Source organism: Rhodamnia argentea, chromosome 5, assembly GCF_020921035.1.
Source record: "Rhodamnia argentea isolate NSW1041297 chromosome 5, ASM2092103v1, whole genome shotgun sequence".
Taxonomy (NCBI): domain Eukaryota; kingdom Viridiplantae; phylum Streptophyta; class Magnoliopsida; order Myrtales; family Myrtaceae; genus Rhodamnia; species Rhodamnia argentea.
In genome coordinates, this window is record NC_063154.1 from 24,944,683 (window position 1) to 25,016,771 (window position 72,089).

Consider the following 72,089-nt stretch of genomic DNA (forward strand, 5'->3'; position numbering starts at 1 on the left):
CTTTTTGGTGGTCAAAAAGTTATGTTATTTGATAAGCAATGTCTGTGGTAAGAGTTTTAGAACTCTCTCTTTGTGCAAACTTAAGCATTTATCAAGGGATCAAAGAATGTTACACATGCTCCTTCCATGCCATGATAATGGACCCTCGTTCAAATTTGAAACCGGTCAACATTCCATGCACCTTCCTAATGTTCCAATGATGTACTTTTTGTATGAAATTATGACCAGCATTACGTGTTTGTAATTATGTGTCTTAAAGTTTGCGAATTTAGCAAAGCAGTGATTTTGTAAGGTGGTCCAATTGGGCACACTGGCCCATGCTGCGGGCATAGGATAAAAGTACTAATTTGATTTGTCAAATTTAGCCTTTTTTTTACGTCATCCCTTATAGAGGATTAGGTAGGTATATAAAAAAATACAATCAAGAACAAAAAGCGAGAAAGTGCAAACTTTTCTCTGCATTTTCGTTTATCGTTATTGACTAGATTTTGAAGATAATCAGCGGAATTTAAATAAAAGTTTTCTTGCTAACAAAGGAAAGACATTTTTTGTTAACCCATAGAGTATTCATCCGTAAGCTTTTCATTTGAGGACAAAGTTCCTAAACTTGGTTCACTTTAAGCTGGTGAGATGTCCGCATTCGGTTCCCCATTTATAAACGCAAGCGAAAATCTCTCTATCAAAAGCAGCAAAAGCCAGCGAAGAAGAAGGAGAGACTTTTGAGTTCATTAAGATGGCGGTTAGGTATCGCGGGCTCCGCTTTCTTCCCACCGATGATGAACTCTTTTTCCATTACTTGATCCCGAGTCTGCACCGAGAACCGCTACCCGATCCGGACGTCATCCGTGATTACGACTTGTACGGCGACGGCGATCCCTGGAAGAATTTTGGCAAAGATCGGGATGAGAAGTCATATGTTTTCACCATGCTGAAGAAGAAGAGCAAATCGAGAGTGGATAGGACTGTTGGCTCGGGTACTTGGAAGGGCGAACAGAGTTACAAAATCAAAGATTCGCAAGGTGAGGTAGTTGGCTACAAGAAACTCTTTACGTTCGAACCTAAAGCCAGCTCGAGCGCGGAAGCCGACAAGGCCAATAATGGACACTGGATCATGTACGAGTACTCGAGGCATCCACACAATATATGTGTTTCTTTCCCTTTTCTTTTAGGTTATTAATTATTCTAAATACACGTCCTTAATACTTTTGTATATGAATTACTTGGACACGATAACCGTTCCATGTCAAGTTTGTCGATGTTGGACAATTTTTTATGTATAATGTGTTCTTTGATCAATCGGTTAATTGCAAAAAAGCCACAAATAACAATTTTCATTATGGTGTGGTTGATCTAGAAAATGTGCTTTTGTCGTAACACCAATTTGGCTCTTGCTATAGATTGCATGTACATTTCGATTTGGCACAAATAGTCTCTTCTTATTTCATACAAGTATTTTTTGTTGTTTAATATTCTGTTTTCCCTTTTTTCTCAAAAAAAACAATGATTTATTTTGTTTATATATATAATGCAGGACACGGAGCGCGTATCTTATGCATTCTCAGCAACAAATACGTCGAGAAAGCAAGCACGAAGGTGTGTCAGAATCTGCATGGCCGAGTGCATCTTGAGGAAGAGAATCGACAAGCGAAGAAGGCACGCCCGCGCGCCGCGATGATCGGACAAATGCCGACGACATTCCTTCTGCCGCTTCGCCTCCCTCAACTCCTGCCACCACTCAAGCTCAACCAACGGCTTCCCCGCCTTTCAACGACGATGAAGTCGTCGTTCCGCAAAACATTTGTGACCCCCACTTCCCCGGATTTTGCTGGCGACGCCAACCTCAATTCACATGTTGCCGCGACGACAAAGACCGTGCCAAAGGACATCCACTGCGCTGCTGATTTCCCTGTTTTTGGCGGCCCGAATGGTGGTCGACATTCCAGGACGAGCACGGCGGCACCCGTGCTCAACTGGGAATGGACGAATCGGTTGAAGAATATGGAATTCACTCCGTTAGTCAAGTACCTCCTTTGTAAGGCCGTCAAGGATCGCGCTCGAGCTCTCCATGCAAGGAACGACCTCCGGGAGGAGTTCCAGCTGATTTGCCGACCTCCGGGAGATTTGATGATGCAAACTATTAATAACTTTGGTTATAGATTAAAGTGCTCGTGGTCTTCAAACTATTTAAGCCCTTTGTCTTCATTTTTTGTGCTGTTAACTTTGTCAAGAATGCCATTTGAGAAGGGAAAAGTACACTAGAAGTGTCATAACTTTTGTACGGCGTTCACTTGAGTGCCGTAACTTTCAAAATGTTCACTTAAGTGCCATAACTTTTAAAAATCGTTCACTTGAGTGCTACGTCGGAGCAAAATCGTTCACTTGAGTGCTACAGTAACTTTTCCGGCGTGCCACGTCATCTTTCCGGCGTCTACAGTAACTTTTCCGGCGTACTACAATAACTTTTCCGGCATCTACAGTACCTTTTCCGGCTGCCACATCAGCTTTTCCGGCTACCACGTCAACATGGCACTCAAGTGAACGATTTTTAAAAGTTATGGCACTTAAGTGAACGTTTTGAAAGTTATAACACTCAAGTGAACGCCGTACAAAAGTTATGGCACTTCTAGTGTACTTTTCCCCATTTGAGAAGCATCTTCTCTAACAGGAGCCCTTTTTCTTCTTCCTTTTATTCCTCGTAGTTATTTTTTCTTTTAAGTGGTGCTTGCATTTGTCATTTTTTTTTTCTGCTTGTTTAGTAAATAAATTAACTGCAAATTAAGTTGGTCATCAATCCACCACCGGCGTACGATTTTTGGGGCCATCGTTATCTATCATTAATGAACCAACAAAACACTCACAAATCAACACAATTCGCGCTAAAATGAATTAAAATACTTGAGATTATTTATGTTGTGCTTAGAGCTACATTTTTCATAAATCACCAATTATTATATTTAATCTCTTAGTTTTCATTTTAGAGAACCTACGAAAGAAAAAGTGATATTTGTATAAGACGGTAGCCTGCTATATTTACTTATACCATAAAAATTAAAATGTTTAATTTGATATCCCCCACTAAATTGCCTTTTTTAAATAGGAAAATGTAAAGAGGAAATTTAAATGTTAACCATTTACTTTGCACCACACCGTGTTTTTTCAAATTTTTAGTCAATCACAATTCTTAAAATGAAATTATGATGTTTAAAAGATTACTCGAGATTAAGAAATAGGAGTAACGGTGGCTTTGGTTTTGTTAAGATCTCCTATTTTGACGCCACGCGATAGAATTGTTGTCTTGTACGCCGCCGCAAGATCCTTGCACGCAAGACAGTATTTGTTGAAATTTTTCCATCTACAGTAGCACCTTTTTGTATATTTCTACTTATCCAAATTCGTTTATTCCTACTTTCTATTAGTTTCAATTTTGTCACTTTCACTATAGGTGTAATCCACTTTTAAGATGTTCAAATGTTTCTACTTGGTCATTTGCTAAACAAGAATCTGTGTATAGAAGACAATTTTCCATTTACATTTGGTTGTAGATTAATCAGTCAACTAGCTAGTAAGAGATGTTTCCCTTTAAATGACATCATGCTAATTTGATTGTCATTATTTCGGGCCTTCTTTTACCCTTTGCCGACATTATTATTAATATCATATAATTCGCAATTCCAACTTATTATCCGATCTAATTTGAGATCTAAATAATGCGTATCTATCAAGAGAATCTATATAGATCCTTATCCAATCATTTGTTTTAAATCCCTCTGAGTCCAATTCTTAAAATAACAAAATCGAACAGAGATCGTGTCGCCAATCGATTTTCTTCATCAGTTACGATTTCTTCTGGGGTGATGTCGCCCGGAGAGAGCAAAAGCCAAGCTGGATAGTCAAGCGCGGCCGTGAGACGATTCCGGACGGCAATCTGCAACAATCGACCGCCTCAGAAAGATGATAAATAAGAACCAAAAACTCACAGAAACCTCTCCATCATCTTATTCAGAGAGAGATGGAGAAGCCAGTAGTGCTATCATTCAGCGATCGAAAATATGAGGAGTCAGAGAAGGATGAGTCCTCTCGTTCGTCGTCGCCTCCGGAAACGCAAGCCGAGCGAAGGAATCGCCTCTGAAATTTCCATCCATCAGTGATCTGTTCTGAAATATCAATACGAGAACGAACTGCTCCGAGCTTCTCGGCGAATATATGCAGGGCCGAACCATAATATCACAAGAAGACGATGGAAGAGGAAAAATCGTCTGGAAATTGAAATAAATTATTTTCGGTCCTAGTTGGTTTTGATTCGTTTTGATTTAACATCGAAATAATTTGTATCTATCATGTGATACTATGCAATATTATAGCTTGTCGTTGAATCTACCGATTTGGCATCGATTTTATCCATTTTGGATTAATGGTTTAAGTCGTTTTCCAGGGGTAAATTATAACAATTCTGGTCCGGCGAGGGTAGGGAGTGGATGCTGAGACCAGAGGGCCTGGACAAGAAGCGGCTCCTAGTAGACTTATAGGACGGTGAGGAGGAACAAGACTGGACCAAACCACGCCCTAAAATAGGGGAAAATGTGATGATACAAGGAAGGGTCCAAAAACTCTCACATTGGATATGAGAGGGACCTTAGGATGCCTTATAAGGCTTGGGCACCCCTATCCTGTGTAACGTGTTTTCTAGGGGCGGTTTAGGCGGCCCTCGGAGAAGCAAAGCCGTGCGGGCCTCGATCCAAAGCGGACAATATTACAAAGTAGTAGCACCCAGGTCGTTACATAAATCATTGTATAATTTTGCCAACAATTGTGTAATTCCTTTTCATGTTTATTTTCAGAAGAAGAACAGATTTACACCATGTTTTTCGTTTCGTGGACAAAGTTAAAAATATGTTCTCAACTCTTATAACATGCGAGATCTTCTTTGTTATTACTTTTGACGCGGCTCGCCATGACTTTAGGCTTTAGGGTATGATTAGTGGTGGCATGGGGCTTGAGGCTCGTCTCTAAATTCCGTCAGCCAGATCGAGAGAAGGATCATTGTAGACTAAACTTCTCGAAACAATCCACCGTGCACGAATTTGTCAAGTGATGGGGACACCAATCGATACGGTTAATGAGTGGTATCGAACTCAGCTCTTCATTTGATCTGGGCTTTTTTTTTTTTCTCCTACAATTTTGTGATGAATTGGGTTAATTACATTAGAGGAGTCCATATCCTCCGCAATATTTAACAAGGGTGATTGCTAATTGACGGGTTGGATTCTCTCTCGGGACCACGTACACATAGAAGTCGGATCATATATAAAATGCAACCATATCTCGGAGGCCAAAACCATGGAGATTCGCAAGGAATATTATACCACACTTAGATACATGACAAATGGCCCTCCAATAGCAATTCCCTATTTATTAGCTAAATAATTCAGGGTCTAGAACCAATTTGTTTGAAACCTTAACTTAACCCCGACAACGAAACTGTCATTTGGAGGTGATTAGGACACTGATTGGCTCGATTCCAGGATTAATTAGTGACTCCAATAGTTTTCAAGGACTCCTCTGTTGGTGATCCGGGGGTCAGCCAAGTTCAGTGTTTCGTGCCAAGGATCGGGAACAAAGCCACCACCCAAAAAAAAAATTAAAAATCAGTGTCTCGGAATTACAAGACAGGTTAGTCCTTTTGGACATATTGGTTTTTTTTTTGGTCGAACTTTGGACATATTGTTTGTTGACTTCTTTTTGTTTATTCGATGGAAAATGTGTTTTAATATTTTTGTGTGGCTGATATTGCGAGCGATTGTTTAATTTCAGTGATGAGAAAGGAAATAGCATCACATAATACCGACGGCACACCCGATTAAGGTTTTCCTAAATCGGGAGGAAAAAGAACGAAAAAGGTTATAAATCTATTGCATTCATATTAATTCAATTCTAAAAGTTTCAATTTGATTGATTTACTCCTAAACCTTTTTGCACGGGTACTAATTCAGTCCATCCGATTAATTTTGATCAGAAATTACTGACGTGGAGGCCGACGATGCCACGTAGGATAGCCGACGCTAATGTGGACATGATTTTGTCATAATCTTTTAAAAATATATTTTTTAGTTATTTTTTCCTTTTTTTCTGAAACTTAGAATTTGGCCGGTATGCCCTTGGTGGCTGCTAGCGAGGGTCGCAACCCTCGCCCAGGGCTATCGTGGCCTCAAGCGTAGCCAACCGTCACCGACCAAACCTAAGTTTTAGGGAAAAAATAATTTTAAAAAATTTTAAAAATTATTAAATAATGTCAATGTCGGCGTTGGTCGCCTAAGTGGCATCACCTACGTCAACGATTTTTCAGCCAAAATTGGTCGACTGTACCGAATTGGTACAAATGCAAAAAGGTTTAGAACTAAATTGGTCAAATTGAAATGTTTAGAATTGAATTAGTACTAATGCAATATGTTTAAGACTTTTTTGGTACTTTTCCTCCGAATCGGGTGACTAATGGTCTAATAGATCAAAGTATTACTAAAACCGTTTCAATTTCTACTCAAAGCAAGTAGTCCGTGTAAAATCATGGAGGAGTAATTTCTTGCGGCTCCCTAATTGCGGCTTGATGACTTGACTCCGGCTTGACCCTTACGGTAGGCTTAGCATGATGTATGAGAACTCACCGAGAGTACAACCTCAAGATTAGAACCGTTAAACGGTTGGGACAGGTCAGGTTTGGTCCAACTCAAATAGACACATTTAACGCATTTTGACCCATTTTCATACAATGCAAATTAGTGACCAATACCCAACCCGATTCATACTCAAACCATATTTGACCCAATTCATACTCAACCCATATTCCTAAAGCAATTTTACTTTTGACACATTCTAGGAAAGCTCATACCTAAAACGGGGTAAGTTGGTGGAGTTAGTCGGAGCGGGAGAGAATAAAAAGAGAGTCATAGATGTGGTTTGGGTTTAAGTAAGTTATAAATCAATTTATGTCTCAGTTATGACCCATTTATAACCTATTTAACACTCATGTCATGTTTAAACACATTGATAACCCACTTATTGAATATAATTAATTCATATAGCAACTCAGCCCATTATATATGGATTAAAAAATGAGTTTATGATCCATTTTGATAGTCTATTAATGATTTACCTAGGCCTATGGATCGCGGTTCATCATAATCAGATCGGATGGGTCTTTGTCCAGACCAATTCTTTCCCCCATTGTAAGGACAAGTGACTTATAGAGATAGATTAGATCTAAATAAGTTGTAAACTCATCTATGACTCAGTCCCATTTATGACCCATATCACGTTTAAACACATTTGTGACCCGCTTATTGAATAATTAACAATATAACAACTCAGCTCATCACATACGGGATAAGAAATGAGTTTATGATCCATTTTAACATGTGTAATGAAGATTTACCCAGACTCATAGATAGAGGTTTATCATAATCAGATCAAAAGGATTTTGGTCCGAATAGGTCCTTTCGCCCCTTGTAACGATAAGTGAGTCAGATGTAAAGTACAACACTAATGATTTCCAGAAAAAGATGCCGTTCATTTGATGAGAAATGAAACGGAATACCAAAAATCTAAGTGGCTGAAGCTGAACTTGGAGTGGGAGAGTCAGAGTCCAAAAGGGATTCTTCACTTTTTTTCTCTTATTTAAAATCGTACTTGAGACTTTTATCTTGTTAGATCAGGTGAGACCCATTCGAGCTTTCCTCCTTGCGATGACTTGGCCCAATGAAGAAGTCAAAGATGTTTTTTTTCCCCGCTGTAATTTTGAAGTTTCCCTTACTCCACCGGGCCAAAACGGCTTTCGAGGAGCTTGCAATCTTAAGGCTTCAATACTAGGGCTTCGATTTTATGCTTGCGCCCACTTACCAATTCACTTTGCATTAACCATATGGGCCTGGTGGTGGTGACAATTGTGCAACTCCAAAGCCTTTCAGCAGTCAAGAATATCTCTCGTTCACATATCAACAATGAACCCACCCTCCCTATTGTATTAGTGTCAAATTTAGTCTTGAACCTTTTTTTATGCTAATTCGGTCCTAAACATTTTGCATTTGTGCCAATTAAGTCCTAAATCTTTTATTAGTGTCAATTCAATCCTAAATCTTTTGCATTTGTGTCAATTCATCCACGTCGGCGTCAACCGTGCCCCAAAGGACAATCGACGTCCACGCCAGCGATTTCTGGCCAAAATTAGCCAGATTGGCTTAATTGACATAAATACAAAATATTTAAGGCAGAATTGACACAAATGCAAAAGGTTTAAACTTGAATTGGCACTAATAAAAGGTTTAGGACTTAATTGGCACAAATACAAATGGTTTAGAACAGAATTGACACCAAAAAAAGGTTCAAGACTAAGTTGGCACTAATGCAATTGGTTTAAAACTTTTTTTACACTTTTTCCACAATTTGCACATCACAAACCTTGCACAAAATTTCGTAAATTGCAAATTTGCAAGATATGATTTGACCGTAGGATTCATGGACAATCTTTGCTGGTTCTTCTATTCTTGATGTGAAAAGATACATGGAATTTGGAAATGTAATGAGAAATAACTCGCACATGGGATGTTAAGAAAAACTCTCCTGTATCTTCCTCCGCATTGAAATGATCAGAGGTTTCTGCGAAAATGGAATGCGCACAAGCTTTGCATCGAGAGACATTTCAATTTTCAACTTCGATCTTGCATTACAAAACGGGTGCTTCGTCTACAAAAGCAGCAGAATAAACCCGCTTTGCGCGCGGTGAATACCTTCATAAACAGCCTTACCATGAAACTATATATAGAGATGGGACTGAATGGAAAAATCATCGGAGCGAGGCGACAATTTTTCCAGCATCGACCGAACGACAATCTTCACAGCTAACATAATCACAGACTATATTTTGTAGGGGAGGGAAAAAAAGCCAGGTTACCTTCTATTTTATTTATTTCCATGTATTAACGTCGCACGAAAGAATTTCTATCTTGTACACCGCAGCAACCAGCAAGATCCCTGTATGCAAGAGAGTATACTTCGAAATTTTTCCCTACACAGTTCCAACTTTCGTGTACTCCTACTTATCCACAAATTGGAAATTTGGTTTTTGAATGACCATACGATGAAACGCTTTCATCCGTTCGTTTACATCTACTCAACAATGTCGCTGTGAACGATTTGGCACATGACCTTTCCTATGAAATTTTGTTATCTTGCCCGTGCGCACCCTTCTACACCGCTTCCAAATCGTGCTAAAAGCCTCTACTTCGCCGCTGCCCCTGAACCATCCTTCCCGCTAAATTCTACCACGATCATCATCTCCTTGTCTTGTGGTGATCAGATACGTTTTACAAGTAGATCATTATGAATCAAGGATTTGTTCTCATCATAGGGATTAGGACATTTTACAAGTAGATCATGTACGAATCAAGTATGACCTCTTATGTATATAAGCTATACATAACTAGGATTTATAGATACCACAAAGAGCGAAAGAGAACTGGCACACGGAAGTTGTCTCGCATTGATCGGCATTCACTGCCTATCCATTTTGTGTCGTTTGCGATTCTAATGACCTTTTGTTGAAGGTCATGTTCATCCGCAATTGGCTTGCCCAAATTGGATGCATATGAGAAATTAGAATCTCTCACAAAAGAGGATGATGAATTTTTGGTCATCGAATATATTGGTTATTAGATCATTGTATAAAACTAAGGTACTTCAAGAAAAGTAATCATAATGGTCAAATCAAGACACATAGGTAATTCTTAAATTTATGAATCATGAATACATGATTGATTCGTATTGCAAGATTCAATAAATTACCTAAAATTAGTATTTGTATCATAGATATTTATGAACTCTTATGCAATTTAATAGATATTACAGTTTTGACTAAGAATTATGATCTTGGAAATAAAAATCTTAATTTCGAGTGTGTGTGATGATCCCCTATGCATAAGAAGTTATAAATTCCAATTGCTTTTTTGAAAATAAAATTACATTTGATTTTAGATCACACATGCTTATATAGGTGATTTCATTTTTCATTGCATTATAAAGTGCAAAGCTATTTTTAACTATTATGTAACTACCTGAGTACAATGGGAGAAGGACAATAGAAGTGCCAAAGGCAGTGTTCGGTGCTCGTTTTAGTTTCAAAAGTTTTCGTCGGCTTACTTAAGTGCGAAAACCGAGAACACAAGCGTTACAAATTCCAAACCCACATGGCTAGACACTTAGGGCCTGCATGATAACCATTCCGATCCGAAAAATAATGATTCTGATTAAAAATGACTTTTTCTGATTCTGTTTCTTGGATGAGCTTTAGAGAATCAAAACACGTTTAGTAACTACCCAAAATTTATGTTTCTGGAACAAAAACACGTTTGATAACCACACAAAATTTATGTTCTCGGAAATAATTGCTCTTCCCAGTTTTTGTCATTTAAGTCAAATAATTATGCAGTTACTATGTAAAATTCCATCCTACATTTCGAATTAATCGAAGATTAATTCATATTGCTTCTCTTGTATAACATATTGCATATTGAAATGTAAAAATAAATATCAAGAATCATCACGAATCATTTTCGCCATTTACTGTGGGGTTTCATCGAACTTTTTTGAGCGAGCGGATAATCGACACGAGCGACACCCTTGTTTCTACAAGGAAAATGCACTACACTGCCCTGCATTGGTTTGCGTTTTTTGTTCAAGGAAATCAAATCTCAATCTTAATTCATCGAAAACGTAAGAACAATAGCTTGCTAAATGTTCATGATGGTTATTTTGTCTTTTTCCAAAATTTTCTAGACTTAGACTAAGTCTAAAGTACATTAATCTAGGTAAATCAAATGCGCAATCAAGGAATCATGACATTGATAAATCACATCTTAGAACCCTAATGAAGCCCTAAGAGCTTAGAGAAATGTGGTTCGAGCTTAATTACAAAGGTGTTTATGATTGTTCTAAAAAAGAACAAAATCTATGAAATCTAGGCCTAAATTTATGAAAATAAGGTCAAACTAGCCTAATCTAAGATTCTTCTATTTTTAGAGATTTTCTGAAAATTTTCTAATTTTTTTTGTGAATTTTTCAAAAAAAATTCAAATTTTATTTTATTTTATATTTTATTATCTTATATATTTTTCTTTGAAAATAAGACCTTGTTCTGTTTAGCAGGAGGAAAAACTAGCGAGAGAATTGAAAAAGAAAAGTGAGAGATGTCGAACTTTGTTTTGTTTTGTGATTCTCAAAAGTGATTCTTTTTTTCTAGAGCTAATTTTTTTTTTCTTGTTTTTCTTCAAAACTGTTTCCGAGAATAGAATCAGAATCATTTACATTACCAAATAAGATTCTCATTTTTTTTATTTCAAAAAACAGAATCAAAGAATTAGAATGGTTGCCATGCAGTCCCTTATTAACCTATTCTTTAGAAAAGATTTACATAAAAAAATTTGATAGATATAGGAAATAATACAAGTAATAAGTGCAAATAGAATGAGAAAAAACGAAGAGACAACAATTTAAAGAAAGAGATGCCAATCGAAAATGAATGGTGAGGATATTAGAAGAAACAAATGCGTTTGTCCATATAGAGAAAAGATAAGTAAGATGATTTTTTATTCCATCTAAATTGTAATGCATCAGTTCACAATATCATCTTTCCCTACCATACATTTACATAAGAGGCTTCCTTCCCATTTGTGTAGGAGGCTTCCATGGGTAACAAGCAGTATAGTCTCCGGTGTGCATATCAAACCTACAAGGACCATTGGGCGAGATCTTCCAAACACACAGGTCGCAAGCTCCTTCATCCCTCTTTTGATTATATACGTCAAACTGGTGAAATTGACCCGGCCATGAGAAGTCACAAACGAACAACTTCTTCCCATACAAATGGGTTTTAACTTCGAATCCCCATATGGTCGTTATGTATTGGACTCCGAGATCGTCTTGCTTGGATTTGCAATGCACTATTAGAGTAGTTTTAACCGGCAAACTATTAAAGATCTCAACATATGGCTTGCTCCTAACCGGCTTCCATGGATAACAATCAGTATAGTCTCCGGTGTGTAAATCAAACTTACAAGGAGCATCGGGCGAGATCTTCCAAACACATAGATCGCAAGCTCTTCCATCCCTCTCTTGATTATATATGTCAAACCGGTGAAACTGACTCGCCCATGAAAAGTAGCAAACGAGCCACTTAGTCCCAGTTTCAAGTCCGAATCCCCAGATAGTCGTTATGTACTGGACTCCGAGATCGTCATGCTTGGATTTGCAATGCACTGTTAGAGTAGTGTTAGCTGACAAATTGTTAAACATCTCCACATATGTCTTGCTCCAAACATGTCGTGCACAGCTAGTTAGCAGCAAAAAAGAAGTAACCACGAGCTTAGCTGATGAATTCATTGGCGAGGGGTGTCTTTGCTCCAATTCCAACACCATTTAGCTATTTAAGGATGAAAAATGGAGGAGATCGGATGTCGCCAACTTGGCATAACCATATAGCCTTTTATTCTTGTTCTTTTTTGCTATGGGATGAGAATTCCTATAATACCTTCTGGATTTTTTTTCCTTTTTCAGATTGGGATAAGATAAGCTCAGTTCCGAATCGAGTAGGATATCTTATCCATAGATTAATTAAAGGAGAGAAACTAAAGACAACTTTGTTTTCGTTACCCTTTTATTTTTCTTCTTTTATAAGTCTGGGGTAAAAATTTCCATATTACCTTTTATTTTTCCATCTTACCTCTTATTTCTTGTTCCTTCTTATTCTGGGACAAGAATTACCATATTACCTCTTATTTTAGTTAATTTCCATATATTGACGTCGCACGATAGAATTTTGTCGGTTCCGGTGAATCTCATAAAACTTTGTCACTTTCTATCGATTCCAACTCGTGATTCGAGTGGAGTAGGGAGGCATGAGGAGGAAGCAGGTTTCGTAACCTCCACACGGCACATAATACACAGTGTAGCTTGTATAATAGAATAGGATATGATAGAACCGGACTGAAAAAAAAAAAAAAAAAAAACTCATGATTCGAGATTCACATAACACATATCTATTAGAGGCGAATCTATGTCGATGTTACATCTTAACGTATTTATCAATTCAATATCGATTTTACCAATTCATAAATAATTTTATTTCACCTATTAAATGGACTAGGTCTCATCCCGTTTAAGGGTGAATTACTGTGTTCCTTATAACATCTTCTCAACAATGTAGATAATGATATGTAAATAAAAAACCGGCTACGAATGATGTGGCACATTGTTGAGGTTGATGTCTTGTATTCTGTTATCCAAGAGATTATGAGGCGGTTCCGAAAGGCCCCCTGCGATTGGCCGCTAGAGGCGTTTTATGTTTAGTTATAGAAAGATTTCTATGGGAAAATTAAATATTTTAGGATATGTGGATAATTTTGTAATTTGTGCCATGTAGGGTTTCGCTATATATATTTAGGGCGAAACAGGTCTCTATGATATAGAGAGGGTGTGAGAAAGAGCGGTTGTACACTTTTCTACGTTATTAGTGAAACAGATCTCATCTCCCCGTGGACGTAGGTAGGCGAAACATCTCCGCTACCGAACCACGTAAATTCTTGTGTTGTGCGAATTTCCATTACTTTCTTGCATCGTTGATAGGATCGAATTTAGATATTCGACACACATAACCTTTTCAATGATATGCTTAACGTGCACTTCGAATTGTGTTATCTTTGCCTATCTACACCCTTCTCCACCGCTTCCAAATCGCGCTAAAAACCTCTACTGCACCACCAGCGTTGCTACCGCAAAACCTTTCTTCCCGATACCATCTACCACAATCAACATCTCTTTGTCTTCTAGTGATTGGAGACCTTACGTAGCGATCCTCAATACGAACCAGCGGATAGGGGTGTCAATGGGCCGGGTCGGGCCGGGTCTCATATATGCTCAACCTGGCCCGAAACCAAACAGCGCCAAGCTCAGCCCGAAACCAAACAGTGCCAAGCTCGGCCGGCCCAATACCCGAATCAGATACCTCCAATATATTCGGGTCGGGTCGCCCTTTTTTCCTTTTTTTTTTTTTGGAGAATCGAGCAATTATGCACGTCTTAATGCAATAAGTAAAGTCTTCGACCAGGGAAAAAAAAATGCAATAAGTAAAGTCAAAGCTATTCACATCTAGCTGGGTAAACCACTTATGGAGCTCCTTAGGCCATTCCATAAGAGGACTCGAGAGAGATACCACCTTGGCCGAGTATTTTTCATTATCGATTTATATATATCAAGCAACTAATTAGCGATAAAGGATTTAATTTGTTCTAGCCCAGGTTGAAGCAGCTGCAATTTATTTTGTATAAATGCATGACTCCACCACGTAATTCAGGAACTATCTCAGCAACATTTGACTCGAAGTTCTACACTAAGGTTAAATTAAATCACCAGCTAAACTCGCAATCACTCATCGACTAGAAAAATGGAAAAGCAAGACTTTGCTTCCACTACTAGTACTGCCCTTTTGCGACATAACATAACAAGGATTACCACTCTTTGTGCCAAATTCCTTTCATCACCAACCTCAGAATCATAAACGAGGGAATAGTTCTATCCAAAGCCGACTCACTACTGATCCAGACACATCTCAGCCATCAACCAATAGGAACAACGGCCCAGAATCACGAATTAAACTTCAAGCTCGGAAATACCAATTGACGAATTCGTACACAAACCCGAGCTCACCGAACATTCAACTCTTACCCATGATCAAATCATAACAAATCTCAGCAAGAAAGAACAAGAATCGCTCGAAAAGAAGTCTCCTAATCAAGAATCCAACACATCCCCCATAAAAAAAAGAGGGGGGGTGGGGGGGGTGGGTGGGGGGATATAAGCAGAACAGCCTCGGATCCAACAAAGATCGAGAACCACTTTGACCAATAACGAATGACGAAAAGGCTCAAGAAACACTTTGGCGGGGGCGGAGGAAGGGAGGAGGCTCTGCGGTGGCCCTCCCCCGAGACGGCGCGTCTTGCCGAGGTAGGAGGAGAAGGGCATCGTCCCGTGTTTTGCGTACACGTGAGATAGATAGAAAGGGAGAGATATATGTACTGGAATCTACGAGATTGATGTCATTTCAGACGGTGTTGGTGCAGCGGCGTGCCAGCAAGAGGAGGTAGGTATGCGGTGGGAGACTTCGGAGCAAAGCGATGGTACCGAAGAGAGCATGTGCGGAGGACTGGTGTGCGGAGGACTGGTGAGCGCGCGCTGTTTGGGTTGGTTGGCCTCGCGACTTGGGTTGAAGTGCGAGAAAGCTCGGAACCATATTATATCTTGTGAGAGGATTCCATGCATAACAAATGTCAAACTCTCCACAGACAGTAGGTGCAGTAACCTTCGTCCTTCAGTCTGTACACAGATATGTCGAACCGATGAACTTAACACGGCCATGACATGTCGCAAAAGAAGAACATCATGCCGAGGATACCCAGCTTATAGTTTATTTATCACTCGAACTCCAAGATCATCATCCTTGAATTTACAATGAACTCCGATATTCTTGGCCGAAACCTTGTGTATATATATTGAATAGAAGGAAAATGGAAACAAGCTTAACATAGGTGTTGTCTCGATAAGCAGAGACAATTGCAAAGAGAGAGAGAGAGAGAGAGAGAGAGAGAGAGAGAGAAGTGACATGAGGAAGTTATATCACACGCCTAAGCATTCACTACCTGTCAATTTTGTGTCGATTTGGATTTACGTAACCTTTCGTTGAAGGTCATTTTGCGCACTCGTGCGGTTCACACAAATTCGATGTGTCTGAAAAATTAGAATCGCTCGCAAGAGAAGGTGATAAAGAATTTTGTCAGTTTCAATGAATCTTAGAAAAGTTTGTCGATTTCTATCGATTCCAACTCATGATTCAAGTGGAGTGATGAGGCATGAGGAGGAAGCAAGTTTCGTAACCTGCACACGGCACATGACACACACGGTGTGGCTTGTGTAGTAGAATATGATATGATAGAACCATACTAAAAAAAAAGAACTCATGATTCAAGATTCAAATAACACATATCTATTAGAGGCAAATCTATGTCGATGTTAAATCTTAACGTATTTATCGATTCAATATCGATTTTACCAATTCATAAGTAATTTTATTTCACCTATTAAATGGACTAGGTCTCGTCCCGTTTAAGGGTGAATTACTGGGTTCCTTATAACATCTTCTCAACAATGTAGATAATGATATGTAAATCAAAAACCGGCTGCGAATGATGTGGCACATAAACTTTTCTATGATATGCTTAACGTGCACTTCGAATTGTGTTATCTTTGCCTATCTACACCCTTCTCCATCGCTTCCAAATCACGCTAAAAACCTCTATTGCACCACCAGCGTTGCTACCGCAGAACCTTTCTTCCCGATAACATCTACCACAATCAACATCTCTTTGTCTTGTGGTGATTAGAGACCTTCCGTAGCGATCCTCAATACGAACCGGCGGACAGGGGTGTCAATGGGCCGGGTCTCATACAAGCCTTACCCGGCCCAAAACCAAATAGCGCCACGCTCGGCCCAGCTTGGCTCGGCTCGGGATGACCCGATACCCGAATCATATACCTCCAAGATATTTGGGTCGGGTCGGGTCGCTTCTTCTTCTTCTTCTTCTTTTGGAGAATCGAGCAATTATGCACGTCTTAATGCAATAAGTAAAGTCTTCGACCAGGAAAATAAAATGCAATAAGTAAAGTCAAAGCTATTCACATCTAGCTGGGTAAACCACTTATGGAGCTCCTTAGGTCATTCCATGAAAGGACACGAGAGAGATACCACCTTGGCTGAGTATTTTTCATTGTCGATTTATATATCAAGCAATTAAGGCTGCGTATGGTAACGTTTCAGAAAAAGTATTTCTATTCCTAAAGTGTTCCGGAAACACTTTTGAGAAACAAAAACACTTTTGGAGCAGAAATAAGAAAAAAAAAAAAAAAGTTGCTTTTGTATTCTCAGAACACTTTTTAAAAACAAATTTGGAACATATTTTAATAACATTTGGGAATAATTTTATTTTTGAACACACTCTCTTCTCTTTTATTCTTGCACGATGTTGACACTCGATTTTTTATGATTTCATTTTAGAAAATTAATTAAAAATACCAAAACAATTCATAAAATTACAAAATCAACCTTGGAAGCTTTGGCCTAACCTTATGAACAAATTTTGAACGAAAAATGTTTTTCGTAATTTTTGACATTTTTCAGATTTATTTTAATTATAAAAATAGCCTAAAATAAGAAAAAAAAAATAGTATTCATGGTCATAAAAATACGCAAAAATAGTCCATATTTTTATTTTAATTCCCTTTTCATTTTGGCCTCTTAAAGTTTTAAAAATTCGGTTTGGGACTACATGCCTCTTCATTGAACATAATCCTAAATTGACTAAAAAATTTCAGTTTAAATCATTTTAGCCAAATATTTTTACGTTTAGAGTCATGACATGAGACTTTGATACGTTGCATCTCATTTTAGTCCTCATGTTTGAAAAAATTGCACATTTGGACTAAAAGGACCTAGATGCACAAATATTTTTCATAAAGGACTTAATTTGTTCTGGCCCAGGTTGAAGCGGCTGCAATTTACTTTATATAAATGCATGACTCCACGTAATTCAGGAGCTATCTCAGCAACATTTGACTCGAAGTTCTACACTAAGCTAAATTAAATCACCAGCTAAAGTCGCAATTACTCATCGACTAGAAAAAGGGCAAAGCAAGACTTTGCTTCTACTACTAGTACCGTCCTTTTGCGAGATAACATGACAAGGATTACCACTCTTTGTGCCAAATTCCTTTCATCACCAACCTTAGAATCATAAACGAGGAAATAGTTCTATCCAAAGCCGATTCGCTACTGATCCAGACACATCTCAGCCTTCCCAAACATCAACCAATAGGAACAACGGCCCAGAATCACGAATTAAACTTCGAGCTCGGAAATACCAATTGACGAATTCGTATACAAGCCCGAGCTCACCGAACATTCCACTCTTACCCACGATCAAATCATAACAAATCTCAGCAAGAAAGAACAAGAATCGCTCGAAAAATAAGCCTCCTAATCAAGAATCCAACACATCCCCCATTAAAAAATAAAATAAAAGGGATATAAGCAGAACAGCCTCGAATCCAACAAAGATCGTCAACCACTTTGACCAATAACGAATGACGAAAGGGCTCAAGAACCACTTTGGCGGGGGCGGAGGAAGGGAGGAGGCTCTGCGGTGGCCCTCCCCCGAGACGGCGCGTCTTGCCGAGGTAGGAGGAGAAGGGCATCGTCTCGTGTCGTACGCGCATGTGAGATAGATTGATAGAGAGAGAGAGAGATATATATATATATATATACTGGGATCTATGAGATTGATGTCATTTCAGTCGGTGTTGGTGCAGTGGGGCACCAGCAAGAGGCGGTAGGTGTGCGGTGGGAGACTTCGGAGCAAAGCGATGGTACCGAAGAGAGCATCTGTGAAGGACCGGGGAGTGCGCGTTGTTTGGGTTGGTTGGCCTCGCGATTTGGGTTAAAATGCGAGAGAGCTCGGAACCATATTATATCTTGTGAGAGGATTCCATGGATAACAAATGTCAAACTCTCCACAGACAGTTGGTGCAGTAATTTTTGTCCTTCAGTCTGTGTACAGATATGTTGAACCGATGAACTTAACACGGCCATGACATGTCGCAAAAGAAGAACATTATGCCGAGGATATATTGGTTCTTCTTAAATCCTTGAATGGGACTAAGGTAATTGTTAAATCGAGATGCGCATCATTAATCGAAATCTTAAAGTTATGAATCATGAATTGATAATAGGTTCATATCGCAAGATTCGGTAAATTACCTAAAATTTGTATTTATGTCGTAAACATTTATAAATTCTATAAATAAATTAATGAGATGTACAATTCTGAGTAAGAATTGTGATTTGGAAAATAAAAATCTTAATTTCGAGGGGGTGTGATGATCCCCTATGCATGAGAACTTATGAATTCCAATTGTTCTATTGAAAATAAAAGTTTCATTCAAATAAGATCACGAATACTTGTATGTCATTTCATTTTTCACTACACTATTAGCTGTAAAAATTGTTTTTAAATTATTTTGTAACTATCTGAGTACAATATATGACATCTTTCATTGTTGAATAAATCACCTATGATTTCGAAAAATAAATATATACACAGAAAATCGAGTCGCTACACTTATCGAATCTGATAGATTTACTTGCGGTTCGGGTGATTAATGATTCACAATGCGTGTTACTAAAGCCTCAAGTTGGATTTTTCTTTTTGGTCTCAAGTCTTGAATGGGATTGGATCGGATCGTACCATTCCAATAAATATGAAAATAATCTATATTGAAACAAAAAAACAAAGGCGCGAAGAGGAAGGTTTGGATGAATGCTTATAGAAGTTCATTCAATGCGTTCTCTCTCAAAGCTCTAAAATAGTCTCACAGGGTTTAAGATCCTCCGATTTACATGAAATATCCGACATCATTTAAAAGAAAGTTTTTTTTCTTTAATAAAATTATATCATTTAAATGATCACTTGAGAAGTTATAGCACCAAAATGAGTATCGTATGAAACAGTGTCATTTTGATGTCAAATTTGTCGTACTTTTCATAAGTTCTGTGCAGTGAAAATCAACATGAGAGAAAAAAAAAAGTAAATAAAAGTGAGCATATTGAATCATCCTTTTCTTTCGCTTAAAATCTTTATTTTACCGGAAGTATAATTCCGAAAGTTTAGTAAAAGCGAGGCAAAAACTGATTTTCCCTTAATATGGAGAAAATATAAAGGGTCGATGTTAGACATGAAAATAAAATAAATTGGTCCTTTATATTTACACTTTCAATGCGTAAAAAGAATATTTTTTTTTTATTTAATGGCTTAAATTGTCGGGTATTTTTTTAAGAAAATCCAATTAACTCTTCATCCTCTTTCGCTGATGGTGTGATGCTGCCGTCCACCAACCAACTCCTCTTGCTAGACTGAGTCACTTCGGTGGCGTCACCCTCAGATAGCCATGTTCGCCGCCTTCCGCCGCTCCCGAGCCGCCATCAAACGCCTCTCGGCCGCCATCACTACCACCTCCGTTGCCAAACCTTCCTACCAGGTAGATTGCCCGGCGATCGGCGGCTCCTCGTCCCCCGCCGCGACCAGAGGCGCCACAAGTGGGACGGGGCCGAGTACGACCACATCAGGGCAGACGTAAATTGTCCTCGGTGCTCGAAGCAAATGCCCCTCCTCTTCTCCAATCGCCCCCTCTCCATTACCGGACGAGAGCCCAGCGTCTACCAGGCCCTAAACCTTTGCCCCCACTGCCGGACCGCCTTCTACTTCAGGCCTTTCAAGCTGGAGCCACTGCAGGGGAGCTTCGTCGAGATCGGCCGGGTCTCTGCCAAGGACATGGAGCAGCGTCGCGATGCTTCCTGTGTGAAGAGCGAAGGTTGCGGTGAAATGGTGGAGATAGGCGTGGCGGTTGCGGAGGAGAAAAACGGAGGTTGGGAAGGAGGTGCGAAGTTGGGGAGGAAGTTGCCGACGCCGAAGGAGATTTCCAAGGGGCTTGACGGGTTCGTTGTTGGGCAGGAAATGGCGAAAAAGGTTCCGATTCTTGCTTTATTTTTGGGTTTTTTGTTTTTTGTTTTTTTTGGATTCATGTAATTGTGAGCGAATTTGTGTAGAATTTGCGCTGCAACTGCACGATAAGCATCATGAAGATTACATTCTGGAAGTGCACTTTTTGTTAGTTGAATCAGTCTTTGCAAGCACTACTATTCCCCCGTGAACAGGTTCTTGCTGTGGCAGTGTACAACCACTACAAGAGAATATGTCACTCCTCTGTCAGGAAAGAGTTAGTTTTCCGGCTCTTCCTGATTTACGTCAGTTAGTGTTCTTATAGCTCATAGATCTTCCAATTTATCTCTGTTTAGTGTGCTTTGAAATCTTGTTTACATTTTGAAACTTGTCTCTGAGCAATTGATGTCTTTACCAGGTCATTTGGGGACTTATCTTTTGGTGATTTTGCTGATGATATTTGACGTGTTTCTGTGGAGATAGAGAAAAGCAATATACTGTTGCTGGGTCCCACTGGCTCGGGTACGAACAGTTCTTGTAATATGTGATATTTGTCTTGCAGTTATAGGACATGTTGGGGGTCATAAGTTTGTATGATTGTGGACTGTTTTACTTCTGTCGTGCTTTTAAGGATAGGGAAGACATTGCTGGCGAAGACGCTAGCTCGCGTTGTGTCCCATTTGTTGTTGCAGATGCCACAACATTGACAGAGGCGAGTAATCCTCCTTCTTGATCTCAGTGAAAAGTGTTGGACAGATCTTTTTGTTAGTTGAATCAGTCTTTGCTAGCACTAAGATTCCCAATGCTTGGGAATGCTGAAAGCCTACAGCTGGTAGAGACCAATATGGGGCTTTTAGTATTTGGCTAAATGCTTAAAGATTTTTTTTCCTTTCAAAACTACCCTCACAAATTCCCAATTTTTTCGTTCTTGCCCCTCTTTATTACTGGTCATCTTCTTGAGAGTTGAGGAGACCAGATCTGGCCGACGAGTGAACCCAGGCACTATGCCTGGGTCGCACGAAAGCAAACCACTTATATTGTATTGCGACTCTTTTATATGCTAATGATCCTTTCATGATTCTTCTCTCCTGAATTGCGACTCTGTTTTGCTCAAAAGTAGACCACTTGTTCTATATGCATGTGCTTTCTTCTGGACTTTTGCTCCCTCTCTCTCTCTCTCTGCACACACTTGACCTACAAGATCACACATTTTCCTGCTTCCTCTATTTCTTGGCCATTTTCAAGAACTGAAAATGCCCACGAAGCTTTGAGCTTTTCAACTTGTGGGTTGCTGAGATCTTTTCGTGGTAGTTGATTATCTGGTCAATTTCTTGTTGTGAAGCTGAAAATCATTTGGATTCGGCTCCAAGTTGCAATCTTTATGAGACCCATTTTTCACCGGTGAAGCAATGTACCATAAACCATCAACAATATCGGTGGGATAGCGATTGATGTACCCCATTCTCAATATCGCGTCTTGCATAGTAGAAGATGAACTTTGTCAAACGAAACGGGACTTAGTTCATGGTGGGTGACGGTAAGGTGTCTTATGCGAATGGTTGGAACTTGTACTGGTTTATGGATCAAGCAGCGGATGAGTACAACATAACTAGGATCTGAGCCATGTTTCAGGCTAGGTCAAAGATGGGCATGATTGTTTGCTAAGCTTGGGCGATCAAAGTTTCTTTGCAAAGTTATTTTTACCAAACACTATTTAACCCAAAGCCCATTTTCAAATGAGTTTTTACCAAATGCAATTAGCATTTTCCCAAACCTTTTTAGATTGAAAACATTTGCATTTCCCCGAAACCCATTTCAAATGCTGAACCAAACTCACCCTAAGGTATTGCACCTTGTGATGAAATGATCGTTCGTGGCAATAGGTCTCACCTTCAGCCACAAAAAATAATTCTCCCAGTGGAATATTAGACTTGCTACCACCAAATATATATTTTGTTTCATGGCGAAAGATAGGAACTTCAAGAGAAAAGGACGACTCTGTCCCAAAGATTGCTTCTATCTTCACGGGCGATTCTCGGGAATCTGTGCACAAGAAGCATTTGGCTAGATAGCAAGAATTTTCATCTCCCAACATATTACTACTGAAGCCTCTTTTGCTGAAGTAATGAATCCGAACACTTTCACACTCCATCTAAGTAGTGAGACTATCCATTCCAGATTGAACTGGGTCCGGATTCTTTGTGAAAAAAAAAGGACCAGCGATTTAAAAAAATTGGGGTCCACAGGACATTACTATTCTGACAGTCACTAAAAAAATGTTGTGCTAGTACACTCTAAATTGATCTTTAATCATTGTCATGTTAAAAATTTGAAAATGAGGGTACTTTAGTCTTTTAGAGAGTGAATAGATAAGTTTGAGACTTCGACAAAAAAAAAAAAGAATAAATAAGTTTGAGATTAATTTTAAAATTAACACCACCAAAAACCACAAAATGGTAAAGTCATGCCTCGTCTACGACAAACTACTTTTTGTATAACAAAAGCTCTCAAACCGGTAAACTCGTGCCGCATTTATTCTAAATTGGTGTACCCATGCCACATTGACCTTCAAACCAATTTTTAATTCACAAAAAAAATCCCAAATTAATACATCCGAGCAACATTTGCTTCCAAGCCGGTGCACCCATGCCACATTTACCCCAAAACAATCTCAAAATTACAACAATTTATGGAAAATGTGACATGATTATAAACGTGGCACGGGTATAGTAGTTTGGGATTTTTTATGACGCAAAAATGGATTTGAGGTAAATCTGATATAGGTGTACAAGTTAATGATAAATGTGGCATAGATGCATCAATTTGAGGTTTTTGATAGTATTAGCCCTTGATTTTATGTTGTACCAAGTATATTATGTTGAAATCTACTATGCATAAAAAAAATAACAATAAAACCATGCTATATGGTAAGTCTTATCATATGAAAGGAAAATTTGTCATTCCTATATAAGTAATTTTATTATCTCAAAAGATTATTTACTGACTCTTGTTGGAGGCACCTGTTAAGCATACTAGTCATTTACATCTTCCCACACGAATTAAGATATTTAACCAAGAACAAGTTTGTGAGCTGAGCGCCCTACTCAGTCCAATTTAGTGGTATCCGATCCAACTGTGCAAAAATTACTTTCTCAAATGTATTCATCAATAGTATCTTCAAATAGACACTCATTGTCTGACCCAAAAAAAACAAAAATAGATACCCATTTATCTATTTTTTTAAGTGCTCTTAAGATATTTGTTAAGCAACCAACTAAGTAAATATTATCATTTTCAATGCACTAATTGTTCTCATGATATTCACAGTCAATATATTGAAGATCGAAAATTTCTTCTGTAAACATATTTAACAAGTACAGCTAGAACGGTGATTAAAAAGACCCTTTTTAGTAATATGTAACTAATTTACTTGACATTTGTTAACACATTTGAGAAATTACTATCATTCGTTGAATACTAACAATCTAACTCTTAATCCCTTATTTAAGTAACATATCTCTAGAATGTTTCTCCGTTTTTTTTTTTTTTTTGTAGTTATTGACCAGATTTTGAAAATAATCAAAGAAACTCCAATAATATTATTGGTCGTGCCAAGATTCTTGCTAAAAGGAAAGACGTTTTACTTTAACCTACCATCCAAGAATCTGCTTACGGATAAAGTTCGTAAACTTAGTTGACTTTAAGTCAATGAGATTTCCGAATTTGGTCCGTGCTTATAAAAGCACAGGAGAGCGAAACTCTCTTGAAAGGAAATAACGCCAGAGTAGAAGAAAGAAGAGATTCAATCATCATTTTCGAGTTCATTACGATGGTGATTAGGTACCACAAGCTTCGTTTTCTTCCCACCGACAATGAACTCTTTTTCGATTACACGATGCTGAGGCTACACCAAGAACCGCTGCCCGATCCGGACGTTTTCCGTGAGTACAACGCATATGGTGGCAGCGATCCTTGGAAGATCTTTGGCAAGGATCAAGATGAGGAGTCCTATGTTTTCACCATGCTGAAGAAGAAGAGCAAATCAAGAGTGGATAGGACTGCTAGCTCGGGTAGTTGGAAGGGCGAACAAAGTTAAAAAATCAAGGTTCTGCAAGGTGAGGTAGTTGGCTACAAGAAACTCTGTACTTTCACACCGATAGTCAGCTCGAGCGCGGAAGCCGACAAGACGGATAATCTCGAAGCATCCCTACAATATGTGTGTTTCTTTCCCTTTCCTTTTAGGTTACTAATAATCCCAAATACGGGGTTGGTTGGTATATCCTGGTTAATGCTTTTGTCGATATGAATTCCCTAAACACGGATATTCGTTCTAGTTTGACAATCTCATATGTTCGAAATTGTAAGGTGTTTATTTACGTAATTCAGTTGCGTTTTTATGGATGCTAACTAGATCTATCCAATTTCAAAGCAGTAGTTAGGGCTCGATCGATGATATAAATGTGTTTATGGTCCATCAACAGTGGACCGCAAAAGAGATTAGGGTATAAAAGGATTTGTTTGATCAACCGGTCAATTGCAAAAAGTCACAAAATTACCGCGGTTGATCTAGTGTGCTTTTTGTCGTAACACCAACTTTTAGGCATAAATATTCTGTCATTTTTTCACGAAACATCTGCGGTCCCACATTCCTGGATTTTGCTGGTGACGCCAACCTCAATTCACATCCCGCGGCGACGACAATGGCCGTACCGGAGGACATCCACTGCACCTAATTTCCCGGCTTTTGGCGGGGGCAACTGCCGGTCCACTTTCCACGATGAGCACGACAGTATCCTCGCTCTACAGGGAATGGGCGGATCAGTTGAAGAATATGGAAATAAGTCCGTTAATCAAGTACCGCTTTTGTACAATTCTCAAGGATCGCGCTCGAGCTCTCTATGCAGGGAACGACCTCATTGAATCGAACCCAGGAGGAGTTCCAGCCATATTAGGAGAATTGATGAACATCACGTTCTTAATTGCAATTATTACTAATTTTTCTGCGCCTTCGGATGATGCAAGCTATTACAGATTCGATTATAGATTAAATGTTCGTGATCTTCAAAATAAGTTTGCTCACGTAGCTCCGGCTTATACATTAAGCAATACAGCCTCTTATTTTGATTGGTGTTGAGTACTTAATTACCATCGTATTTAAGCCCTTTATCTTCATTTTGTGTATTGTTAACTTTGTCAAGAACGCCTTTTGGGAAGCATCTTCTCGAACAGTAGCTTTATACGTAACGTCAATATACAAACAAGAATATTATGTAATGTCACTAGTATCGTTATAGCTACAAGGGAATTTCTTTCGTACCTTACACATCCAAACCGGCAATAATAATGGACACTATGGTGGGTAAATGGCTCCATTTATTTTCCGAAAAATACATGATTTGAAAAATATTTGTCTAGAAATAATCGCTTATTCCCATTCTTCACTGCGTTCTTCATCATGTTAATGTGAAACATATTTGTTTAGAAATAGCGTGTCACCATCCTATTTGAGCAAATGCGGTATTGTGAACGTCGTTTAAATTGGGCTCTAAATTCATTGAAATTTCAGAGTCTAGCCCACTTGAGCCCGGCCCCCCTGAGGAATTTAACCTCACGCCCCTTTCCCTAGCCTAGCCGAAATTTACATGTGCAATGTGTGGTGTTCTAAATTGGAAACGAAACAAATCAATATCAAGGGTAATCGAAAGAAAATTTTGGCCAAGGCAAGGGGGATAAAGGAAATTTTCAGCCAAAGGATACTAATGAGAATACCGGAATGGAGGATACCGGAAGTCGTCAACTTGCCTTACATATATAACCTTTTCTTTTTGTTTCCTTTCACTCTGGAATCGAATTCCCATTTTACCTTTTACAGTTTTCCCATTTTACATTGGGATCAGATTTTACATATAAGATCAGCTCCAAATAAAGTACAATATCTTGTGCATTGATTGGTTAAAGGAGCAACAGTGCAATCTACACCCCCACAATTTCTCAAGGAAATCAGATAACTTTTTTGTCCGGTTTCTTGGAAAATCAAAATCCCACTCGTTGGGATTTCATTCCCATGAATCTTTTTTTTTCCTAAAAGAACCTAGAAATATTAATGATAAAAATTTAGATAATCACAAATATGAAATTATATTTAGTTATTTTTAGATAGAAAAAAAAAGTATACTTTCACTATATTAAATGATATTTAGTATAGTAGTGATACATTTTAGGGTGATGTATCTTTTATTTTGTTTACATCAATCTTCAATCACATTTTAAGGAATTATACTTTCATTACTATTTTTCCTTTTATACAAGTTTAAAAATCTGGCGTTAAATATAGCTTTTTTATATAAACATTATAAAATGTATGAATTTATAAGAGTTAAACTGCACATTTATTTAATTGACGTGTACATGATCAGAAAAAATTGAAAGAATTGATAGTCCACAATTTACTTTTCTCATTTATCAATTCTTAGATATCATTATTCCTTTTCTCTAAAATTGTGTGACGTGAAATAGAACACATTTGAAACTAGCGTTGGACATTTAAAGGACTTGGCTAGCACTTGATATTTACGGTTGTATTTCAAGAATTTACAAATAGATTTTCACTTGTTGAAACTAATCCTTCGGTCGCCCATCCTAAGCAAAACAAAATTTGTGGTCCTGTTAGCCAATCTAAAAATTAATAAATAAAAATAAATTAATTGGAGAAATTTCTAAAAAGTTGGGGAGACGTTTTTTAAGATAAGCTGAAAAAAACAACGAAAGCTTTGTCACTACCAACTCTCTAAAGGTTTAAACGTCTCATCTCAATCACTACCTGAACATTCAATGGACATCATTCTCATTTGATGGTCATTTTTTTCTGGTCTTGTTTTACCCTTTACCGTAATTGTTATCAATATCTTGTATAAATTTCAACCTATGATTCGATTTGATTCGAGATTTAAATAATGCCTCTCTTTGAAGAGAATCTATGTAATGCCGTATCTTAACAAATCTATCGATTCGCCATTTATTCTAACATTTCAAAGTGGATTTTACTAGTTTTTTAATTATGATATTGTTCCTATCAAATGTGTAGGTTCCGTTCTATTTCATGGTGTATTACCATCTTCTTTTTACATCTTCTCAACAATGTAGATAACGATTTGTAATTTACAAACCGGCTGTGAATGAACATGGCACATGAAGAACGGTTCTTGTCTACCCTCTAACCAATTTACCTATTGATTCATATATGTGCTGGATCCCTCCTTAGTATTCCCTTTAATCTGTGGCCGGTACTTGGCCATTGCCAGCGATGGCCTCGCGGCCCCTGCTGATCACAGGCAAAGTTTGCTTTCGCCGGATTTGGTGAGGGCTCAAACCTCACGGCCAGAGCAAGGGCTCGACCCCCGCGGCCTGGCAAGGGCAGCCTCGTCAGATCCAGAAGCTGTGATGGAGGCAACCACATCGGAGCCCCAGGGGGCTTCAATGATGCAAGGATTGGGGGAGCACTCGGGGTCGCATGTGATGATGATGATGAGGGGCTTGGGCTTGTTCTTGGAACCGGGAGGGGCGACGGACGACCTATGGAGGGAGGTGAAGACATTGAAGCCGCAAGGCACCTCGAAAATGCAGGGGGTGGGGGAGGGCTCATGGCTAGCCGCGAGCGCCGTCCATGGTTGCCCACCGCCACCACCATCTTCATCAACTTGGGAAAATGTCAATATTGAGCCCACCTGTTAGAGCCCACACCAACCCCCCTCCTGGCTCCCCAAAGACAGGATTCATTCTAATTGCACTGCTCTGGCCAAATTTTGGTAGATTAAGTTTGTCTATGTTCATAAAAGGACATGAGAGTGCAAATCTCTCGGTCAAGAACAACAAAAGCTGGAGAAGAACAAGACGAAAGAGGAGATTCTCTGATTGGCAAAAGTTTGTTTCTTATCTTGAACTTCCCAACATCTAAGGATCTAACCAGAAAAAGTGAACAGCAGAATGTCGATTTTTTAATAGATAAAGGGGCCCCAAAAGAGGATAGGCGATTTCTCCTTCCATGGGTTTCCCGAGCATTCCTCGTTTCGTTATCACTACTTTCCTTGCTGCTCATATCCGACATATCGGCAAGCTAGGCATGAATTGACCATTATAAAAACTTAAACTGTTAAATAAAAGCATTGTATAATATTTAAATATTATATCACTCTCTCTCATGCTAGATTTGAACTTAGAACCTTGATACCATGTGAGATTTTTTCGGAGCATAATCAATTGTTCTGAAAACTTAAGCTGTTAGATAAAAATATAATACAATAGTTAAATATTACATTAATAAATGTCAAAGAACGAAAGACCAATCCTTAGGTCAAAGGTCTTTCGTCCACGACTATTTTCAATGGAACAGACTCTTCCTGTCATGACGACTCGACTACTTTCATCCTCTTATGTTGGAGTATCTCGAGTTGGCTCGACGATCTCTTCAACATAAATTCAAAAACCATCTTTCCCCTAACTCCGGGTATCTTTCGGTACCTGTCTACCACATACAGCCCATCGTACGTGAAGGTGTGACCCATATCTTTACGGATCACTCTCACCGGTTGGTTTTTCTTCATGCTGTTCACTAGGGCTAAATTCCCTCGAGTAAGACTTTGATCTTCGGCCCTCTTGTCGTAACTAAGCGTTCCACCTTGGCCCAAATAAACCAGCTCATCTGGTTTTGTCGGATCATCTGTATAATCCCAGGAAGCAACAATGCTTGTGGCTAAGACGTCCTGGTGAGATCCCATGTAATCAATGCCACCCTGTAGAGGGCGATGGAGTCCAACAATGGCTAATTCCATCCTGTATCGGAACTGGTCTCCCACTTCCACTCCTGGAACTTCTCCGATAAATTGAGCTGTGCCGTGGACATATCCAACTCGTTTCTTGACTTCTCTCGCGGCATAAAGGTCTATCCTTCTGATGAAGATGCTCTCTTTATCCGCTTTTGTTTTTTCCAAAAAAAGCTCCCGGATAATCTCTCTGTACAGTGCTAGAGTTGACATTACTCTCTGTCTGGCCGGCTCATGTCTGTCCGGAGACTTACGCTTAGGACCTTTGTCCCTCGCGACAGAGGTCTCCGGCTCTTTGGGGAATATTTGGACATTGTCGTTGACCATGCCGCAGTGGTGGCAAATGAATTTCTCAAATTCGTCGGGAATGAATTCTCGAGGCGACAGGGCCTTCTCTGGGAGAGAATCACCATTCATGTTCTTGATCAATGGCTCACGGATACAAGCACTACAACCCACGGATAGAAGCTTTCTTATAGCTCCGCAAAATTTGCAGTGTGGGGCTCGGCGTGAATTCCTGAGGTGCGGTCGTGTTCGCGTGGGGCTCCGAGTGAATTCCTGACGAAACGTACGAAGCTCATTCACCTTCTCTCTCTCTCCAGCTAACTTCTATTCTTCCTGTTGGCTGAGCCAGATCACCCGTTCCGTTTTACATGCGAACGAGTGGTCGTGTTCTTTTGTAGAGTTGGTCATATTTAAAATATTCGGCCCACCTGTCAAAGCCTACACCAACCCTCCCTCCTCGCTCCCCAAAGATAGGAATCTTTCTAACCGCCGGCATCGCTGGTCGGGCCAGACTTTTGTGTAGATTAAATCTGCTTTCAGTTATCTCCTTGATCTCCTATCTTTGTCGCCTTCCCTATATCCACGTTCATAAAAGCACATGAGAGCGCAAATCTCTCGCTCAAGAACAACAAATGCCAGAGAAGAATAAGAAGAAGAGGAGATTCTGTGATTGCCGAAATTCTGTTTCTTATCTCGAGCGTGAGATTTTTTGTGTAAATAATGATGAAATTACAACTTTGCGCAATTAATCAATGGAATGTATCCACTTTCCACAATTAAAAATTTGTTCACGCATCGCCACTCATATAGGAACTTATCATTTAAAAAAAAAAAAAAATATAGGAACTTATCACACTTCAGTTTTCTCGAAGTTATCCATTTATCAAAATTGGTAGAAGTCGGCTACATTTAGGCGGACAAATAAGTTAGGACGGCGCAATGCATCGAACGGGAGTGCATGCGCATGGTGACACGGTCCACGGGTCTGTGATGGAGAAAAACGACTAGCATTAAAAAAAAAAAAAAGAGGGGGGGAGGAAATTAAATACTAATTCGCATGCGTTCAATGTATTGCATAACGTCGACCACCTTGGAAAACTAGAACAAAGCATCATCGACATACACTCTTAGTTGTGGTAAATGTGACACGAGTGTACTGGTTTGGAAGTTTTTATGAAACAAAAATTAGTTTAGAGCTAATAAGCCACAAGTGTACCAATTTGGAGTTTTTTGTAGTATTAGCCATATTAAATATACAATACTATTATATGGTATTGATTTTCTACCATGCATAAGAAAACATGCTATATCGGTTATCATATGAAAAGAAAATTAAGTAAAATACTTAAAAACTGTAAAATTTGTTCACATCATCTTTGAATGTGCCACGCAGAATTGCCGGTGTCCATGTCAATGATTTTCGGCCAGAAATATTTTGGTGGACTACATTAGCAAATCATCCAAAGGTTTAGAATTCAATTGATACAATTTTTGACTCAAAAAGTTGGTAGAATTGAAAGATTTAGGTTGAATTGGCACAGGTGTAATAAGCTTATATGATTTTTTTTTATACTTTTCCTGTGGAGAATCTATTAGTACACGGTAACTTAAACACAACATGATGTGTATGGCCAGATTGATTTTGTACCTTACTTTCTTAATATAAATGTTAGTAGAATATGTATTGACTTATTTTCATTCTAAAACATCTTAAACTTTCACAACATACAAATATCGGAACATAAATTCCCATATACTTTTGGCATACTTTTTTCGAAATATGAATGGTATTTCAAATATTGGAGGGAAATATGAAAAAATATCTTTCACTTTTGCTGAATCAAGAACAAAGGGGCCCTAAACTTTATTTCCATAAAGTGAGATCATCGCATATCATTTGAAAAGTGAGAAAGTACGAAGGCAATTGGATTTATGAGTATGACTTAGGCTCTTTTGTTCGCGGGAAACAACTTTCGGGAAAATATCTTTTGGATTTTTCAGCATTTGGTTCACGTAAAATAAGATAGTCAAGCAAAACATTTTTCACCCATGGAAAAAACTCCTTTAAAAGTGAGGAAAATATTTTCCTCTTTTTATATTCTTCCTCTCTTTCACATTTCCCATATTTTTAACAGTTTCTTACTTTATTTTAATTATTCATTTATTTTTAAATTTTTTAAATTTTTAATTTTTTTCTTGTTAATTTTTAATTTATCTTTTTTTATTTTATTTTTTTTCTATTCCCTTCTTCTTTGACTAGTCACCAGCCACGGCCATGGATGGTGACCGGCCCTGAGCGAGGCATCGCTAGCCTCGAACGAGGCTTGGCGAGCCATTACCGGCTTCACCGGTGAGTTTGAGCCTTACGGTCGGTCGCCGGTTGCCGTCGTGGCTGGCCACCGGTAGAAAACATGAATAGAAAAAAAAATGTAAAAAATTAAAAATAGTTAAATATTTGATTTTTTAAAAAATAAAAATAAAAAATTATTAAAATAAGCGCATGGAGAAAAATCAAATCAGATTTTTCATACCAAATAATGGAAAAGAAAGGATGCGGAGAAAAGCGGTCTGGACAAAGTCTCGATTTTTTTGTAAACAAAACTCTATTTCTCCGTTATAGTGAATTATTTGATGTTGGCTCTCTCCATGAATGTAGATATCGATATTTGAATGGAATCACGTAAATTTTTTATGTCCTTTATTGTTTCTTTTTTTTTTTTCTCTAAACCTCTAGGATTGACACAAATTACAAGGTCTTGATTAGTTTTCGCGTATTAATTACAACATTTTTTTTTTTACGTTCAAATGGAAGCCTAGTGAAGGACAAATGATTATTCGATGGATACACAGACAAAGAGCGCAAAATGGACGGAGTTTATGTTGGAAAATGATGTTATCATGATTCGCGCAACCGTCGAAATGTGAGCATTGCCTAAAAGACTCTGGGAGAAAATCGAGAACTAACGTAGGCATCGGTTGTTCTATACGGCACAATCAACACTAACATGAACATTTTAAATAATATTTTAATATTTTTAAATTTTGTGATTTTTTTTCTTTTTTTCCCTTTTCCTTATTTCTTTTTCCCTTGATTTTGACTAAGGGTCAAGTGAAAGCTCGTGTCCCGGCCCTCGCTGTGGCCAAGCAAGGGCTTGGCCGACCAAAACGAGGGCACGCGAGCTCTCGCCCTAGCCCTCAACGGCCACAACGAGGGCATCAGGTAAGGGCCGCCAAGCCCTCCCTGGCCTCACCCAAAAATCAAAAGAAAAACACGAAAAAGGTTTGGGGATGAATTGATAAAAAGTTCAATAGATTTAGCACTTTTTTTGGTAATTTTTCCTCGGTTATTACAATGATCATGGCCCACGTGAAGCCAATGCGCATACACTGTCAGATCTCATGATTTTTATGTGGGACTTGCCTTATCTAACGGTGTATATGAATTAGGCTCGCAAGAGCACGTGGACCCGCGAGCACAAAATATTGAATGGATTGACTTCCAAACGACACTTGCAACCAACCATGCCAACAGAGCAAATCCGCCACCTCGACACGACGTTGACACCTCCTCAAGGACAATACGAACTATGTTTTCTAAATAATGAACATGTACATACATTATAACAATGAGTATCAAATAAATCGTAAATAGATCATAAATTAATTTACAACTTACTTAAATTCAACTTACCTCTGTAACTCTCTTTTCATTCTCTCTTGCTCTTACTCGATCTCGCACTTGTTCTCTCCACACCCCATGAGTTTTTCCGCATTTAATTAAATATGAAAGGCTGCTGTTTGGTCGGTCGGACATTTTTACCAAATAGGATTTGAAATATCCTATGCAGTGTTTGGTAATTTCTGGATATAATATAGATTCAAATAAACATTATCTGAAATCAGAGTTTGGATCCTCTCTCTTTCTCTCATGATCGGTGGTGAAGTAAGATGAGACACCACAGATCGTCATCTTTATCCTTCAGCAACGACGTGTCCAAGGAACTTTATCTTGCTAATGATTAGCTGTCCTAGGCCTCTCCAAAGGAAGAATAAGAACTGTCAACCAAGCAGTTGAGGGATATTCTTATTCTCAGCTTCAAACTCCATTGGAACAAGCAAAGATAGACACTAACTAATCCTTTGATTAAAAAAAATTAAGGTCGATAGGCTCATTAGGTTTTTTTCTTTTTTCTAATTCATGCGTTTACTTTTCTATATTGTGTATAACTCATTTTTTCACAGAACTTGTCTAGTTAAGTTTGAAGCAATTTGATTTAGAGGAAAGTATGTAAATCAAGGCCTCATACTGATTTAGATAAACTAGTGACATTCGCTAGATAACTATTTATCGGTGGCGACAACATACGTTTATTTAAGCGAAGACGTTATTTCCAAACAAAAACAACATAAATTGTTTTAAAATATCAGAGTAACTTAAGTTAAGTTTATTTTCTTTTTGGTGGTCAAAAAGTTATGTTATTTGATAAGCAATGTCTATGGTAAGAGTTTTAGAACTCTCTCTTTGTGCAAACTTAAGCATTTATCAAGGGATCAAAGAATGTTACACATGCTCCTTCCATGCCATGATAATGGACCCTCGTTCAAATTTGAAACCGGTCAACATTCCATGCACCTTCCAAATGTTCCAATGATGTACTTTTTGTGTGAAATTATGACCAGCATTACGTGTTTGTAATTATGTGTCTTAAAGTTTGCGAATTTAGCAAAGCAGTGATTTCGTAAGGTGGTCCAATTGGGCACACTGGCCCACGCTGCGGGCATAGGATAAAAGTACTAATTTGATTTGTCAAATTTAGCCTTTTTTTGACGTCATCCCTTATAGAGGATTAGGTAGGTATATAAAAAAATACAATCAAGAACAAAAAGCGAGAAAGTGCAAACTTTTCTTTGCATTTTCGTTTATCGTTATTGACTAGATTTTGAAGATAATCAGCGGAATTTAAATAAAAGTTTTCTTGCTAACAAAGGAAAGACGTTTTTTGTTAACCCATAGAGTATTCATCCAGAAGCTTTTCATTTGAGGACAAAGTTCCTAAACTTGGTTCACTTTAAGCTGGTGAGATGTCCGCATTCGGTTCCCCATTTATAAACGCAAGCGAAAATCTCTCTATCAAAAGCAGCAAAAGCCAGCGAAGAAGAAGGAGAGATTTTTGAGTTCATTAAGATGGCGGTTAGGTATTGCGGGCTCCGCTTTCTTCCCACCGATGATGAACTCTTTTTCCATTACTTGATCCCGAGTCTGCACTGAGAACCGCTGCCCGATCCGGACGTCATCCACGATTACGACTTGTACGGCGACGGCGATCCCTGGAAGAATTTTGGCAAAGATCGGGATGAGAAGTCATATGTTTTCACCATGCTGAAGAAGAAGAGCAAATCGAGGGTGGATAGGACTGTTGGCTCGGGTACTTGGAAGGGCGAACGGAGTTACAAAATCAAAGATTCGCAAGGTGAGGTAGTTGGCTACAAGAAACTCTTTACTTTCGAACCTAAAGCCAGCTCGAGCGCGGAAGCCGACAAGGCCAATAATGGACACTGGATCATGTACAAGTACTCGAGGCATCCACACAATATATGTGTTTCTTTCCCTTTTCTTTTAGGTTATTAATTATTCTAAATACACGTCCTTAATACTTTTGTATATGAATTCCTTGGACACGATAACCGTTCCATGTCAAGTTTGTCGATGTTGGACAATGTTTTATGTATAATGTGTTCTTTGATCAATCGGTTAATTGCAAAAAAGCCACAAATAACAATTTTCATTATGGTGTGGATGATCTAGAAAATTTGCTTTTGTCGTAGCACCAATTTGGCTCTCGCTATAGATTGCATGTACATTTCGATTTGGCACAAATAGTCTCTTCTTATTTCATACACGTATTTTTTGTTGTTTAATATTCTGTTTTCCCTTTTTTTCTCAAAAGAAACAATGATTTATTTTGTTTGTATATATAATGCAGGACACGGAGCGTGTCTTATGCATTATCAGCAACAAACACGTCGAGGAAGCAAGCACGAAGGTGTGTCAGAATCTGCATGGCCGAGTGCATCTTGAGGAAGAGAATCGACAAGCGAAGAAGGCACGCCCGCCCGCCGTGATGATCGCACAAATGCCGACGACATTCCTTCTGCCGCATCGCCTCCATCAACTCCCGCCACCACTCAAGCTCAACCAACGGCTTCCCTGCCTTTCAACGACGATGACGTTGTCGTTCCGCAAAACATTTGTGGCCCCACTTCCCTGGATTTTGCTGGCGATGCCAACCTCAATTCACATGTTGCAGCGACGAAAAAGACGGTGCCAAAGGACATCGACTGCGCTGCTGATTTCCGTGCTCAACTGGGAATGGACGAATCAGTTGAAGAATATGGAATTCACTCCGTTAGTCAAGTACCTCCTTTGTAAGGCCGCCAAGGATCGCCCTCGAGCTCTCCATGCAAGGAACGACCTCCGGGAGGAATTCCAGCCGATTTGCCGACCTCCGGGAAAATTGATGATGCAAACTATTTAATTACTTTGATTATAGATTAAAGTGCTCGTGGTCTTCAAACTATTTAAGCCCTTTGTCTTCATTTTTTGTGCTGTTAACTTTGTCAAGAATGCCATTTGAAAAGCATCTTCTTGAACAGGAGCCCTTTTTCTTCTTCTTCTTCTTCTTATTCTTCGTAGTTATTTTTTTTAAGTAGTGCTTGCATTTGTCATTTTTTTTAGCTTGTTTAGTAAGTAAATTAGCTACAAATTAAGGTGGTCGCCAATCCACCACCGGCGTACGATTTCTTGGGCCGTCATTATCTATTATTAATGAACCAACGGAACACTTTCAGATCAACATAATTCGCGCTAAAATGAATTAAAATACTTGAGATTATTGATGTTGTGCTTAGAGCTGCATTTTTTCATAAATCACCAATTATTATATTTAATCTCTCAGTTTTCATTTTAGAGAACCTACGAAAGAAAAAGTGATATTTGTATAAGACGGTAGCCTACTATATTTACTTATACCATAAAAATTAAAATGTTTAATTTGATATCTCCCAATAAATTGCCTTTTTTAAATAGGAAAATGTAAAGACGAAATTTAAATGTTAACCATTTACTTTGCACCACACCGTGTTTTTACAAATTTTTAGTCAATCACAACTCTTAAAATGAAATTATGATGTTTACAAGATTACTCAAGATTAAGAAATAAGAGTAACGGTGGCTTTGGTTTTGTTAAGATCTCCTATTTTGACGCCGCGCGACAGAATTGCTGTCTTGTACACCGCCGCAAGATCCTTGCACGCAAGACAGTATTTGTTGAAATTTTTCCATCTGCATTAGCACCTTTTTGTATATTTCTACTTATCCAAATTCGTATATTCCTACTTTCTATTAGTTTCAATTTTGTCACTTTCACTATAGGTGTAATCAACTTTTAAGATGCTCAAATGTTTCTACTTGGTCATTGGCTAACAAGAATATGTGTATATAAGAGAATTTTCCATTTACATTTGGTTGTAGATTAATCAGTCAACTAGCTATAAAAACATGTTTCCCTTTAAGTGACATCATGCTAGTTTGATTGTCATTATTTCCGGGCCTTCTTTTGCCCTTTGCCGACATTATTATTAACATCAAATAATTCGCAATTCCAACTTATTATTCTATCTGATTTGAGATTCAAATAATGCGTATCTATCAAGCGAATCTATATAGATCGTTATCCAATCATTTGTTTTAAATCCCTCTATGTCCAATTCATTTTAGCGTTGTATAAGAGCAAGAAAACACCCTATTTGTGACCTTTTCAATTTTTCCAAAACTACCATTCATCATTGTCTCAAACGGCTGACAATGGCACCGTTTGTGTCAAGAGCTATCCCTTCTATTTTGCGCACTAGGGGTGTGCAACCGGACCGAATTTATCCGGAACCCGGATTGGATCACCCAAAAAACAGGGTCGGGAATCGATTCCTACTTAAATTGGTTCCAATTTTTTGGAACCGATTGAAACCGGTTCAGTTCCCGATCCTAGGTGAAGACCCACCCGGACTGATTTTAGAGTCGGTTTTAGCTACTGTTTTAAAAAAAAAAATTCATATCTCACTTCTTTTGCCAAGCTTGCCAACTTTCCAAGTTTCAAAGTGGGCTTCGAGTCTTTTGACTTGCCGGACAAAAAGGAGAGACTATTAGCGGATTTTGGTGGTAGTGCGATAGGAAGAATTGCACTGGTTAATTCAGCATTTTGTAGAATCATTATTGCTTTTGGCGGATTATAATTTCTATTATTATATTTTGGATTGTCGCTTTTGATGAATTGTCGTTTTATTGCTAATATTAGGAATTGTTGCTTTTGGCGAATAATGAATTTTATTATTCACCTTTTAATTTGGATCATTTCATCGTTACTCATATTATTTTGATGGAACAAATAAAATTAGAAAAGGAAACAAAAGGAAAATAAATTCTCGAGTAGACCCTGGAACCGGATTGAAAAATAGGGTGGTTCTCGGTTTAAAAATTGAGAACCAATTATAACAAAGTCGGTTTCAAGGTTTAGGTATGGATCCTATCCACCTGGTCCATGCTCACCCCTACCGCGCACGACAATGCCAACTCCATACCTTTCTTTTTTAGAAGCATAGCGCCATTTACGATTGTGCCAAAACATTTTCAAGCAGCACTCGATTCCAAATAATATAGCCTACAATTTGGATAGAGATAAGAAACAATACAAGTAATAAGTGCAAATAAAATGACAAAGAACGAAGAGACAACAATTTAAAGAAAGAGAGGCCAATCGAAAGTGAAATGATGTGGATATTAGAAGAAAATGTGTTTGTGTGTATATATATGTATAAAACATAAACAAGATGATTCTTATTACATCTAAATTGTATTGCATCAATTCACAACATCTTCTTTCGCTGTCATACATTTACATGAGAGGCTTCCTCCCTAATTGTGTGGGACGATTCCATGGATAACAAGCAGTGTAGTCTTTGGTGTCTTTCACAAACCTACAAGGACCATTAGGCAAGATCTTTGACAAGCACATATCACATTTTGTTCTGTCCCTATGGTCATCATATATATCAAATTTGTGAAATTGACCTGGCCATGAAAAGCTACAAAAAAAGAACGTCTTTGTAACGCCTCGCTTCCCTTACGAGCACGTACATCCATAACACGCCGTAAGTACTATCCTAGGATACTCTTCATGTACGGCGAATGAAATAAAACTTGCAAGCGAAAAGCGAAAGAAAATAAACCCAACTCCAGTTCATCGTCTCAATACATCCACTTAATGAGATGTGGGGAAACTAAAAGACTTTATCCATAAAAAAAAAATACAAATAAATAAATACATACGAGTCCGTACAAACGATACAAAAAAAAAAACTAACAATATGCACAACCGAGGTCAAGGAGACAAGACGGCAAACCAAAAATGAAACCACCAAGCCCTAACCTAACACCGTCTCCAACAAAAAGTAGCATCAAAGTCGACCAACAACGGAGACTCTAGAAAGTACTAGTGTCCTCGGCTTGACTCGCGTCCTCGTCAGGATCATACTTAGAGAAAGACTCCAATTGCACTTCGATTGAATCCTCGTCCATCTCGTCATCCTCCGAATCCAAAATCTCTATTACTTCTATATTTTCCTCTCCCACTGGTTCTTTTTCGGGTATATTCCTTGAACCTACAGTGGACACTTCAACTTCTATCTCATCCCTGGTAGGGTGGCACCAAGAAGGCACAACCCCTTCTAGCACATCTTGGGGCCTTAATTGTTCAGATACGACTCCGTTTACTCTACGGAACCATGCCTCGAACCTATGAGGCTTATAAGGTGCTTCAGGCTCATCTACCCAAACTACGGTCGTCCTTCTAACATATACTACATCTCCTCCTTCAGGAAACTCCTCAATATACCTAGTCATTTCTTGGGGTTCACCCAATCGGACAGGCAACATCTTCAATTTCTAGGATCTGAAAAAGAAAGGTCCCACGACGGGGTGAGATTTACATCTCAGTAAGGCAAGTCCTATCCCTAGGTTAGACCGACAGTTCATTCGAGTAAAAGCAACATAAGCTCAATGTGCACGATAACGTGATGCATACAACAACCATACAAAGTACATGTATAACGATAAGTATCAATTACTCAATCATGGCAATATATCTCATCACTTTATTTAAGACGGTGCACATAACGAAACCAAGCCACGTCTTCCTTTCTTTCCACCTTCATTCGATTCAAGCCCGCGTGTGAAACGCCTCAGGCTAGGTCCGCGTACTTACGCATCAGACCGTCTCATCGATAAAACCCACGTAATATGCCTCGGGTTTTCAAATCATTTCGGGCCCGTGTCGATATATCAAAATTTCCGTCCCGCGTCACTTACGCATCAAGACGTTGGCCATTTCCACCCCGCGTCTTTACGCATCGGGATACTACGATTGCTCAAGCATGCCAGCAATTCATCATAATCATGACTTCAAGTTCAAATATAGCTCACACATAGAGCTAACAATAAAAGGCATGCGAGAACATAAATTTTCAACAAACAAGAGGCAATCAATAAATACAAGGCTATTCAATGAGTCTTTAAGCAATTGGCACAACACGAAATCATATATCAAATAACATCACCGTAACTCACCAAAATTTGCACAATCCTCATCGTATTCACCAATTAAACCCAATCGTTCTAGCCAAGGTATAAGAACTTTCTTACCTTAAGCTTAATAAGCAAAACACTTCTTTCCTAGCCCTTAAACACCTCGGCTCCCTCAATTTCAAAACAGGACAGCAAGCAGCCTAGAGAAAATCAATCAATTCATCAATATTCCTTCGCCTAAACACCAAATCATCGATCATACACTTCCTCAACATATCACTCCACACCCTAACAAGCCTCAAGGATCAAATTAAATCTCAATTCCATCACAAACAGCCCCCTCTAACTCAATAAGAATAGAACCGAAACAGGGTACCCCATGTTCTGTTTCAATCCAGCTCAAACAGTCCACAACTCAACCTAATCCTTCAATTTATCCATCAATATTCTTGTTAACACCAAGTTATATGCATTAAGGGGCCTCACCAAAAATTTTGGCTCAAGGCGACACCGGTTGGTCTTCGTTTGGCGCTAATTCCTTCTAATCCGCCATTGGACTGTTTCTGCTCCTTTGAACACAACAGTGGTTCAGGGTCAAGATATCATTCTTTTTTGCCCAAAAATTTACAGCAATATCACATACATGTCTACTAAACATCACCAAAATTTGAGCTCAAAATTCGTCCGTTTGGTGGTCCAATGAAATACCAATAGCAGCCTACCTCCGGTTGAGTCAGTTTCCGGCGACTCGCGGGACATTGGCCGTCCTGAATTTCACAGTGGCTCAAACGGCGCACTTCCACCTGGAAAAGTTCGACAATAGGCTGATCTTCGTAGTGGTAGGAGGCTCACTGGCTGGTTGTCGACGGTTGAAAGGTTGGACGGCTGGGAAGTTGGCGATCAGAACTGGTCGGGGCAGACTGTTTCTGTGCGTGAGGGAGTGAAGGAAGGAGAAAATGGAGGTGATGGTGGTGCTGTTATGCTCTTGAATGTGAGTATCCAGAAGGTAGAAGAAGAAGATGGCTCATTCTCATCCAAATCCTCTTAGGTGTCAAGCTCATTAATTGAGCTCCATGAATTAATGACATTTGGCATTATACACATAATATCACACTTTCCTTCCAATTTTGCCCCTCCAATTTCAGCTGATATAAATGGAATAATCAAATGACAAGAATTCCCTTGTCCGATTAATAAAAATAGGGTCGAAGCTCCAAGGGCAAAATCGTCTTTTCACACCCTTCGTCCGAAAATTCTTTTTTTTTTTTTTTACTTTCATCCCCGACTAGGCATCGTCCAATCCAAACTCATTTTTTAAAAATCTTCATTTCCATTTTTTTTTTCCATTTCTGAGAATCTCATTTCGTGATCGATTTGTCGTCGTCCGTAATTTCAATTTATCTCGAACTAACGGACGACTTTTGCGGACATTATGCGTATTGACTATGTGATTCTCATCACACTTAGGAAAATTCAAATCACGGCTATCTTGGTTGTCATGAGATCGCAATGGTCTATTACTAGCCCCGAGGGCCGCAATCGTCATAAATCGATTTAGGGAAATTCGCAAATCATACGTTGGTTATGCGGCATCACCCGCGTCCCAATCGTATAACACTAGCAATGAATCCCTTAATCGTTCTCAGATCAACCTCAGCTCTAAATATTCCCTTAACGACCCTTATGGTCAAAATGCCGTTTTTGAAATGAATTTCCTAGGTCCACGTATCTCGTCACGCGTTAGCCTTTCCCCTTCGGTTAGTTAACTTGCGATTGATCAGATCCGAGCGAGATATAACTGAAATACTTCAACGGATATCTTACGGTCAAAGATCTCGAAATGACAGGAAAATCGATCACACAGTCTTCCCCCAAATATTGGGTTTGAATGAGAATTTCCACTCACTCATTATGTGTTGAACACCGATATCATCGCTCTTGGATTTGTAATGAATTGTTAGAATAGTTCCAACTGGCAAATAGTTCTTGATCACAACATTTGTCTAGCCCCAAACATCTCCTGCATAACTAGTAAGCAACAAAGAACAAATAAACATGAGCTTAGCTGACTTTGCTCCAATTTCAACATCAATCAAGAATAGAGGATCTCAGATGTTGCCAACTTGGTATAATCCTATAACCTTTTTCTTTTGTTCCTTTTTACACTGCGATGAGAATTCCCATATTACCTTTTACACTTTTCCCTTTTTACATTTGGATATTCACATAAGATCAGCTCCGAATCAAGTATAATATCTTGTGCATTGATTAACTAAAGGACAGACAATGAAAACAATGGACTCTTCTTGGAAAATGCTTAGCTGACTGCACCGTTACTCTATCTAGAGTAACATCAGCGCCAAATCAATTATAGGATATTGTGCATAGATTAGTTAAAGGAGAGAAAAGGAAGACATCACTTTTTTCAATACCCTCTTGTTCTTCCTTCATTATTGGTCGAGCGTAAGAATTCCGAATTACCTTTTGCTTTTCCATATCACCTTTTACACCTCGTTCCTTTTGCCCTCGCAGAAGAATTGCCATGTTACCTTTTATTTTAGTTATTTCCATATATTGACGTCGCAGGAAAGAATTCCAGTCTTGCACACCACAGCAAGATCCCTGTATGCAAGACAGTATATGTTGAAATTTTGCCATATACTGTACCAACTGTTGTGTATTTTTTATTTATTGGTTTTGAATCTTCAATCCTCCCTCTATAGAGGTTCTCTGTGAGGTGTAAGAACTTTCTCTATCAGTTTCACTGAATTTCAGAAAACTTCGGGACAATTCCAAGGTAATCAACTCTCTAGAATGTTTAAGCGTTTCGTCTGAGTCACTACCTAAACAATGCAATTGACATCATACTCATTTGATTGTTATTATTTCCGGGCCTTGTTTTACCATTTATCTACATTGTTACCAATATCTTATATCAATTCGAACTTACAATTCGATTTGATTCGAGATTAAACAATGCGTATCTATCGGCGAATATATGCAACACCATATCTTAACGTATTTATCAGTTCACTATTGATTCGATCGTTTCGATATTGATTTTACTAGTTCATATTTGTCATATTGTACTTAATTATCAAATATGTAGGTTTCCTTCTACTTCATGGTGTGTTACCACATTCTTTTTACTTCTTCTCAATAACGTAGATAAAAATTTGTAATTTACAAACCGGCTGTGAATGATATGACACATGACCATTACTATGATATGCTTAATGTGTAGTTGAAGTTTTGTTAGCTTTGCCTATGTACACCCTTCTCCACCGATTTCAAATCCCGCTAAAAACCTCTACTTCACCGCCTCTGCCGGACCTTCCTTCCTGCTAAATTCTGCCACGATCATCATCTCCTTGTCTCGTGGTGATCAGAGACGTTACATGTCCATCACCAGGGGAGAGAGCTCAGAACCATGTCAGTTTTGTGGGACAGAAAATATCAAACACTCCAGAGACACTCGGCGTGTTGATCTTTGCCCCTTTTCCATACATATAAATGTCGAAACAATGAACTTGACCTAGCTATGACATGGCGCAAAAAGAAGAACATCATGCCGAGGGTATCAGCAAGAATTATGATCTTGGAAATAAAAATCTTAATTTCGAGTGTGAGTAATAATCCCCTATGCATAAGAAGTTATAACATCAATTTTTTTTTATTGAAACAAAAGTTACAGTTGATCATAGATCACAAGTCCGTATACGTGATTTCAATTTTCATGGTAACCGGAACAAGAACATTTTTGTCCAAACATATTTTCAATAAAAAAAAGAGCAAAATTTATAAAAATTAAAATCCCAATTCTTTCCCTACCCTCGGGTCTCAACCCACTTCAGAAACGAAATGGATGATGAGATCTGAATGGAGTGCTGCCTAAGTTAGGACCCATGGGCACCGGCAGAGTGTGACTGGGCGGTGGTGCCCGACCGGTAGAGGTGGCAAGTGACCAGGTGGTGGCGAGGGCCTGCGAAGGATGATGGATTTTAATTGAATCTAAGGATGTGTTTGTTTTAGGGAAAATGTTTTCTCGGTTTTCCGGACTTTCACCCGTTTGGTTATGGGAAAATGATTCGGTCAACGGAAAACACTTTTTGATTGATGGAAAGTTTATGTATAAAATCAGGAAAGTAAGGGTTTGTATAGTTATACTCCAGAAACGCGTATGGTAAAAAATTATTTCAAAAGTGTTCCGAGAACATTTGTGAGAAACAAAAAACACTTTTGGAGCAAAAATGAGAAACAAAAAAAATTATTTCTGGATTTTGGAACACTTTTTAGAAATAACTCGAGGGCGAGCTTGTACAAGCCTCCACCGCCCAGCATCGTCGGCGAGGAGTTGAAATGGCCGCCGCTACCCGCTACCGCCAATCGCTGCCCGCCGCCGCCGATCCCCAGCCGACCGCCACCGCCCGCTGCCGGTTGCTGATTCTCCCTTTTGGTGAAAAAAGTATTTTTTTTTTGTACTCGCCAAACGCGTTTCTGTTCTCGAAAATCATAGCCGAGAATAGAAATACAAAAAAAATGTTTCTATTCCAAATATATTCCCAGGAACAGAAACGTTACCATACACAGCCTAACACTCTAGAAACGCATATGGTAAAAAATTGTTCCAAAAGTGTTTCGAGAACACTTTTGAGAAATAAAAGCACTTTTAGAGCAAAAATAAGAAACAAGAAAAACTTATTTCTGGATTTTGGAACACTTTATAGAAATAACTCGAGGGCGAGCTTATGCAAGCCGCCATCGCCCACCATCGTCGACAAGGAGTTGAAGCGGCCGCCGCCGCCCGTCACCGACCGTCGGTTGCCGGCCGTCCGCCATGGCCTGCCGCCGTTGCCCGCCACCCCCACGCAGCCCGCTGCCGGTCGCCGGCCGCCACCACCGCCCCCGCCGGCCTCCGCCGCCGTCCGCCGCTAGCTACCGATTGCAAATCCTTCCTTTTGGTGAAAAAAGTATTTTTTTTTTTTTGTACTTGCCAAACGCATTTATGCTCTTGAAAGTCGTAGTTGGGAACAGAAACACAAAAAAAGTGTTTATGTTACAAATATGTTCTCGGGAACATAAACGTTATCATACAAACCATAAATTCCCCAATCTAAAGAGGTGAAAACCCTTTCTGAAATTGCTCCTCATTATTTTTTAATATTTTAATATTTTCTTGGTACTTTTTTGTTTTTCTTTTCTTTTCTTCCCTTGCCACGACTGGTTGGCAATGGCCACTGCCAAGCCTCAAGGCCATCGGCCGAGCTTGCCCAATCTCGACGAGCCTCACCCAAGGCTGATTAGAGAGGCCTTTAGGATTTTACCTCCTGTCGATTCTTTTTTTTTTCCCATAGAAGTCTTCCTTCCCATTTGTGTAGGAGACTTCTATGGATAACAATCAATACAGTCTTCAATGTGTATATCAAACCTACAAGGACCATTGCATGAGATCTTCCAAACACACAAGTCGCAAGCTCGTTCGTCCCTCTTTTACTTACATATGCCAAACTGGTGAAATTGACCTGGCCATGAAAATTAACAAACGAACGACTTCTTCCCAAACAAATGAGTTTAAATCTGATTCTCCAAATGATCTTTACTTACTGGACTCCAAGATTGTCTTGCTTGGATTTGCAATGCACTTTTAGAATAGTGTTAACTGGCAAATTATTAAACATCTCAAATTATGTCTTGCTCCAAACAGGCTTCCATGGATAACAATCAGTATAGTCTTCGGTGTGTATATCAAACCTATAAGGACCCTTGGGTGAGATCTTCCAAACGCATAGATCGCAAAATCTTTTATCCCTCTTTTGCTTATGTACGTCAAACCGGTGAAATTGACCAAGCCACCAAAAAGTCATGAATGAACTTCTTCCCAAACAAATAGGTTTTGAATCTAAATCCCCAGATGGTTGCTACGTATTGGATTCGAAGTTCATCTTGTTTGGATTTGCAATGCATTGTTAGAGTAGTGTTAACCGGCAAATTGTTAAACATCTCAACATATTTTTTGCTCCAAACAAGCTTACATGGATAACTATCAGTATAGTCTCAGGTGTGTATATCAAACCTACCATGACCATTGGGCGAGATCTTTGAAACACACAGGTCGCAAAGCTCTTTCATTGCTCTGTTGCTTATATATGTCAAACCAGTTAAATTGACCCGGTCATAAACAAATGGGTTTTAAATCTGGATCCTTGTATGGTCGTTAGGTATTGGACTCTGAAATTGTCTTGCTTGGATTTGCAATGCATTTTTTGAGTAGTGTTAACCAGCAAATTATTAAACATCTCAACATGTCTTGCTCCGAATAGGCTTCCATGGATAACAATCAATATAGTCTCTGATGTATATATGAAACCTACACGAGCCACTAGGTGAGATCTTCCAAATACAGGTTGCAAGCTCTTCCTTCCCTCTTTTGACTGGATAAATCAAGTTGGAGAAACTGATTCGAGCATGAAAAGTCGCCAACGAACCCCTTCCTCCCAAACAAATGTATTTCAAATCCTAATCCCCATATGCTCGTTACATATTGGACTCCGAGATCACCGTGCTTGGATTGCAATGCACTATGCTGTTGACACATAGAGGTCTGACTTGCATTTAATGAAAATTAGGGATCAAATCCATGGATAATGACAGGATTTCACTCGTAAACAGAAAATATCAATACTGCATAGTCTTGCATTCCCATTCTTCACTGCGTTCTTCATCATGTTAATGTGAAACATATTTGTTTAGAAATAGCGTGTCACCATCCTATTTGAGCAAATGCGGTATTGTGAACGTCGTTTAAATTGGGCTCTAAATTCATTGAAATTTCAGAGTCTAGCCCACTTGAGCCCGGCCCCCCTGAGGAATTTAACCTCACGCCCCTTTCCCTACCCTAGCCGAAATTTACATGTGCAATGTGTGGTGTTCTAAATTGGAAACGAAACAAATCAATATCAAGGGTAATCGAAAGAAAATTTTGGCCAAGGCAAGGGGATAAAGGAAATTTTCAGCCAAAGGATACTAATGAGAATACCGGAATGGAGGATACCGGAAGTCGTCAACTTGCCTTACATATATAACCTTTTCTTTTTGTTTCCTTTCACTCTGGAATCGGAATTCCCATTTTACCTTTTACAGTTTTCCTATTTTACATTGGGATCAGATTTTACATATAAGATCAGCTCCAAATAAAGTACAATATCTTGTGCATTGATTGGTTAAAGGAGCAACAGTGCAATCTACACCCCCACAATTTCTCAAGGAAATCAGATAACTTTTTTGTCCGGTTTCTTGGAAAATCAAAATCCCACTCGTTGGGATTTCATTCCCATGAATCTTTTTTTTTTTTTCCTAAAAGGACCTAGAAATATTAATGATAAAAATTTAGATAATCACAAATATGAAATTATATTTAGTTATTTTTTAGATAAAAAAGTATACTTTCACTATATTAAATGATATTTAGTATAGTAGTGATACATTTTAGGGTGATTTATCTTTTATTTTGTTTACATCAATCTTCAATCACATTTTAAGGAATTATACTTTCATTACTATTTTTCCTTTTATACAAGTTTAAAAATCTGGCGTTAAATATAGCTTTTTTATATAAACATTATAAAATGTATGAATTTATAAGAGTTAAACTGTACATTTATTTAATTGACGTGTACATGATCAGAAAAAATTGAAAGAATTGATAGTCCACAATTTACTTTTCTCATTTATCAATTCTTAGATATCATTATTCCTTTTCTCTAAAATTGTGTGACGTGAAATAGAACACATTTGAAACTAGCGTTGGACATTTAAAGGACTTGGCTAGCACTTGATATTTACGGTTGTATTTCAAGAATTTACAAATAGATTTTCACTTGTTGAAACTAATCCTTCTGTCGCCCATCCTAAGCAAAACAAAATTTGTGGTCCTGTTAGCCAATCTAAAAATTAATAAATAAAAATAAATTAATTGGAGAAATTTCTAAAAAGTTGGGGAGACGTTTTCTAAGATAAGCTGAAAAAAACAACGAAAGCTTTGTCACTACCAACTCTCTAAAGGTTTAAACGTCTCATCTCAATCACTACCTGAACATTCAATGGACATCATACTCATTTGATTGTCATTTTTTTCTGGTCTTGTTTTACCCTTTACCGTAATTGTTATCAATATCTTGTATAAATTTCAACCTATGATTCGATTTGATTCGAGATTTAAATAATGCCTATCTTTGAAGAGAACCTATGTAATGCCGTATCTTAACATATCTATCAATTCGCCATTTCTAACGTTTCAAAGTGGATTTTACAAGTTTTTTAATTATGATATTGTTCCTATCAAATGTGTAGGTTCCGTTCTATTTCATGGTGCATTACCATCTTCTTTTTACATCTTCTCAACAATGTAGATAACGATTTGTAATTTACAAACCCGCTGTGAATGAACATGGCACATGAAGAACGGTTCTTGTCTACCCTCTAACCATTTTACCTATTGATTCATATATGTGCTGGATCCCTCCTTAGTATTCCCTTTAATCTGTGGCCGGTACTTGGCCATTGCCAGCGATGGTCTCGCGGCCCTGCTAATCACAGGCAAAGTTTGCTCTCGCCGGATTTGGTGAGGGCTCAAACCTCACGGCCAGAGCAAGGGCTCGACCCCCGCGGCCTGGCAAGGGCAGCCTCGTCAGATCCGGAAGCTGTGATGGAGGCAACCACATCGGAGCCCCAGGGGACTTCAATGATGCAAGGATTGGGGGAGCACTCGGGGTCGCATGTGATGATGATGACGAGGGGCTTGCGCTTGTTCTTGGAACCGGGAGGGGCGACGGACGACCTATGGAGGGAGGTGAAGACATTGAAGCCGCAAGGCACCTCGAAAATGCAGGGGGTGAGGGAGGGCTCATGGCTAGCCGCGAGCGCCGTCCATGGTTGCCCACCGCCACCACCATCTCCATCAACTTGGGAAAATGTCAATATTGAGCCCACCTGTTAGAGCCCACACCAACCCCCCTCCTCGCTCCCCAAAGACAGTATTCATTCTAATTGCACTGCTCTGGCCATATTTTGTGCAGATTAAGTCTGTCTATGTTCATAAAAGGACATGAGAGTGCAAATCTCTCGGTCAAGAACAACAAAAGCTGGCGAAGAACAAGACGAAAGAGGAGATTCTCTGATTGGCAAAAGTTTGTTTCTTATCTCGAACTTCGCAACATCTAAGGATCTAACCAGAAAAAGTGAACAGCAGAATGTCGATTTTTTAATAGATAAAGGGGCCCCAAAAGAGGATAGGCAATTTCTCCTTACATGGGTTTCCCAAGCATTCCTCGTTTCGTTATCACTACTTTCCTTGCTGCTCATATCCGGCATATCGGCAAGCTAGGCATGAATTGACCAATATAAAAACTTAAACTGTTAAATAAAAGCATTGTATAATATTTAAATATTATATCACTCTCTCTCATGCTAGATTTGCTTAGAACCTTGATACCATGTGAGATTTTTTCGGAGCATAATCAATTGTTTTGAAAACTTAAGCTGTTAGATAAAAATATAATACAATATTTAAATATTACATTAATAAATGTCAAAGAACGAAAGACCAATCCTTAGGTCAAAGGTCTTTCGTCCACGACTATTTTCAATGGAACAGACTCTTCCTGTCTTGACGACTCGACTACTTTCATCCTCTTATGTTGGAGTATCTCGAGTTGGCTCGACAGTCTCTTCAACACAAATTCAAAAACTATCTTTCCCCTAACTCCGGGTATCTTTCGGTACCTGTCTACCACATACAGCCCATCGTACGTAAAGGTGTGACCCATATCTTTACGGATCACTCTCACCGGCTGGTTTCTCTTCATGCTATTCACTAGGGCTAAATTCCCCCGAGTAAGACTCTGATCTTCGGCCCTCTTGTCGTAACTAAGCGTTCCACCTTGGCCCAAATAAACCAGCTCATTTGGATTTGTCGGATCATCTGTATAATCCCGGGAGGCGACAATGCTTGTGGCTAGGACGTCCTGGTGAGATCCCATGTAATCGATGCCGCCCTGTGGAGGGCGATGGAGTCCAACAACAGCTAATTCCATCCTGTATCGGAACTGGTCTCCCACTTCCACTCCTGGAACTTCTCCGATAAATCGAGTTGTGCCGTGGACATATCCAACTCGTTTCTTGACTTCTCTCGCGGCATAAAGGTCTATCCTTCTCATGAAGATGCTCTCTTTATCCGCTTTTGTTTTTTCCAAAAAAAGCTCCCGGATAATCTCTCTGTATAGTGCTAGAGTTGACATCACTCTCACTCTGGCTGGCTCATGTCTGTCCGGAGACTTACGCTTAGGACCTTTGTCCCTCGCGACAGAGGTCTCCGGCTCTTTGGGGAATATTTGGACATCGTCGTTGACCATGCCGCAGTGGTGGCAAATGAATTTCTCAAATTCGTCGGGAACGAATTCTCGAGGCGACAAGGCCTTCTCTGGGAGAGAATCACCATTCATGTTCTTGATCAATGGCTCACGGATACAAGCACTACAACCCACGGATAGAAGCTTTCTTATAGCTCCGCAAAATTTTCAGTGTGGGGCTCGGCGTGAATTCCTGAGGTGCGGTCGTGTTCGCGTGGGGTTCCGAGTGAATTCCTGACGAAATGTACGAAGCTCATTCACCTTCTCTCTCTCCAGCTAACTTTCTGTTCTTCTTGCTGGCTGAGCCAGATCACCCTTTCCGTTTTACATGCGAACGTGTGGTCGTGTTCTTTTGTAGAGTTGGTCATATTTAAAATATTCGGCCCACCTGTCAAAGCCTACACCAACCCTCCCTCCTCGCTCCCCAAAGACAGGAATCTTTCTGACCGTCGGCATCGCTGGTCGGGCCAGACTTTTATGTAGATTAAATCTGCTTTCAGTTATCTCCTTGATCTCCTATCTTTGTCGCCTTCCCTATATCCACGTTCATAAAAGCACATGAGAGCGCAAATCTCTCGCTCAAGAACAACAAATGCCAGAGAAGAATAAGAAGAAGAGGAGATTCTGTGATTGCCGAAATTCTGTTTCTTATCTCGAGCGTGAGAATTTTTGTGTAAATAATGATGAAATTACAACTTTGCTCAATTAATTAATGGAATGTATCCACTTTCCACAATTAAAAATTTGTTCACGCATCGCCACTCATAGAGGAACTTATCACGCTTCAGTTTTCTCGGACAAATAAGTTAGGACGGCGCAATGCATCGAACGGGAGTGCATGCGCATGGTGACACGGTCCACGGGTCTGTGATGGAGAAAAACGACTAGCATTAAAAAAAAAAAAAAAGAGGGGGAAATTAAATACTAATTCGCATGCGTTCAATGTATTGCATAAAGTGGACCACCTTGGAAAACTAGAACAAAGCATCATCGACGTACACTCTTAGTTGTGGTAAATGTGACACGAGTGTACTGGTTTGGAAGTTTTTATGAAACAAAAATTAGTTTAGAGTTAATATGCCACAAGTGTACCGATTTGGAGTTTTTGGTAGTATTAGCCATATTAAATATACAATACTATTATATGATATTGATTTTCTACCATGCATAAGAAAACATGCTATATCGGTTATCATATGAAAAGAAAATTAAGTAAAATACTTAAAAACTGTAAAATTTGTTCACATCGGCTTTGAATGTGCCACGTAGAATTGCCGGTGTCCATGTCAATGATTTTCGGCCAGAAATATTTTGGTGGACTACATTAGCAAATCATCAAAAGATTTAGAATTCAATTGATACAATTTTTGACTCAAAAAGTTGGTAGAATTGAAAAGTTTAGGTTGAATTGGCACAGGTGTAATAAGCTTATATGATTTTTTTTTATACTTTTCCTATGAAGAATCTATTAGTACACGGTAACTTAAACACAACATGATGTGTATGGCCAGATTGATTTTGTACCTTACTTTCTTAATATAAATGTTAGTAGAATATGTATTGACTTATTTTCATTCTAAAACATCTTAAACTTTCACAACGTACAAATATCCGAACATAAATTCCCATATACTTTTGGCATACTTTTTTCGAAATATGAATGGTATTTCAAATGTTGGAGGGAAATATGAAAAAATATCTTTCACTTTTGCTCAATCAAGAACAAAAGGGCCCTAAACTTTATTTCCAAAAAATAAGATCATCGCATATCATTTGAAAAGTGAGAAAGTACAAAGGCAACTGGATTTATGAGTATGACTTAGGCTCTGTCTTGTTAGCAGGAAACGACTTTCAAGAAAATATTTTTTTTTTTATTTTTTGGCATTTGGTTCACGTAAAATAAGATAATCAAGCAAAATATTTTTCACCCATGGAAAAAACTCCTTTAAAAGTGAGGAAAATATTTTCCTCTTTTTATATTCTTCCTCCTCTCTTTCACATTTCCCATATTTTTAACAGTTTCTTACTTTATTTTCATTATTCATTTCTTTTTTAAAAAATTTAATTGTTCTTTTTTTCTTTTTTTCTTTTTTCTTTTTTCTTTTTAAATTTTTCTTTTTTTATTTTCTTTTTTTTTCTATTCCCTTCTTCTTTGACTAGTCACCAGCCATGGCCATGGACGATGACCGGCCACAGGTGAGGCATTGCCGGCCTCGAACGAGGCCTAGCGAGCTGTTACCGGCTTCGCCGGCGAGTTTGAGCCTCACGGTCAGTTGCCGGTTGCCGTCGTGGTTGGCGACCCGTAGAAAACATGAATAGAAAAAAAAACGTAAAGAATTAAAAATAGTTAAATATTTGATTTTTTAAAAAATAAAAATAAACAAATTATTAAAATAAGTGCATGGAGAAAAATCAAATCGGATTTTTCATACCAAAAAACAGAAAAGAAAGGACGCGGAGAAAAGCACTCTGGACAAAGTCTTTGTGAGAAGAAAAGAAAAACGAAAAAGCAAATATACTTTAGGAGTGCAGCCGGCCCTACTTCCTTCCGTGTGTTTTTATTGGAAAGGAAAGAAGCCAAACATAGGACTCTTTGAGGGACGCACGACGAAGAGACCGAATACACGAATTTGCGCCATGAGTTTTTTTGTAACCAAAACTCTATTTCTCCATTATAGTAAATTATTTGCTATTGGCTCTTTCCTTGAATGTAGATATCGATATTTGAATGAAATCGCGTAAATTTTTTATGTCCTTTAATATTCCTTTTTTTTTTCTCTAATTATCTGGCCTTGACACAAATTGCAAGGTCTTCATTAGTTTTCGCATATTAATTACAATATATATATATATATATATATTTACGTTCAAATGGAAGCCTAGTAAAGGACAAATGATTATTCGATGGATACACAGACAAAGAGCGCAAAATGGACGGAGTTTACGTTGGAAAATGCTGTTATCATGATTCGCGCAACCGTCAAAATGTGAGCATTGCCTAAAAGTCTTTGGGAGAAAATCGAGAACTAACGTAGGCATCGGTTGTTCTATACGGCATAATCGACACTAACATGAACATTTTTAATGATATTTTAATATTTTTGAATTTTATGATTTTTTTATTTTTTTCCCTTTTCCTTTTTTTTCCCTTGATTTTGACTAAGGGTCAGGTGAAAGCTAAAGTTGCGGCCCTCGCTGTGGCCAACCAAGGGCTTGGCCGGCCAAAACAAGGGCACGCGAGCTCTCGCCCAAGCCCTCAATGGCCACAGCAAGGGCATCAGGTAAGGGCTGTCAAGCCCTCGTTGGCCTCACCCAAAAATCGGAAGAAAAGCACCAAAAAGGTTTGGGACTGAATTGATTGAAAGTTCAATAGATTTAGCACTTTTTTTGGTAATTTTTCCTTGGTTATTACAATGATCATGGCGCACATGAAGCCAATGCGCATGCTCTGTCAGATCTTATGATTTTTATGTGGGACTTGCCTCATCTAACGGTGTATATGAATTGGGCTCGCAAGAGCGCGTGGACCCGCGAGGACAAAATATTGAATGGATTGACTTCCAAACGACACTTGCAACCAACCATGCCGACAGAGCAAATCCGCCACCTCCACAGGACGTTGACACCTCCTTAAGGACGATATAAACTATTTTTTCTAAATGATGAACATGTACATACATTATAACAATGAATATTAAATGAATCGTAAATGGATCATAAATTGATTTACAACTTACTTAAATCTAACTTAATTACCTCTATGACTCTCTCTTCATTCTCTCTCGCTCTTACTCGATCTCGCGCTTGCTCTCTCTGTACTCCATGAGTTTTTCCGCATTGAATTAAATATGAAAGGCTGTTGTTTGGTCGATCAGACATTTTTACCAAATAGAATAAAGTCCAATAGTACAATGATAGGATAGGATTTGAAATATCCTATGCAGTGTTTGGTAATTTCTGGATATAATATAGATTCAAATAAACATTATCCGAAATCAGAGTTTGGATCCTCTCTCTTTCTCTCATGATCGGTGGTGAAGGAAGATGAGACACCACAGATCATCATCTTTATCCTCCAGCAACGACGTGTCCAAGGAACTTTATCTTGCTAATGATTAGTTGTCCTAGGCCTCTCCAAAGGAAGAATAAAAACTGTCAACCAAGTAGTTGAGGGATATTCTTATTCTCAGCTTCAAACTACATTGGAACAAGCAAAGATAGATACTAACTAATCCTTTGATTAAAAAAAAATTAAGGTCGATAGACTCATTTTTTTTTTTTTTCTTAATTCATGCATTTACTTTTCTATATTGTGTATAACTCATATTTTCGCCGATCTTGTCTAGTTAAGTTTGAAGCAATTTGATTTAGAGGAAAGTACATAATCAAGGCCTAGTACTGATTTAGATAAACTGGAGACATTCGCTAGATAACTATTTATCTGTGGCGACAACAGACGTTTATTTGAGCAGCGACGTCATTTTCAAACGAAAACAACATAAATTTTTTTAAAATAGCAAAGTAACTTTAGTTAAGTTTATTTTCTTTTTGGTGGTCAAAAAGTTATGTTATTTGATAAGCAATGTCTATGGTAAGAGTTTTGGAACTCTCTCTTTGTGCAAACTTAAGCATTTATCATGTGATCAAAGAATGTTACACATGCTCCTTCCATGCCATGATAATGGACCCTCGTTCAAATTTGAAACCGGTCAACATTCCATGCACCTTCCGAATGTTCCAATGATATAATTTTTGTGTGAAATTATGACCAGCACTACGTGTTTGTAATTATGTGTCTTAAAGTTTGCGAACTTAGCAAAGCAGTGATTTCGTAAAGTGGTCCAATTGGGCACACTGGCCCAAACTGCGGGCATAAGATAAAAGCGCTACTTTGATTTGTTAAATTTAGCCTTTTTTACCTCATCCCTTATTGGGGATTAGGTAGGTATAAAAAAAAAATACAGTCAGGAACAAAAAGCGAGAAAGTACAAACTTTTCTCCGCATTTTCGTTTATCGTTATCGACCAGATTTTCAAAATAATCAGCGGAATTTAAATAAAATTTTTCTTGCTAACAAAGGAAAGACATTTTTTGTTAACCCATTGAGTATTCATCCAAAGTCTTTTCATTTGAGGATAAAGTTCCTAAACTTGGTTCACTTTAAGCCGATGAGATGTCCGCATTTGTTTCCTTGCTTATAAAAGCAAGCAAAAATCTCTCTATCAAAAGCAACCAAAGCCAGCGAAGAAGAAAGAGAGATTTTTGAGTTCATTAAGATGGCGGTTAGGTATCGCCGGCTCCGCTTTCTTCCCACCGACGATGAACTCTTTTTCCATTACTTGATGTCAAGGTTGCATTGAGAACCGTTGCCCGATCCGAACGTCATCCGCGATTACAACATGTAGGGTGGCCGCGATCCCTGGAAGATCTTTGGCAAAGATCGGGACGAGAAGTCATATGTTTTCACCATGCTGAAGAAGAAGAGCAAATCGAGAGTGGACAGGACTGCTGGCTCGAGTACTTGGAAGGGGGAACAGAGTTACAAAATCAAAGATTTGCAAGGTGAGGTAGTTGGCTACAAAAAACTCTTTACTTTCGAACCTCAAGCCAGCTTGACTGCTCGAGCGCGAAAGCCTACAAGGCCAATAATGCACACTTGATCATGTACGAGTACTCGAAGCATCCACACAGTATATGTGTTTCTTCCCCTTTTCTTTTAGGTTATTAATTATTCTAAATACACGGCCTTAATACTTTTGTATATGAATTCCTTGGACACGATATCCGTTCCATGTCAAGTTTGTCGATGTTGGACAATCTTTTATGTATAATGTGTTTACTTAATTATTGTATTATTTATGGATCCAAACTAGTTTGATCCAATTTAAAAGCACTGATATAATAGTGTTTACGATCCATCCACAATGTGGACCACGAAAAAAGGTTAGGGCATAAATAAATAAACAAATAAAGAGTTATTTTGATCAATCGGTTAATTGCTAAAAAGCGACAAATAACAATTTTCATTATGGTGTGATTGATCTAGAAAATGTGCTTTTGTCGTAACACCAATTTGACTCTCGCTGTAGATTGCATGTACATTTCAATTTGGCACAAATAGTCTCTCCTTTTTTCATACACGTATTTTTTGTTGTTTAATATTCTGTTTTCCCTTTTTTTCTCAAAAGAAACAATGATTTATTTTGTTTATATATATAATATGCAGGACACTGGAGTGTGTGTCTTATGCGTTATCAGCAACAAATACATGAGGAAGCAAGCACGAAGGTGTGTAGGAATCCGCATTGCCGAGTGCATCTTGAGGAAGAGCATCGACAAGCGAAGAAGGCACGCCCGTGCGCCGCGATGATCGCACAAATGCCGACGACATTCCTTCAGCCGCATCGCCTCCCTTAACTTCCGCCACCACTCAAGCTTGACCAACGGCTTCCCCGCCTTTCAACAACGATGAAGTCGTCGTTCCGCAAAACATTTGTGGCCCCACTTCCCTGGATTTTGCTGGTGACGCCAACCTCGATTCACATGTTGCAACGACGACAAAGGCCGTGCCAAAGGACATCAACTGCGCTGCTGATTTCCTGGCTTTTGGCGGCGTGAACGTTGGTTGACATTCCAGGACGAGCACGGCGGCAACCGTGCTCAACTGGGAATGGACGAATCAGTTGAAGAATATGGAATTCAGTCCGTTAGTCAAGTATCTCCTTTGTAAGGCCGTCAAGGATCGCGCTCGAGCTCTCCATGCAAGGAACGACCTCCAGGAGGAGTTCCAGCCGATTTGCCGACCTCCGGGAGAATTGATGATGTAAACTTTGATTATAGATTAAAGTGCTCGTGGTCTTCAAACTATTTAAGCCCTTCGTCTTCATTTTTTGTGCTGTTAACTTTGTCAAGAATGCCATTTGAGAAGCATCTTCTCCAACAGGAGCCCTTTTTCTTCTTCTTTTTATTCCTCGTAGTTATTTTTTTTTTTTTAGGTAGTGCTTGCATTTGTCATTTTTTTAGCTTGTTTAGTAAATAAATTAACTACAAATTAAGGTGGTCGTCAATCCACCACCGGCGTATGATTTCTAGGGCCCTCGTTATCTATTATTAATGAACCAACGGAACACTTACAGATCAACATAATTCGCGCTAAAATGAATTAAATACTTGAGATTATTGATTTTTTTTTTTGGGGTAAGGTGAGATTATTGATGTTGTGCGCTGCATTTTTTCATAAATCATCAATTATTATATTTAATCTCTCAGTTTTCATTTTAGAGAACCTACGAAAGGAAAAGTGATATTTGTATAAGACGGTAGCCTACTATATTTACTTATACCATAAAAATTAAAATGTTTAATTTGATATCCCCCACTAAATTGCCTTTTTGAATAGAAAAATGTAAAGAGAAAATTGAAATGCTAACCATTCACTTTGCACCATACCGTGTTTTTACAAATTTTTAGTGAATCACAACTCTTAAAACCAAATTATGATGTTTGCAAGATTACTCGAGATTAATAAATAGGAGTAATGGTGGCTTTGATTTAGTTAAGATCTCCTATTTTGACGTCGCGCAATAGAGTTGCTGTCTTGCACACCGCCGCAAGATCCCTGCACGCAGGACAGTACGCGTTGAAATTTTTGCATCTACCTTAGCGCCTTTTTGTATATTTCTACTTATCCAAATTGGTGTATTTCCACTCTCTATCAGTTTCAGCAAATCTCAGAAAATTTTGTCACTTTCACTATATGTGTAATCAACTTCTAAGATGTTCAAATATTTCTACTTGGTCATTAGCTAAACTAGAATCTGTGTATATAAGAGAATTTTCCATTTACATTTGATTGTAGATTAATCAGTCAACAAAATCAGTCAACTAGCTAATAAGAGATGTTTCCATTTAAGTGACATCATGCTAGTTTGATTGTCATTATGTACGGGCCTTCTTTTACCCTTTGCCGACATTATTATTAATAACATATAATTCGCAATTCGAACTTATTATTCGATCTGATTCAAGATTTAAATAATATGTATCTATCAAGCGAATCTATATAGATCCTTATCCAATCATTTGTTTTAAATCCCTCCGAGTCCAATTCATTTTTAGCCATGTATAAGAGCAAGAAAACACCCTGTTTGGGACCTTTTCGATTTTTCCTAAACTACCATTCACAATTGTCTCAAACGGTACCGTTTGTGTCAAGAGCTATCCCTTCTTTTAAAGTTGTGAATCTCAGAAAACTTTGACACTACCAACTCTCTAAAAGTTTAAATGTTTCATCTCAAGCCCTACTTGAACATTCGATGGACATCATACTCATTCGATAGACATCATACTCATTTGATTGTCATTTTTTTCTGGTCTTGTTTTACCCTTTACTGACATTGTTATCAATATCTTATATAAATTTCGATTTTCGATTCGATTCGAGATTTAAATAATGCATATCTTTGAAGAGAATCTATGTAAAGTCGTATCTTAACATATCTATCGATTCGCCATTTATTCTAATGTTTCAACGTGGATTTCACCAAATTATTATTTATGATATTGTTCCTATCAAATGTGTAGGTCGCGTTCTATTTCATGGTGTATTGCGATCTTCATTTTACATCTTCTCAACAATGTAGATAATGATTTGTAATTTACAAACCGGCTGTCAATGAATATGGCACATGACCTTTCCTATGATATGCTCAACGTCTACTGGAAATTGGGTTATCTTTGCCTATGTACACCCTTCTCCACCGCTTCCAAATTGCACTATGAAACCCTACTTTACTGCCGCCGCCCAACGTTCCTTCCAGCTAAATTCCGCCACGGTTAGAAGGATACTACTCCCCATTAGAGAGCATACGTGACCTGTCCTCAATGCTCAAAGTACTTGTCGCTTCTCTTATGGACAGCTTCATTTGCACCGGGAGCAAACTTTTTTAGATATCCTGTTGGTCCTTTGTCAACTTACCAGGTCTGCATGAAAACTCGTGTCGTTGTCTTCTCCCTTGAATACACCTGTTCTGGTAAAATAGAGAACCAAGGATGTCCTGTCTGAAAATCAAGCGTAAGTTCTCTTATTTTAGGTATTAAGCCGAAAATAGAAAAGGTATTAAGAGGACAGGGGTGGACAGTGGGTGCAACTAGCATGAAGCAACAGGTTCAAGAACCACATCTTAACCAACCTCTCGAGCACCCTTGACGTCCACAGAACGATTGTCGCCGACCATGTAAAGGGTACTAAAGGAATGTGACTGGGGATATCCATAGTCCATGCCACGAACATCACAGTGTGAAAGTGAGAGTTGTCTCAGCATCATTTCAGCATTGTCATACACGAACAGATTAGGTTTGCCTAAAGAAACATACTCCAAAGGATGATGATGAATTCTGCATATATCAAAGAAAAGCGTGTGAGTTAGAACAGTTAAGGGAGTGTTAGGTGATTGAGGGATTTGGCAAGGGTTTAGGGCTTTATCAGTGTCTTTTAGCTATTGGTTTTCACAAGACCTTCCACTGAAGTGTTTGCAACTTCACCTTAAAGCTTTAACTCATGATCGGTTATGCATTATTAGACGTACTTTAAATGAACATATCCAATTTCTTGACGCATAATTACCTTCCGGCATTAAAAGTCATTAGCTGGACTTTTGCCCACTCTCATGTCAAACACTGGGTTTGGAAGGAGAAGCCATAAGTCGGAGGGAGAAGGAAGGGTGGATTAGCCCCCAATCTATGAGTTGACGAAGAGTTGGTAGAGATCAAACCCTGCATTTTGAAGTCCAATCATAACGATATAGAATCGAACTTTAAACATCTATTACTTGCAATGACATACTGAAGTCGCAGTATCCAGTTCCTGCGAGAAACGGACAATTTACCTGTTCAAGACATCCTCTAAAGCAATTCTAAAGACACCCATCCCAAGTCGCTCTAGCGGAAAAGCGGCCTGCACTGAGTACCCTTGACTAATTTGAGAATTGTCAACATTAAACTAGAGAAGTGAAAATGATGCATCCAATAGAACTCCACATGTTTCAACCAATGAAACAACCTGATATTCAAGATCATCAGCTGCCAAATATAAAGGTGGTTGATGTCCACCTGATTGTCTCGGAAGCCCTCCAAACCTTAGAATGTCACAGAGAACCTGTTGCAGTTATTCTGTCATTGCAGAGCTATTACAGTAGAGTCCAGACCTTAGATTGCAAATGCATTGCAAGATTTTTCATTTTACCTAACAGAACTAAATGACTAAAATCCAGAGGCAGATTCTATCTAATAGTACCAATAATGATACTGGATTCCATTATTGGACTTGAAAACTAATGCACATCCAGGGGATATTAAAACTTGGAGAAGGTACATCATAATGTAAATGGATGCATCAATTAACAGAACTAACGCATTGAAAGAGAATAATATGGCAGCATACCTGTATGTCTCTGCCCCAATCTACAGGATCACTGACAACAAATGCAGCCTGCACTCTCTCGGAGAAAACTTAACACTTTGGTCCCAAATCCTTAAGGCAGCTATTTGGGCCAAAGACATGATCACTTGTCCAGGCTTTGTATTGAGACACAGGATCAATGTTATCGAAACAGAAGTGTCTTCATCGATCGGTAACTGTAAGAAAAATTCCCTAAGTTACTGTCAGATCTCTAGTTTTAGAGAAACCAGTAAAGATGAATAAATCAAATATAGTAGGCTAGTACTTACTCGAAACCATACTCAGACATTACTAGAGCAGGGTTTCCCTTCCCAGTGGCCACGATGAGTTCATTTTCGTATCTCGAAAATATCGCCAATTTATAATAAATAAAGGTAGAGTGACCTACAGCACGAAGTATATTCATGAACAAAGAGCCAACTTAGTGACAGATGACTTAATTGTCATTTCATAGTCTTACATTCAAAAGGTAAGAGTTGTACTTCGCAAAAATTTTCAGACTTTGGTAAGCGAATTATCTTGATGAAAATTAATTTTATCATCAACGAATTAAGCAGGAGAAATACTCTATACCATATGTAAGCAATAAAGGTCACGTCTTACACATCAAGTCGATACAAAGTCCATGATGAGTTTTGCAAGTATAGTTTATCAAGTAACTTCATTAACAGGATCACAGAAATGCAGTCGCAGATATGGGCAGGCAAATATAAAACCCTCAATTATGCAAGTGTAAAACTTCCAAAGAACTAATTTGAATTAGAACTATAGATTGCTTTCATGAAACCAATTCGTAATTTCGTACCTATTCAACAGATTTCTGAAAGGAGAATGACCTGCAGCACCTGCAAAGGATAGCATAAAGAAAGCAAACTGTGGCAAGGGCTCCATCAGTCATACCATGGTCGACATATAAACTGGAATAAACAGAGCCCATTCCACAAGTCCACTCAGAAACAGTAGCTGAGCAGGTAAAATGTTCACTCCCAGAAGCTGACTCAGTTCAAGTGCTCGTGTAGACTCCGCAATACCACCTCCTATCAGATAACATGACACAGTTTGCCATTAGGATTGATATGATTTATAAGCCCAGTGCAATGTTCACGGGTTTACTCTATTCCTCTAGATAAAACCACTTGGATAATGCCAATGCCCAGAGAGTTGAAGGCAACGATTGATCCTCGAGTTTTCACAACTGTAGATGTCAACAAGTTGACACAAAGATGCGATGTCAAACTAATAGAAAGGCATAACAAACAAACAACTTGTCCATCGTGCCCATAGATTCACCCAAAGCATAAAAAATGATCAGAAAGAGCCCCCAAAGCCAAAGATGTTATTCATCTAGAAGCAACCAGTACTGGCTCACCGTTAGTCAAGAACACAAAGGGAACCTTCAAAACTCCTGCAGAACAACAGTAATGACAATCATATGAAAAACAAAACCCGAAAAAAGGATAAAAACACACAGGAAGAGCCTCCGATCAGAGCACATCCCCAAAGAATTACTCCATCGATGTCGAATGCAACTTCAAAAGAAGACCTGCAAGTACACCACGAAAGCTCCCTTTAATTGAGCGACTTCCAATTTCAGGACTGTTACAGAATGAAAAGAGAGCACCCTTCAAAAACCTTTTCGTCCGCGATTGGAAGGAGGAGGGGACTGCAGGTTTGTACCATACCAATGGAGCTCCACCTCGGAACTGAGAAACCCCAAAAACAGAGCAGAGTCTCATCTCTTCACTCGCTCAGAGCACAGTGTCTGCTCTGTTCGTGGTCAGGAATGCAATAATGGACATCCACATAAAATTGAGAGCCCTGATAATGTCTCGGTTGGTGTCCGTCGTTCTTGACAATGGGAAAATTCCAAATAAAAGTTTGAAGTGAGAATATTTTCTTAAAATAGAGTTTAAAGTGACTTTATTTTAAATAAAGATATGAAGTGGCCAAGTGAGTATCTAATAACGACTTGAGATCGTCGGGCCTTTGATCTCAAATAAGGAAAAGCAACAATGGACATCCACGTAAAATTGAGAGCCGGCTAATTTAACGGGCGGTATCCGTCATTATTGAGAAGGGAAAATTTTCAAATAGGAGTATGGAGTGGGAACACTTTCTTGAAAAAGGATTTAAAGTGAACTTTATTTCAAATAAAAGTATGAAGTGGCCAAGTGAGTATCAAGTAAAGCCTTTTGCTCACTAGCCTGCCAAATCTTTGCCGAGCACCGAGCTTGGGCTTCTTGGCCTCGCTATCTTCATTTGCTCAGTTTTTTTTAAGTAAGATTCAACCTAAGAATCTAGTTTATTATATTTAAGGTCGGTCTAAGCTAGTAATGACCTGCATTGCCTTACCACTGTTTTAACTAATTACACCAGTACTAATCACTGCTGCAAGGTATTGGAAGTTAACATCTTAGGGCTCCTACTATTCTTCTTCTCATGCAATGCGAGGGATATTTCGATACTTTAAGGACACAAGATGTCCTCTCTATGAAAAATAATATTTTTATTTTTTCTCAAAAGTCGTGTTTCCAACTGTTGTGTCACAATAGTAAAACTGAATTTGAGTGACTACCATTTACTTTTCATAATCACTCAAATGCAAATTAACCATTTTCACAAAACACTTGGAAACATAACTTTCGAGCAAGAACAAGAATATTATCTCTCGACATAAAGAAAATTTCTCGTATCCTTAAAGCCTCAAAACAATCCTTGCATTGCAAAAGAAAGAAGAATAGAACCCTAAGATCTTAATCTCCAATATCATGCAGCAGGGTTAGTATTGAAATAATACTATCCAAACAAATAACAACTGCAATTAGTTAAAACAATGTCAAAGGCAATGCAAGCTTAGAGGTACCTTAAATATATCATACTAGATTCTCATGCCGAACCTTACTTTGAGGAAAAAGAAAAAAAAAGAGTAAATGAAGATAGCGAGACCAACAAGCCCATGTATCTCACATGCACACCATGAGCATCTTCGTGCATCTATGCACGTGAGATACACAAGCTCGATGGCCAGTAAAGATTTCACCTGCCAATGAGCAAGAGACCTTATTAGAGACTAACTTGGCCACTTCAAACCTTAATGAGACAATGTACACTCAGACCTTTTTTGGAGAAAAAGTTCACACTTTAGACCCTAATTTGAAAGTTCCCCTAATTAAATTATGCACTAAGCATTATTAAGGATTTGAGGATTTTTATTTTTGACTTTTCCCAAAGTAGAGTTATTGAGAAATCATGGCTAGCCTTAGCATTAGTTGTTTTGAAGATGCAGCCAAGGTAGCCCCACCTTAGAAACGGATATTGAAAGGTTCCACTTGCTTCTTGAAGGATGATGGTCATTTTCCTCTATCATTACCACAGGACCTACTAATTGTTATCTTCAGGCATGTCCTTAGGGGCTGGAAGGGATTTTTAGGTATCGCGGTCCCTTCACGGAGACACTCTAAGAATTGGAACCTATGGAAGGTATTATGCACGTGTTGTCTTCCATATGTTATATCAAACAAATAGGACCTTACACCCATAAAAGCCAAGAGACTATTAGCAATTAAAAAGTTCAACAAAAAAGATAATCAAGACACTTAAAAGATTTTACCCCCATAGAATCCAATAAAGTTTTAGCACGAAATATTTGAGACAATGTTTGCAAGAGCCAACAACGATCCTGCAAACTACTAGTGCTATAGATGCAGAAGGGAAATGTTGCATTTCCTTGCTCAATTTGGCCTTATTTGTTTTGATACTGATTGTTGGACGAGAATTACATGTAAAATCTCGTCAACCAAAAGCATAGTCATTAAAGACCCAACATCACACCAAGTCTTATTGTTAATTGGTAAAACTAACAGTAAATTGGAACGTATTACATGGCTTAAAATTACCAAGATATGCATTTGTTTCGGAGTACCCACTTGCAAAGGGGAAGGGGATGGGTTGTTAACTTCTACTTTATTCTGGAATTTACAAGAGAAAATGGGAAAAGATGATGGATATTCAATCAAACTTTGGTAAAGTACATGAAGCCAATCTCACTCCAGACTTAATGTCTAGAGCTCATTTTGTTTCCTATTCCTTTTTCTATCTCAAATCCAGTAAAAACATTGCTACTTGAAGGGTGATTGGCTTAGTTTGTGAAAGGAGTCCAAGTCATATGTCCACTTATTAATTACGTACTCATTGGATTCTTTTTCGTTTGTGATTTCAGAAACAGCTTTTTTCTATTTTAAAGGTAACGGAGGCTAACCTTGTCGGAGCAATCACGCAAGATGATCTTCATAAAATGGTTTGCCCCTCTTCCTTTTAGGCTTAGACTAATTGTTGTGTGCTCTCTCTTGTTAAGTTACTTTGAATACGAAGCTAGCTCGAGTCTAGCATCCTCACTTTGTAAGATTTGTATTTAATTCCTTTTACACCTACATATGCTAGCTTTAATTTTCTAAAAGCTTGTGATCAGTGCTGCGATGTTATGCTGATACCAAGTCAGATAGTGGGCCAATCAAGTTGATAGGCGTTGTGTTTCAGAGATGCAGTTGCGCAATAGTGTTTTTTGGTGAGTTAAATATCACTGCAAGATGTTGAAACTACTAATCTTGATTAAAACTACTAATCCTGATTTGAAGATGTTATGAGTGTCCATGCGATCAGATTCGAGAGGAAATTCCTCAAGTATGCAATTTCACTTTTGAACGGTTTCACAAACGTATAGCATTCATTTCCAATGCGACTCACAAATCTTAATCCAAATGGACGAGACAACATCTCCAGAGTCTAAACTACTAAACTAATCCCTAATCATGCTTCCTCTTTTGTTCAAACCTAAACGTCAACTCATGGATTCAGATTTAACAGGATATGGAAGTAATGCATACAAGGCACATAGCAGCAAAAGCACACTCGGATATTTGGTCTCGGCAACATCAGGATAGGAGGAAAATACGAATTCACTATCGATGAAAAATCCTATCATATCACATATACAGATATACATTCGGAACAAGTGAAAATCAGAGGCCGCTCTATCCAAACTTGGTTCAGGCAATTAAACAAATAGGTGGGAGTTATTCTCGGCCAAAGGACTCAGGTATCGAATTTCAAGCACGACTCATTCCAGAACGTTTCAACCAACAAAGATTGGACTCAGATCATCAAAGTAGAGACTCACACAACGCCAATCTACGATATTCGTACAAGAAACCTATTTCTTCGCATATAAAAGAGAAACCTAATCGTACCTTTGCTCAAAGTGAATATGCGCTTTCAGCAGATGAAATCAGCACTTGAAGCTCTCAGATTAGAGAAACAGGGCTAAAAAGGGAGATGTCGATGCGGCTCAGCAGTGGATGAACTGAGATGAAGATGATGAATAGAGATGGTAAGTAGAGTCCTGAGGAGCTTAAAATAACAAAATCGAACAGAGATCGTGTCGCCGAGAGATTTTCTTCGTCAGTTACGATTTCTTCTCCGGTGATGCCGCCGAAGAGAGCAAAAGCCAAGCCGGATAGTCAAGCGCGGCCGCGAGACGATTCCGTACGGCAATCCGCAACGATCGACCGCCTCAGAAAGACGATGAATAAGAACCAAAACCGCACAGAAACCTCTCCATCATCTTATTCAGAGAGAGATTGAGAAGCCAGTAGTGCTATCATTCAGCGATCAAAAAACGAGGAGTCAGAGCAGGATGAGTCGTCGTTCGTCGTCGTCTCCAGAATCGCAAGCCGAGCGAAGGAATCGCCTCTGAAATTTCCATCCATCAGTGATCTGTTCTGAAATATCAATACGATAACGAACTGCTCCGAGCTTCTCGGCGAATATGCAGGGCCGAACCATAATATCAGAAGAAGACGATGGAAGAGGAAAAATCGTCCAGAAATTGAAATAAATTATTTTCGGTCCTAGTTAGTTTTGATTCGTTTTGATTTAACATCGAAATAATTCTTATCTATCATGTGAATCTATGCAATATTATATCTCGCCGTAGAATCTATCGATTTGGCATCGATTTTATCCATTTTCGATTGCTGGTTTGAGTCATTTTCCAAGGGTAAATTATAATAATTCTGATCCGACGAGAGTAGGGAGTGGACGCCGAGGCCAAAGGGCCCGGACAAGGAGCGGCTCCTGGCAGACTTATAAGACGGCGAGGAGGAACAAGACTAGACCGAACCACGCATTGAAATACGGGAAAATGTGATGATATAAGGAAGGGTCCAAAAAGTCTCACATTGGATATGAGAGGGACCTTAGGATGCCTTATAAGGCTTGGGCACCCCTATCTCGTGTAACGTGTTTTCTAGGGGTGGTTTAGGCGGCCCTCGGAGAAGCAAAGCCGTGCAGGCCTCGATCTAAAGCGGACAATATTACACAGTAGTAGCACCCATGTCATTACATGAATTATTGTATAATTTTGCCAACAATTGTGTAATTCCTTTTCATGTTTATTTTTAGAAGAAGAGCAGATTTACGCCATGTTTTTCGTTTCGTGGACAAAGTTAAAAATATGTTCTCAGCTCTTATAACATGCGAGATCTTCTTTGTTATTATTACTTTTGACGTGGCTAGCCATGACTTTAGGCTTTAGGGTATGATTAGTGGTGGCATGGGGCTTGAGGCTCGTCTCTAAATTTCGTCGACCAAATCGAGAGAAGGATCGTCGTAGACTAAACTTCTCGAAACAATCCACCATGCACGAATTTATCAGGTGATGGGGACACCAATCGATACGGTTAATGAGTGGTGTCGAACTCAGCTCTTCATTTGATCTGGGCTTTTTTTTTTTCTCCTACAATTTTGTGATGAATTGGGTTAATTACATTAGAGGAGTCCATATCCTCCGCAATATTCAACAAGGGTCATTGCTAATTGACGGGTTGATTCACTCTCGGGACCACGTATATATAGAAGTCGGATCATATATGAAATGCAACCATATCTCGGAGGCCAAAACCATGGAGATTCGCAAGGAATATTATACCATAGTTACATACATGACCAATGGCCCTCCAATAGCAATTCCCTATTTATTAGCTAAATAATTCAGGGTCTAGAACCAATTTGTTTGAAACCTTAACTTAACCCCGACATCGAACCTGTCAATCGGAGGTGATTAGGACACTGAATGGCCCGATTCCAGGATTAATTAGTGACTCCAATAGTTGTCAAGGACTCCTTTCACCTCTGTTGGTGGTCCGGTGCAGCCAAGTTCAATGTTTCGTGCCCAGGATCGGGAACAAAGCCACCAGCCAAAAAAAATTTAAAAATTAAAAATCAGTGTCTTGTAATTACAAGACAGGTTAGTCCTTTTGGACATATTGTTTGTTGCCTTCTTTTTGTTTATTCGATGGAAAATGTGTTTTAATATTTTTGTGTGGCTTATATTGCGAGTGATTATTTAATTTCGGTGATGAGAAAGGAAATAGCATCACATAATACCAACGCACACCCGATTGAGGCTTTCCTAAATTGGGAGAAAAAGTACGAAAAAATCCTAAACATATTGAATTGGCACTAATTCAATCCTAAAAGTTTCACTTGGATCAATTTAGTCCTAAACCTTTTTGCAGGGTACTAATTCAGTCCATCCGATCAATTTTGGCCAAAAATCGCTAACGTAGAAGTCCGCGATGCCACGTAGGACAGCCGACGCTGATGTGGACATTATTTAGTCATAATCTTTTAAAAATGTATTTTTTAGTTATTTTTTTCCTTTTTCTGAAACTTGGAGTGTAGTCGGCAAGGGCCGGCATGCCCTTAGCGGCCGCTAGAGAGGGTCACAGCCTTGGCCCGGGGCCATCGTGGCCTTGCTCGCGGCTAGCCCTCGCCAATGTCTTGCAAGGGTTGCCGACGACCCTCGCCGACCAAGCCTAAGTTTCAGAAAATTTTTTTAAAAAAAAATTATTAAATAATGTCAATATCGGTGTCGGCCGCCTACATGGCATCACGCCTATGTAGCATCGCCCACGTTAGCGATTTTCAGCCAAAATTGGTTAAATAGACTTAATTGGTACAAATGCAAAAAGATTTAGAACTAAATTAGTCAAATTAAAATGTTTATGATTGAATCAGTACCAATGCAATAGGTTTATGACTGTTTTGGTATTTTTCCTCTAAATCGGGTGACTAATTGTCTAATAGATCAAAGTATTAGTAAGATTGTTTCAATTTCTGTGCCAAGCAAGTAGTCCGTGTAAAATCATGGAGGAGTAATTTCTTGCGGTTCCCTACTTACGGCTTGATGACTTGATTCCGGCTTGACCCTTACGGTGGGCTTAGCATGATGTATGAGAACTCATTGAGAGTACAACCTCATGATTAGAATCGTTAAACGGTTGAGTCAAGTTAGGTTTTGTCCAACTCAAATAGACACATTTAAAGCGTTTTGACCCATTTTCATGCAATGTAAATTAGTGACTAATACCCAACCCGATTCATACTCAAACCATACCCGATCCGATTCATTCTCAAATCATACCCGACCCAATTCATACTCAACCCATATTCCTAAAACAATTTTACTTTTGACACATTCTAGGAAAACTAATACCAAAAACGAGGTAAGTGTGCGAAGCTAGTCGAGACGAGAGAATAAAAAAAGGGTCATAGATGGTTTGGGTCTAAATAAGTTATAAATCCATTTATGTCTCAGTTATGACTCATTTATAACGTATTTAACACTCATGTCATGTTTAAACACATTTACGATCCACTTATTGAATATAATTAATCCATATAATAACTCAGTCCATTATATATGAATTAAGAAATGAGTTTATGATCCATTTTAATATTCTATTGATGATTTACCCAGACCCATGGATCGGGGTTCATCATAATCAGATTTGATGGGTCTTCATCTAGACAAGTCTTTCCCCATTATAAGGACAAGTGAGTCATAAAGGTGGATTAGATTGATGTAAGTTGTAAACCCATCTATAATTCAGTCCCATTTATATATTTGTGACCCGCTCATTGAATAATTAGCAATATAACAACTCAACTCATCATACACAGGATAAGAAATGAGTTTATGATCCATTTTTAATAAGTCTACTGAAGATTTACCCAAGCCCATGGATCGAGGTTCATCATAATCGGATCCAAAGGGTTTTGGTCTAGGCAGGTAGGGGTGTCAAAACTACACCACAAACCGAACCAAAAACCGAACCGAACCGAATCGAAATTTTGCATATTCTCAATTCAATTCAGTTTTTGGTTCAGATAGCAAAAAAAATCAAAAAAAAAAATTTCCCAGTTTAGATATTTTCAGTTCGGTTCAGTACTAAACGTGGATCCGTGAAAAGCCCAAAAGTAAAATGACAGATAGCAGCCCAAAAGCAAAACGACGGATGGCTTCTAAAAACTCAATTTAGGTCTCCATCTCTCGTCTCTCATCTAGTCGTCTCCATCTCCATCTCCTGCTCTCCAATCTCCATCGCATTCGAACAAGTCTACTCTCCAATCTCCATCATACTCTCTCTCGTTCGGACACGTGCAAGAGGATGACGTTAGTCTGTCTCCGTACCTTGATGTTGCAAGTAGGCGAACATTGCTCAAGATCATTGTTCTTGGCGACAACGGGTGTGCTTCTAAGGTTTCCTTTGATCTCTCAGTTTCTTTTTGTGCTTTCTTTGTTTCCCGTATTGGGCTGGCTTGGTTTGTGTTTGATGCATTCGATTTTGCTCTTGGTTTAGGGTTGGCAAGACATTGAAACAAGTTCTGAGTTTGATCTGGACGATGGCACTCTGGAGTCTGGACATACAAAGCACTTCAACTAGCTAAAAAGATCTTGAAGGAAGCTCCAAGGTGGACAATTTATGCAAAATCTCTGGCTCGCTTTAGTTTTATGGGGGAAAGCTAAAATTGTACTGTAACTAGTAGTATTTTCTTGTAGGACTGCAGAAATTCTGCATAAGCTAACGGAATTGTGGGGTTCTGTTGTTGCCATCCCCATTGAAGTTCTCCAAATTGGGTAATTTAGAGTCTTCTTGTATTATCATGTTTTCAATTCTGCATGTTGAATGATGCCTTTTCATGGAATGGTTTTGATGGTTATGTTGATGCTTTTCTGTCCCTTTTGAAGAGCAAAAATGCAAAAGACATAAAGAAGAGTAAGTACAATATAAGCATCGGTCAAATTTTTTAGTGTTTACATTTGCCATGTTGAGAAGTTCAATTCTTTAAGAAGTCCAATTTTTTAAGGCAGCCAATTATATGTTATGTGCCTTTTGGAATTTGTGTTCCTTTCTTTTGGAAAGAAAGTATCTGGTGGTTCTACGTTCTTCATTGTTTGGTTTTTTTCTTTCTTGTTGCATGTTAATTTATTCATCTTTGGCCACTTCCCCAGATAAACTATTAGGCTATTTGCCAATTTTTCCAGTGGTTTTCCTTCAATGTCAGACACCCATAATGCAACCGATGAGATAGTCTTATTGGTAGTCTATGACACCCGCTAAGTGTCATCTCATGCACTATATCTTAACTCTATTGCAAAATAAGACCTATGTTATGCTTGGTAAAATTTTAGTAAAATTGTCTTTTTCAGATTATCTGGTCTTTTGGGTTTCTTTACATGATATTGGTCGTTGCAGAAACTAAAAATTTTAGTTTGATATGGAAACTGATATTCTTATGTCACTACTATAGGAACATCCACTCGTATATAAATTTGGCAACTGGGAAGGTGGAAATCATATTCCATACACAATTGCTGCCTATTTCTGAGAGAAGTTGTGGTTCTATTACTTGTTTTATTGGTAGATGGATTCAACGAGTGAAGCTACTAGCACAAATAAAAGGAGGTCGACGAGATTCGATGCGTGGGATCACTTTAAA

The 72,089-nt window shown here is 38.7% G+C and overlaps 1 protein-coding gene and 3 pseudogenes across 1 annotated transcript; 2 read left to right on the top strand and 2 right to left on the bottom strand.

Annotated features, from left to right (window-relative positions):
- The first annotated feature begins 733 nt into the window (after positions 1 to 733).
- Positions 734 to 25,657, top strand: LOC125315110 (annotated as a pseudogene).
- Positions 25,658 to 49,010: 23,353 nt separating this feature from the next.
- Positions 49,011 to 50,881, bottom strand: LOC125315267 (YDG domain-containing protein At5g47150-like). The gene is made up of 2 exons (XM_048279719.1): positions 50,063 to 50,881; positions 49,011 to 49,370 (listed from the first exon to the last, which is right to left on the bottom strand). Exons 1-2 carry the CDS (start codon positions 50,879 to 50,881, stop codon positions 49,011 to 49,013), a joined length of 1,179 nt encoding a protein of 392 aa, XP_048135676.1.
- Positions 50,882 to 56,064: 5,183 nt separating this feature from the next.
- Positions 56,065 to 57,417, top strand: LOC125315268 (annotated as a pseudogene).
- A 2,079-nt stretch (positions 57,418 to 59,496) lies between these two features.
- LOC115725868 lies at positions 59,497 to 61,536 on the bottom strand (annotated as a pseudogene).
- Positions 61,537 to 72,089: the final 10,553 nt, after the last annotated feature.

Bases quoted from the DNA above. Each gene is read 5' to 3' on its own strand.
- LOC125315267 (XM_048279719.1), bottom strand. From the start codon at position 50,881: ATGAATGGTGATTCTCTCCCAGAGAAGGCCTTGTCGCCTCGAGAATTC. The intron at 49,371-50,062 runs GTAGTCGAGTCG...GGGCTCTAACAG, and splicing joins TCCAACATAAGAGGATGAAA to GTGGGCTCAATATTGACATT.